This window comes from Ruditapes philippinarum, unplaced genomic scaffold, assembly GCF_026571515.1.
Source record: "Ruditapes philippinarum isolate M1 unplaced genomic scaffold, ASM2657151v2 ctg3988_1_1_1_1, whole genome shotgun sequence".
Taxonomy (NCBI): Eukaryota; Metazoa; Mollusca; class Bivalvia; order Venerida; family Veneridae; genus Ruditapes; species Ruditapes philippinarum.
Window position 1 is genome coordinate 15,376 of NW_026863414.1, and position 72,089 is coordinate 87,464.

Genomic DNA, 72,089 nt, shown 5'->3' on the forward strand with positions numbered 1-72,089 from the left:
CAGTGCATAAGAACCATAACTCCATCTTGACTAATTACAGAGTTACTGCCCTTTGTTACTTTTCCTTGTCCAGAGCATAACTTGAAAACTACTGTTTGGAATTCAGTACAACTTCATACAGTTGTCAAGGACATTAAAAGGAAGTGCAGTGCACAAGAGCCATATCTCCATTTTGACAAAATACAGAGTTACTGCCCTTTGATACTTTTCCTTGTCCAGAGCATAACTTAAAACGTACTGGTTGGAATTCAAAACAACTTCATACAATGGTCAAGCACAATAAGAGGAAGTGCAGTGCACAAGAACTATAACTCTATCTTCAGTATTTATAGAGTTATTGCCCTTTGTTCTTTTTCTTTGTTTTTCTGGACTTATTACAGAGTAATTCAATTAAACTTCATCAATGGCCAACCACATTGAAAGGAAATGCAACATACATGAACCACAACTATCTTTAATTGTTTCAATTCTATTACAAGGTATTCTGTTACTAGTAACATCCTCATTTCCAAAGCAGACTTGTGGGGGTATTAATCACATTTAGTGATAGTTCTAGTTTATGAATATTGTGTTTAAATCCCCCCACCCACTTAAAAATTATTGCACTGACTCTTATACATGTATGTTATTGTACAATTCAATAAGTTGTAATAGCCAATAGTTTTCACATTAAATCTTCATCACTACATGTATATGCGACCAGATTTACTGGATACCGATGTATGTCATATATATATAAATTATTTGACAAATGTCTCGCTATTCAATAGGGGATACACTTTAATTTCACTGAATGTAATGTTCTTTAGTGTTGTGTGTGAACAGTTTAGTGTTAACTGATATTGTTGATAAATTATTGTAAGGAGTTAATAACAAGTGTTTTACAAAGGTTATATTATTAGTATTTCCCATTTTTTTCTTCTTTTTATTTTAATTGTGGGTTGTTTAGGGTTCTAGGTGTTGTGTTGTAAGATATTTGTATTATGAATCAAATATTCATGAAAATATTTGGCATTTTCTCAAATTTTTATATTAAGATCATTTTAACTGACAAATCTGTAGTTATTTTTAGCTCGACTATACAAAGTATATGGAGAGCTATCCTACTCGCCCCGACGTCGGCGGTGGCGTCGGCGTCCAGCTTTCAGATTAAAGTTTTGGTGCAGTAAAATATTTTTCACTATAACTTTGTCATTTCTTAAGGTATCAACTTAAAACTTCAAATATATGTTCCTTATCATCAACCACATCTTATTTGACAAGGTTCATAACTCTAGCACTAATATTTTCAGATTTATCTCCCCTTGAACTTAGAATTTTCCTTAAAAAATACTATTTTTTATGGTTACTTCTTTATTTCTTAAGGAATCAACTTCATACTTCAAATATATGTTCCTTATCATCAACCACATCTTATGTGACAAGGTTCATAACTCTAGCACCAATATTTACAGGTTTATCTCCCCTTGAACTTAGAATTTTCCTGTAAAAATACTATTTTTTACTGTTACTTCTTTATTTCTTAAGGGATCAACTTCATACTTCAAATATATGTACCTTATCATCATCCACATCTTATGTGACAAGGTTCATAACTCTAGCAAGAATTATCTCCCCATAAACTTAGATTTTTTTTTTTACTAGAAAAATGTTATTTTTTACCATGACTTTTTTAGTTTTAAAGGTATCTACCTCAAACTTCAAATACTTATTTTTTTTCATCATTTACATTTTATGTGACCATGTTCATAACTCTTGAAGCAATATTTACAGATTTATCTCTCTTTGAACTTAGGATTTTCTTTTCAAAATATTATAACTTCTTTACTTTTTAAGGTATCTACTTCAAACTTCAAATATATATTTTTTATCATTACACACGTTGTGTGACAAGGTTCATAACTCTAGCGAGACTATTTCTAGAATTATTCCCCTTGATCTTGGAATTTATGTTAACAATGTTATTTTTTTATTATAACTTAAAACATAATTATACATAATTGATTTTTCTTTCATAGTTTTGTGTTCCTTACTGCGTCCAGTATTTTATTAGTAGAGCTTCGCTGTCTCCTGTGACAGCTCTTGTTTACATTTAGTATGACACCTTATTTTAGGGATGTCCTGAATATGTTAAAATAGTAAACTTTATTTGTTACAACTGTTCTGTATCAGTTATCACTTTTTAAAAAAAAACTTCTAATGACAGTAAACATAAAGGGTCTTCACATTCCTTTAATTTTTAGCGTACCAGTGTATTATGTTTTTATATATTGGTAAGATTTTAGGATGGAATTTTGTCCTTCTTAAACCACAATTTATTTTATTCATATCATGTGATATTAATTTTCAATTCATTAAAAATGAATATAGTTGAATAAAAATGAAAGAACATTTTTTAGCAATTATACATATATTAAAGTGTGAATTTAACTTAATTTTGTTTAAAATATTTAATGTTTAATTGTCGTTTCGATTAGTTAATTTATATATAATAACACATCAGTGTTCGTTTCAAATAAAAAAGGGAAACTTTTATTAAAGGAAATTTTATTGGTCATGTACATTTTTAAGCTTTTTATAAGACACTTTAGTGAAAGATGGGTTTTTTGAAGACTGTAGAACAGAAATTATTACAGAAAAGCAACTTTTTTCTCATAAATAATGTACACCACTTACACATTTTTGTTGTGTACCCCATATTGTATTGAAAAAAATGCTTTGGTGATAATAAAAGATGTCAAGTTATGGTCTGTTCTATTGATAACAATTATCTTTGCCACATCAATTACATCTAGGAGTGTGTTTGGATGTTGATAACATTTTTGTCATTTCAGAATTATTACTGTAATGACAGTTTTTCACTCTTCATTATAACAAGTATTTACATATAGCCATGTAGTATTATTGACATAATTATAACTATTAAAGAAATGGAAAATGTAAATTTTGAGGTCTGTTTTTCTATGGCTACATGTTTAAGTAAATGTTTAGCTTGTCTGCAATGAAGAAATAGTCCAGCTATTATGATTGCTGTGTAGTCCTTGTTGTTGCTGTAAATTATTTTTAATGTAGCCCATTATCTATTATCAACATGAAACTTGGAATACTAGCTTATCTAGAAAAGGTGCAGTGACAGCAACTTAACCACGTAGCTGTATAAATGTGATTTCAAGCATCTTAGCCATGAAAGTGTAAAAGCAACTTAGCCACAAGAGGTGTAAAAGTAACTAAACCATTTCGCCATGCAGACGAAAATATAAGTAAACCACTTTGCCATGGGAACATAAGTCAGTTAACCACTTAGCCATGCAGACAAATATGTAATGTAACCACTTAGCCATGGATATGTAAAAGTAACTTGGCCATGAAGATTTTACATTATTTTTTTTTACCAAAGATTGCCCAATTACAGCAGATTTATTATGCTTACACTCCATGTCACTTAAAATAGTAAAATGAGCCTTGTCACAACAAAACCAACATAATGGGTTTGCGACCAGCATGGATCCAGACCAGCCTGTGCATCCCCGCAGTCTGATCAGGATCCATGCTGTTCGCTTACAAACCCTATAACAAGTAGAGAAACTGATAGCGAAAAGCATGGATCCTGATCAGACTGCACGGATGCGCAGGCTGGTCTGGATCCATGCTGGTCGCAAACCCATTGTGTTGGTTTTGTCATGACGCGGCTCAAATGATATTTGATTAGGATTAACAGACAGGTTTGGTGGTAAAACTTATTGTAGTTGAAGCCATACTAAACTAAAGTTACCTTTTTATTTCAGATCAACCTTATAATTTGCTTCCAAATGACTCAGTTCCATATAGCAGCAAAATATAGAACCAGAAAATTTAAAACCCTATGCAGTATTAGACCAATTTTATATATGAAACCAAAATTTTTTTCTATTTTTTTTTCTTTCACACTGTAAACTGACTTGGATTCTTCAGGTAAGTGTTTGCATCAAGGACATAAAAAATAGAAATATAATTTAAATTCTTCATTGGTTTTGTCTAAAGTTCTTTGGAAAAAATAACAAAGTTAAATTTATTCAATAACAAATTTAATCCTGTGTAAAATATGATCACATTAAATAAATGAACATATCAAGCAGGCAAAATAAAACAATTTTAAAAAGCAATTCATTTAACACAGGGACTTGCTAAATTTCTAATATTGTCTTCCCCACCATTGCCAAAACATTTGCAAAATTAAATTAAGACTTTTAAGTTTAAATAACACTAAAAGCATTTTAAGACACCAAACCATTCATATTATTACAATCATATACTGGTACTTAATAAAAATATATTTAAATCTACCTTGTTTCTTTTTTTCGTAACCTGAGGAATTCTTAAAAAACAATAGGCTACTTTTAACAGGAAAAACATGCAAACTACAGGCTACAAATCATGCATTATAATCTGATGACTAAACTATTCAAATTTGTTATTTTTAGTTCAGTTAATTAGTAAAGTTTCAGTAAGCTCCATCACCAAACAAGTTCTTTCAGACAACATCTATTACCTAATTATATTCATGTCAACTTCCAGAGAATGGACTGATCCAAAAGTAGTGGACAGATCCAAAAATAGAAGAAATTTGATGGGTTCATGTAAATACTGTAAATTAAGTTACTCTGTACTCCTTTATATGGGGACTACATCCTTTACAATGCCCTGGCTGATAATATGCATCTTTAGTTTCCAAAACTTTGTAAGAAAGAACATGATGACATCGGAATTTGAAATATAACTAATGCATCATTAAAAGAAAAATTGTTGTACACTTATGCCAAAGAAAAAATATTTTCATTTTTCCTCATTTGTAAGCTTGTATGCGCATTCTTCATAAAGAGAAACAGCTATCAAACTTTAACAGCAGAAAAATTATGTGTATGTTTCACAAATTAATTACCCGACTGAAAATTTGTTAAATTTTTTTACATTAATATGAAATCTCTTCCATTTTCTTTTTTTTTTTCAAATGTATTACACACATAACTATTATTTCATTATTCACTTATACAAACTGAGATTCTGTATAACAACTGTCATTCCTATAATTTAAATAAATTAAAAAATGCTTATAAGATACCATAATAACTTACTTTAACGATAAATCAGTCATTTAAAATTTATTTTATCAATTAAATTTTACTCATTAAAAATGACATGCCCCTAACATTTTCAAATACTGACAATGCCAAAACTAATTGTTACATACATACGTCTTTTCTTTTCAAATTTTTGATCTTTTTTTCTACATTACAGTAACTTATCCAATGTCTACATTTTCACTTAAGCTTGAAAACGCCATAAAAATATCAACGCTGTGAGCACTGTTCAGGTGACATGTACATCAGCAAAACAACTAAAATTGTCACAAAGCTAAACAGAATAAAGCATACAAAAAAACTGCCATTATATTCATAAATGAACGTGAAAATGTGAGTTATATATATTTATATATAATATTATAATGTATTATATTATATAATGTCCAAGGAACATTGCTAATTAATACAGCTGTTATCTTGTTAATGCTAAAACCAAAATTGCCTTCACCTTCAGTATAAAGCCACACAAGAGAAACTACGCAGCTCTTCTGGTGACGAACAAACTTCGGAACAAAGCCACACCAGAGAAACTGCATGCAGCTATATTCTGGTGATGGCCAACTACCATTTTTTCCCATTTATAGCCACATCAAGAAATGACGCAGCTCTTCTGGTGACAGACCAACTTCCACACTTTCTTGGATATATTCCTTCAAATTTATATGCAGTCATATTCACAAAGAAAATTAGGACATATCCATTCAGGCATTTTGGCAGGCTATGTGTTAATAACTTTATAATCTATAAATATTAATAATCTGTCCAGATTAATTGAAAAACAAATAATAAAAATCTAACAATATTCATTATGTTCTATCTTCTCTCATAAACACTAATTCAAAGGAAACATTTTAAAAATATTTGAAGATCAGAGCACAAATCTCTGAAAAAGTTTTAACAAAAGATTTTTATTTTTAGAAGAATTAAATAATGGCTGCAAATGTGTATAAATCTGTGACAAATATTAAAGAGAAAACTTTGCCATAGAGATTTACAAACTTAACTATTTCAACCCTTAAGCATGCTGGTGGCGACGTTTTACACCAGTACATACCAAGGTCTGTCAGTAAATCTTTGCAGACTGATAATGGTTTGCACTATTTCCTATTCAGTCAGTATATATTTTGAAAATTTCCCTATAAATAATGAATGTTCTTAGTGGACAAGTCCATTTAAGATATTGAGGGCGGTAAGAGTTCAGTGTTCATATGATGCTAACATAAATGTGCAAATGTTAATATAAGGTATACAAGACATACTAAAAACTCATACTCTGTTTGTATATCGTAGACTACTGTGCACATAAAATGTTAAGTACAAATGGTAAATGCTTTTAATTTGAACCAGCAAATATGGACAATATTAAGGTTCTACACTAAACCAGCACTTTAATGTATGAAACATATTTACACTTATTTGTGATAAAAATTCATTCTTTTCTCATTCAATACACAAAAACAACCCTTGTATCTGGAAAACTCTACACTATTTCCATGGCAACAAAGCAATATTGCATTACTCCAGGACTTACAGATATTGTTGTTTTGTTTTTTTTGTTTTGTTTTTTTAATCACCGGACAAAATTAACAATAATCTGCATAGATCTTTGTTAATTACTTAATACTAATAGAAAAAAAGAATTTAATTTTTCTTAAAAAACTTTCACACTTTTTTGTGTGAAAAAGTACAAGTTTTAAACACAGATTTAAATGTCTGAAAATTAGAACCAACATACAAAAAGTCAGATAAATATCTATGATCTAATTAGAAAAGTATTGGATTTAATAAATAATTTTTACAAAATATTTCACCTTATTGTTTTTACATATATTCAGGTTTTTTTGGTTTATTTTAAATGAGAAACTAGAAATGTGTCATCATGCCACGGATGCCCCCGCATGCAGCCAAAATTTCAGATGTTATAATATTTAGTTCCAAATTTGTTTGCACAAATTATTTTTTTCATTTGCAGTTCAAAGCCCTTAAAACTTTCAAATGTTAACACAAACCATTTTCATACAATGTTCAAAGCACTGAAATTATTTAGTCTTAACCTTTTGAAAATAGCATATTTCATATTTGTAGCCAAAATAATGGCTACATACATTTCCACAAAAGTATGAGTGCTGAAACTGAAAGTTCAAAATTTTTCCAACATTCAAGAAAGATAAGTTTGTCCAAAATCATTGAACCACGACCAAATTCAAACTTTCCACAAAAGTATGAGTGCTGAAACTGAAAGTTCAAAATTTTTCCAACATTCAAGAAAGATAAGTTTGTCCAAAATCATTGAACCACGACCAAATTCAAACTTAAACTGCTTATTCCTAAGATGTATCTATATTATTTTCAAAGTGAAAGGGACATAACTCTGCCAAAAAATCATCGAACCATGACCAAATTCCAACTTGACCTACCCATTCCTTTGACATATCCATATGTCAAATTTGAGTTGAATATGTAACACTGTTGGGTAGATAATGAACAGAAACTGTAAATTTCATATTATTTTCAAAGTAAAGGGGGCATTACTCTGCCAAAAATCATTGAACCATGACCATATTCGAACTTGGCCTGGGCATTCCAAAAACGTATCCATATGTTTAATTTGAGTTGAATGTGTTGTACTGTTGGGGAGATAATAAATAGAAACTGAAAATTTCATATTATTTTCAAAGTGAAAGGGGCATAACTCTGCCAAAAATCATTGAACCACGACCAAATTTGAACTTGACCTGCGCATTCCTTTGATTTATCCATATGTCAAGTTTGAGTTGAATATGTTGTACCGTTGGGGAGATAATGAATGGAAACTGAAAATTTCATATTATTTTCAAAGTGAAAGGGGCATAACTCTGCCAAAAATCATCGAACCATGACCACATTCAAACTTGACCTGTATTTTCTCAAGACATATCCATATGTCAAATTTGAGTTGAATGTGTTGCACCTTTGGGGAGATAATGAACGGAAACTGAAAATTTCATATTATTTTCAAAGTAAAAGGGGCATAACTCTGCCAAAAATCATCGAACCATGACCAAATTCGAACTTGACCTGTATTTTCTCATGACATATCCATATGTCAAGTTTGAGTTGAATGTGTTGTATCGTTGGGGAGATAATGAACGGAAACTGAAAATTTCATATTATTTTAAAGTAAAAGGGGCATAACTCTGCCAAAAATCATCGAACCATGACCAAATTCGAACTTGACCTGTATTTTCTCATGACATATCCATATGTCAAATTTGAGTTGAATGTGTGCAACCGTTACTTAGATAATGAACGGAAACTGATGATGACGGAATGACAGAATGACGGAATGACGGAAGGACGGAATGACGGAAGGACGGAATGACGGAAGGACGGAATGACGGAAGGACGGAACAGGGTAACACTATATGCCCCGGCCATTACATGGCGGGGGCATAAAAACTACTGTAACTCCATAGCCCTGGGCGATTAACAATTTACATTATTGTCTCTTGCCATAAATAACAACTACATGTATAACAACAACACAATAATCTCATCATAATCAATTAAGCTGTGGTCTTGGCCCATATAGAGTCATCACATCCTCTAACTAGCATATCTGATGGTGGATCTACTAAAATAGAATTGTATAACTCCTCTAGTGGCAGTTCAGAGTCAGTTTTAGCCTTGCTTGCTGCCTCATCTACCTGTTTCCTCACATCTTGATCAATTTTCTGAAATTTTTTTTTAAAAAAATATTGTGAATTCACTTAATTTTGTGAGCATGAAATTCTGTGGATTTGTCACTAAAAAATATATATATAAAAAAAAATTGATGGGTAAAATGAGTCTTAAATTCATGGATTGTTTATTTTTCCAGAAGGTAAAATGTAAATAATGCGATAATCTTACAGCAGACAAATCAAAATTTTGTTGGATCTTAAATTCGTGGATTGACATATCTAGGAAAAGTTGGAAAACCATGAAAACTAGTGCCAAACAAATAATAATGATTTTGCAGTAAATGATACATAATACATGTAATAACAAACACCTCTATTAAAATTTTACAATTTTTAGCCATCAAGATTTCTTAATTTTAAGTATTCACTTTGTTTCAGAATCATTTTTTTATGGTCTCCATCGAGTTATTTTATCCAAGCATAGGAAGATTTGTCCATTTCTAATTTTTAATAATGTGATATTCTATTTCTTTGTTTTCTGGTGGCTACAGAGGTACTTATTACTTTTTAAGTATTCAAGTATTAAGTTCTTTGATAAAAAAAAAGTAATAAAAAAAAAAAATCTGAATATTTTCCTCCTATCTGATGAGGGGTTACTTAAATAAATAATGAGTATCAAACACTCTTTTAACAGTTGTAACACCTATGGTTATATTCAGACCTAGGCCACAACTTTTGAGTCGGAACAGCCTTCCTATCCTTGCCTGTTTGGTTAGGGTCAACTGTTGAAAACTCAAATTTTGCATATAGAGTTAATCTTGTCCGTCCACCTGTACTGGTATCGAGCTGTCTGTAGACTGACAAAATAGTGGATTGTGGGGGGCATCTGCGTCCTTATGTACACATTTCTAGTGTTATATATTTTGATATATATATATAGTATTAATAATATTCTGGGGAAAAAAATGCACAAACTTTTGTATCAAGTAGAATATACTAAAGATATCTTACTTTGAGCTCATCAGCAGAAGCAAGATCAGCATCTACGAGTTTGTTCCTGAGATTTATAATTGGATCTCTTTTCTCTCTCACTGTCTGAATCTCATCACGAGTACGGTAACTATAAATAGAACATTTTATTTTGTTTTGATGGTTTAATTCAAGATTTTATTAGTTATTCATTAATACACCAATGGGAATTTGTCTAGAATTTTTTCTGAATTCAACACAATCTTATTCTTTTTAATGCCAAAGTGAACTTAAACATGTAATGGCCAATTTTCAACTTCAAAACAGTAGGGGACAAATAGCATTATTCATACAAATGCCTCCAGTATTCAAACTTGCAAATCTTAGGCCTAAAAACCTAACCTTCATCCTAACTGAATTATATAGGACAACTGAATCATAGAATATAGTCGCAATGATCTAGAATAACTCAATAGAACAATCAAACAGACAATCTATTTACATGACCCTACTTCTTATATTATAGCTTTTTTTTAACAATAAATGCGATTGAATCACTGTTTTACATAATGTTATGTCTATGTTTGGTGTAACAGTTTTTATGTCCCGTTAGTTTTGCTTTAAATTCAAATTGTTTTACATATGTAATGTCTATGTTTGGTGTAACAGTTTTTATGTCCCGTTAGTTTTGCTTTAAATTCAAATTGTTTTACATATGTAATGTCTATGTTTGGTGTAACAGTTTTTATGTCCCGTTTGTTTTGCTTTAAATACAAATTGTTTTACATATGTAATGTCTATGTTTGGTGTAACAGTTTTTATGTCCCGTTAGTTTTGCTTTAAATTCAAATTGTTTTACATATGTAATGTCTATGTTTGGTGTAACAGTTTTTATGTCCCGTTAGTTTTGCTTTAAATTCAAATTGTTTTACATATGTAATGTCTATGTTTGGTGTAACAGTTTTTATGTCCCGTTAGTTTTGCTTTAAATACAAATTGTTTTACATATGTAATGTCTATGTTTGGTGTAACAGTTTTTATGTCCCGTTAGTTTTGCTTTAAATACAAATTGTTTTACATATGTAATGTCTATGTTTGGTGTAACAGTTTTTATGTCCCGTTAGTTTTGCTTTAAATTCAAATTGTTTTACATATGTAATGTCTATGTTTGGTGTAACAGTTTTTATGTCCCGTTAGTTTTGCTTTAAATTCAAATTGTTTTACATATGTAATGTCTATGTTTGGTGTAACAGTTTTTATGTCCCGTTAGTTTTGCTTTAAATTCAAATTGTTTTACATATGTAATGTCTATGTTTGGTGTAACAGTTTTTATGTCCCGTTAGTTTTGCTTTAAATTCAAATTGTTTTACATATGTAATGTCTATGTTTGGTGTAACAGTTTTTATGTCCCGTTAGTTTTGCTTTAAATTCAAATTGTTTTACATATGTAATGTCTATGTTTGGTGTAACAGTTTTTATGTCCCGTTAGTTTTGCTTTAAATTCAAATTGTTTTACATATGTAATGTCTATGTTTGGTGTAACAGTTTTTATGTCCCGTTAGTTTTGCTTTAAATTCAAATTGTTTTACATATGTAATGTCTATGTTTGGTGTAACAGTTTTTATGTCCCCTTTAAATACAAACTTAATAATTGTATTTCAACAATAAAGTAAGTTAAGTATTTCTATACCTGGTTCCTGGATCGCTCATACTGTGACCATGGTATCTATATGTAGCACAATCAATGACAAGGGGACCATTCTTCAATGAATATTCTTTAGCAAATCTTGTTGCTTCTCTTACAGCTAATATGTCCATACCATCAACCTGGGATTTATCAACATACAAAATTCTTAATAACAATTGATAAATCATTTATTTCATGCTTTTGAGTTGACTACTGATTTATCTGCGAAAATCATGTTTGAAAACTTTACTGTGATAATTATCGAAGTATTTCACACTTTTCAACAACAAAAAAAGACTACTTTTTAAAAATTTATCCATGTGGTATCTCACTTTTACTTTCGCTTATAATTTCAGCAATTTCAGGCCTGTGTAGAACAAAAGTAAACTGGAATTGATAAATAGCTAAAAGAAAATGCCAATCATGAGAATACTAATTTTGAAGCTTGCTTGATAAAATATAATTTCATCTTACACAAAAACAAACAAATATTATCATTATCATCTAAACAACCACATTCAACAGATTATTGTTCCCAAATATCTTTTTCTTAAATATGAAATAATTCAAGTATGTCAAAGTATATAAAATTCCTCAGAGCTCTGTTAAAACTAATAAATACCTGTAATATGTTTCCCCCGAAAGTCTTTACATCCACTTTAAAACTACACTAGTTCAGAAATCCATAGAGACAGACCATGTTTATATACTGTTTATAGCTCAATTTTTGTATTTTGGTATAAAAACCCTTTAAATCTCAAATGGACTTTACCACTTCAAAAACAGGGGAAATCCATTACACAAAATCAGCATATTATATTACCAATTAAGGGTTAAAAGTCAATAAAAATTACCCATAATCCTGGTACGTAGTCTCCTCTAGTGTAATATTCTGTACTGGCTGAAGATCTGCCTACACTTGTTCCCATACCATACCCATTATTCTCACATACAAATATACAAGGTAGATCCCACAACTTGGCCATGTTGTACGCTTCAAATACTTGTCCTTGATTTGCTGCACCATCACCGTATAATGATAAGCAGACATTGGGTTTACCCTGGTACTTCATAGCCAGTGCAATCCCGGCTCCTAATGGCACCTAAACGTAAGAATATATAATTTCAACTTTTTTTGGTAATGGAATTTGTAAAATCCATGTAGTACTCTACTCAACTTAGAGTTGATCTTTTTCTTTTTAATTTTCGTTTTCAAAAAGACCATTACAAGTCAGGGCTATCAGACTTTCAGCAATACATTGTAAAGCATTTATTTTGAAGAATAGAATAAAGTAACACATACCTGAGCACCTACAATGCCATTACCACCATAGAAGTTGGGTGCATACATGTGCATAGAGCCTCCCTTGCCTTTAGCACATCCTGATGATCTACCTGTCAAGTACGAAACAATAAACCAGATAAATTCAGATTCTGCCTTTTAAGAAGCATTCTGGTCCATATGTTGACATGTCACATAATAATAGTTTGTCATTATAACTAATCTCCAAAACTGTTCAGTTTATAAGCCTTATAATATGGTAACTTACTTATATAATATATTCAGTGCTGAGAACAACCACAGTTAAGTATCAGATACATTCTAACTCCTGGGTTGAACCAGTTAATTACTGTTTGCTACCTAAACTTGCTAACTAAACTGCTTTCTTACATGACTCACAGGTGTACAATTGGTGAAGCATGCATGATTTGAGGTAGTGGCATCCTGGCTAAAATGCCGGTTTCTCACGGCTCAAGACCATGGCATGACTTCTCACACAACTGCACTGATTAGCTCAAAGAAAGAAAACAAGCGGTTTAAAAAAAGCTTCAAGCTTTTATCACATTTCCACATTCTCAACTTGACAGCGGAAAATGATCACTACACTATTGCCTCCTAAATGTCAGAAAAGATATATCTTGCCTAAAAATAACACAATTCTGTATTCAAAGTAGGAAAAGTTTATTATACAAACAAAATCAGAGTTAGAATTTAGAAAAAAATGTTTTCAAGAGCATTATTCTTGTCATTAACGTATTGCCATAATATATATTTTTGTGTTGTTGCACCAACAAAGTAGTCATATGGCGATTTTCCAGCGTTAATAGTATAGGAAGACCTCAGGTGCCCCTCTGTACATTATTTCAGGCAAAAACGTGCACCTGAGTAGAACCACCAATGTTTTGTAAGCTAGCTGGATAGCCTTCTCACATGTAGAATCCAACAGCACTTACCCGGTTCAAACCCATAGTGGTGAGAGGCAAGTGGATTGAAGTCAATGACCTTAACCACTTGGTCACAGACGGAATGGGACATACCTGTTAGTTCTGCCAATACACCAAGAACACTTATTCCACGTACATATGCCCAGCCGTGAGCCCTATATGCTGTGATTACACCATCATCTGGTGTGATAGCTGCTTCCATACCAACACAACAAGCTTCCTGGAAATATGCACAAGTATTTTAATAAATTTTCTTTTGATCTCATTCATGAAAAGTGTGAGCCACATTTTTGTAATACATTCAGTATATCATGAAAGAATGAAGTACATATAAAATAGACCAATTTATCATACCTACAAAGGAAATATACAAAATGTATAGACATATAGTATACAAATTAATACACCTGCATTGTTTACTATAAATAGAACATAATAGGCAACTTTGTCAGAGATTGATTCCTTTTTAGCTCAGTAATCTAGAATGTTGCCTTAATTGGCTTGTAAACTTGTGGTTGCCAGTTCAAATCCAAAGTGGGGCAATATTTGATAAATAAAAAAAATATTTTCAAGAAGGCTGTCCATGATCTCCTCAAGAACCCTAATTTGCCTGATATTTCTTCATTAAATAAGACAGTATATATTTTTGTATTGACATTCATGGGGCAAAAAATCATGCATGCTTTCTGTGTTTTCAGCCTGCAAAAGCAATATTTTACATGTACATATATTTTTTGGCCTAGAAACACAGTTCCAGATTTTCAAATTAATTAAAAAAAAAGCATGTTCTACCTGCCCAGAGTACAGATGACAGAAACCTCTAATGGCCTTGGACTTGTACAGGTTAGCTGCCACAGTCTCCATTCTTCTGATTGTGACCATGTCAGTGTAGAACTTCAAACCCTCATCCCGCGTCATAGACACAGTCGTGCTTGGCCCTTCTGTAAGCTTGTGAAGCTTGTATGGCTACAAAATATAAACATTAACTCTTAGCATCATAAATATCTAAAATGGACTTGCCCATCTTTCAATATTGACTAAACCATTCGTCAGTTTTTAGGGAAAATTTCAAAAATAGTAACTGACTGAATTAGCGAACAGTTTAGACTATGATCTTGGTCTGCACTTATTGCATTCAATTCCAGGAACCAGGCGAAAAGTTAGCAATCATATAAGATATCTATTATCATTCACCAAACATTATGACAGTGACACATATCAGCTCTAGAATCAATGGAGATGTTATATGCAAAATAAATACAGGCCCTTGAAAGTTGTATATCAGTATGCTGAAAAAGTGAAAATGAGGGAATAGGAAATTTAACATTATGTGAAGTTCTGGCTTTGCTGTGCCCATCTGTAGTACATGTATGAACTTTTATAAATTAAATCATTCTATTTTTTCTTCAAAAACGTTCATTTTTGTATTCTGCATAAACATTCCATCAGGTTAATAATGTATTCTTCATAAACATAACACTTTGTTTACGTCATAAGCATAACTTTGTTTTCTTCATAAACATAACACTTTCTTTACTTACTAAACATAATAAACACATAGTTTACTTAATAAACATAACACTTTGTATACTTAATATCTTGTATGCATTATATGTTACGTATGTGAGAAGTTATTTACAGGTAGCCAATGAAAACTTGTAAATCTTGTTACCTGAGCTAATAGTAGCGTGACTGAGCACGAGCCACTTGATTTTTTTTTTAACATTGCCATAAGAATTATTATTGTTGTGTCTGTGTGTATTTTGATTTTTTGTTGTTTTTCTTTCTTTTTGTTCTTTTGTTTGTTTTCTGTTTGATTATGCAATTTCACAAATTGTTTGATAATGCATTTTCACCTGAAGTACATTTCCATTTGAATAATACATTTTGTAAAGCAGCTGCATATACATGTATGTGTATATACACATGAATTCAGGTAAACTTACTCTATATATGGTGTACAAATGCGGAAATTTGATTTGCTCTGGTAGTTACCAACGTGTAAATATGTACTAGATCTATGAATATATATGAAAAATATCTTTATAAATTATATTAATATTTTCTTTATGAATATTAGTATATGATTTACAGTTAAAAACAGTCGTCAAATTCAACAGAAATGTAAAAAATGACCGAAAATAAATAAAACTATAATTTAACGGAGTAATATTTTACACAAAATTTATGATAACAAAGAAAAAATTAAAATTATAATTATTATAATTTTTATTATTTCTAATATTGTTGTTTTTGACAAAAATCTCACTATTAAGAATAGTTTTCGATTTCTTGATAAATTCAAGATATTTAATACAATCACAATATTTTAAACAGTTACGCGTTATGGCTTATTACTATAGTCCATTTAAATACTAGTATGTCTCTGTTTTTCAAATGCTTGTCTCAGTTGCATTCTATTTTTCAATTAAGCATTATCCGAATGTTTATTGTTGTTGTCTTTTTGATGTTGAATGTTGATGATATCTTTTTTCCCCCAATTACATGAGTTTTGTATATTGGTTGGCAACATCTACTTGGGGTATTTGCACTTAATATGGTAAAATATCATGAATTAATTATTTTAAGCTTCATATACCTAGCTATTGAAGTTGTGTATTGTGCAAGTTCCGAAGTTTGTCTCAGGTTAGTGTTGCCAATTAATAATATGTGTCTGTCTGTTGCGGTCGTCGGTACAATCTTACTAGTATTAAGCCTGTATCTGTTTAGGTAATGAATGATTTAAGTGCTTACCGTGTGGCGATCGGTCTTTTTTATAACAGCACTCAGAGGTTACTTAAGAAAACTCGATATTGTAGCTATCCATATAAAGCATTAATGAAAGTTTTTATCTATTTAATGCAGTATGTGTTATTAATACGATGTGCTACCTGGTTTATCTATTTGAATATTTTCAATCTTTATTTTGGGGTATTTGTTTCTTTATATGTCAGTAATCAATTGACAAATGTGTTCTTGTTAACTTGTTCGAAGAATCGAACAGTTTATCTCAGTAGTTGAACTTACATTTTTTTTTTTTTTTTTTTATCAAATCTTATAATTTTATCAGGTGATATTGAATTAAATCCAGGGCCTAATGATGTCAGTGACGAATCTCTATCAGTTTTTCATCAGAATATAAGAAGTATTCTGAATAAAATTGAATATATTACAGATAACTGGTTAGACTTTGATATTATCTGTTTTACGGAAACACATTTGGACAACTCGGTCAATATTGACAGCTTGAAACTAACTTTCAGCGAAATACACCGTAAAGACAACACATGTCACTCTGGTGGACTTTTAGTTAATGAGAATTTCGTATCTAAAAGGCTAAATGATTTGGAAAGTGACCTTACCAGAATCACTTTGGATTGAAATAAAAGACCGTAATGAAAAGAAAAGATTTTGATAGGTAATATTTATCGTCCACCTTATACAAATGTAGACTTTTGGGTTAGATTGAATATTTGCCTCGGAAAAGCTTTTAATAAATCAAGAAGAGTCCTATTTGTAGGTGACATTAATGAAGACCAGTTGAACATAAGGAACCATAAACTTTGCGATGTATTAATTTTGAATAATATGTATAATGTTATTATGGAACCGACACGAGTCGCAGACAACTCGTCAACTCTTATTGATCCAATTGCTATCTCAGACCAGAATTTAATTTTACATTCGGGTATTTTTAAGACACCGAGGAATATTAGTGATCATTTTGGCATTTATATATATATCAAATTTAAATTACCCCAATCGATCAGTACCTTACAAAAGACTTGTGTGGTATTACAATCGCGTTGATTTTGAGAAACTTAACGATTTAATAATAACAACAGACTGGTCATTTCTTAACTCTAATACACTTGATGAAGCAACCGAAAACTTTAATGTAAAATTCATGGAGCTTGCGAAACAGTGTATCCCTTCTAATTACGGAAATATCAGACCAAATGACAGACCCTGGTACGATTCTATTATTTGTCTCACTTCCCGTAAAAGAGATTGTCAAAAAGCAAAAGCTGTCCAATCCGGAGAAATTATTGATTGGATTAAATATAATCAACTTCGTAATAAAGTAAATAATCGTAAAACACACGCAAAACAAAAATACTATATAATGACTTAGAATACTCATTAAGTGACAGTAGTGAAAACAACCCCCGTTCATATTGGAAAACAGTCAAACAGCTTGTGAAAGAAAATAAAAATTGTCAAATTATACCCCCCTTCAATTTTGAAATTAATGGAAATGATGTTATCTATTCTTCCGATACTGAAAAAGCTAATTGTTTGAATGATTATTTTGTTTCTATATCAACAAATGACGCCGCTAATGCAAGTCTTCCAAACTTTATTACTAAAACGAATGAAGTTTTACAATCATTTCAAATTCTTGAAATAGAAATTATTGATATATTATCATCCTTTGTAATTAATAAGTCATCAGGCCCAATTGTATGCTTAAAGAATGTAAAACCTCTATTTGTAAGCCTCTTTGTATTCTATTTAACCGTTCACTATCTGAAGGTATATATTCGGCCTCTTGGAAATCAGCTGTTGTCATGCCGCTTTTTAAAAAGGGTAATAAACCATTTACATGCAAATAAATTAATTTACGAAAATCAGTCTGGATTTTTGCCAGGTCATCATGGTCATTCGACTGTGTACCAATTACTGGACATCTACCATCAAATTTGTTATTCTTTTGATAATAAAATTCCAACATGTATGGTTTTTTTGTGATATTTCAAAAGCGTTTGATAGAGTTATAATGGCACGAAGGACTTATATTCAAATTAAAACCATACGGAATTAATGGTCAGATTCTGAAATGAATTAATAATTATCTAAGTAATCGAAACCAAAAGGTCTTTGTTGGTTCCTCCTATTCTGAAAGTAAATATATCACTGCTGGGGTCCCCCAAGGCTCTGTCCTTGTCCACTTATTCTTTCTAATTTATGTCAATGACATTGCCGATAATCTAATCAGTGTAACAAGACTTTTTGCAGATGATAGCAGATAGCTCTCTCGCAGTTTCCAGTTCTGATATTGCTTTTATGGAACGTACCCTTAATGAAGACTTAAATAAAATTACAGAATGGTCGAAACATTGGCTAGTAAACTTTAATTATAACAAAACAGAAGTGTTATTTTTCACACTTGGATCTGACGATAAGCCATCTCTCTACTTTGATAATGTTTCTCTTGCATAAACACTTACGTGTCACTTTTAGTACTGATGGTATTAATGGCATGACCACATAAACAATATATTAATGTCTGCTTCCAAAGTTCTAGAATCTATGAGAGCATTAAAATACAAATTTAAATGAAAAACTTTAAATCAAATATACATTTCCTACATGAAACCATTCTTAGAATATGCGTCAATTGTCTGGGATGGATTTACGTTTGCTTAATGAAATTGGTTGGGTATCATTGTCTGACAGACAAACTATTCAAAAACTTGTTACAGTGTTAAAGTTAAACAGGGCACCTTACCGGATTATTTGTTAAACATTTGTCCAGATACCGTTTCTAATATTATGTACCTTATGTCTAAAGAAACAGAGACAATTATACAACTGTAGCACGTCATACTCAAATTTTTACAAACTCATTTTTTCCATCAGCAACGTTGTTATGGAATAACTTTGATACCGACATAAGAAATTCAACCTCCCTTAATATATTTAAATGCAAACTTAAACAGAAATACAAACCTCCGACAGATCCTAATTTTTTCTGTATCGGGGATCGTCTACATTCGGTTTTACACGCTCAAATTCGTAACAAATGTAGCAATTTAAATGCCGATTTATTTATAAATCATTTAAGAGAAAATGCATCTTGTGAATGTGGTTATGCTTTCGAAGATGCTGAACATTTCTTTTTCAATTGCAGACGGTATACATCACAACGTATTCAACTTTTTAATGCTACTCGCATTTTCATCCATTAAATACGTGTACTCTTCTTTTTGATTAGATTACCTATTCCGAAGAAGACACTTCAATAATATTTTTAGAAGTTCAAAGATAATTATATTAAGCATACGGAACATTTTCGATAAAATCTGCTGAAGATTTTTGCTCTTAAAAAATAAATTGCGACTGTCAAAAGTACATCCTCTCTCTTTCTCTCTCTTAGCAAATGATCTAACATTTTTATTCCTAAAATACATGTACTATGTTATATTCTTCAATGCCATTTCAATGTAATCTATAATATCAATCTTTTTTTTATATTCGTACTAGGGACGGACCAATTTACTAATATTATTTGAACTTGTGGTCCAACCCTTTTTCTTTCAAAATGTATTTATATATTTTTCTTTCTATAATTTGCATTGTACATATTGTAAAAATTGAAAGGAATAAAATATGTTTAAACTAAACTAAACTTAATAAACATAACACTCTGTTTTCTTCATAAACATTTTACTTTGTTTACTTCTGCATAAACATTACACTTAGTGACTTTCTTTTCTTCATAAACATTAAAACTAAAACCTGAAGTACTAGTTGTAAAGTATTTTTCTGTATGGATTAGTTAAATACCTGTGTTTCAAATGTTGCCTCAGTCGCAAAGTTGGAGGCTTGCACAAGACCAACCAGGAACTGAAAAAGAAGGAAGTATAAACATTCATTAAAGTATTCTTTAAAGATTTTAACATGACAATTTCTTTTAATGCTTAAGTGGTCTGATACTCTTCATATAAATTATTGTGAGAATTCATTGTAAACCTTAACTAGATTGTTGACTTCTTCAGCTAAGTATGCCGTCATAGCTTCCTCTGAAATAATGCAACAAAAAACAAATAAGAACATGAAGGCAATCATGTATTCATGATATTGTTAGCAATGTCAAAAATTCTAGCAACAAAATACTTGATTAGATAAAGACTATATTTCATTTGTCAAGACATGTCTTAGACTAAATAAACTGTATTGTCTATAAGTATCCATAATTTATTTTTTGTAAATTTTTGATACAGTGGATTTTAATCAATGACATTTAATAGGCACATTTGGCATGGTAACAGAATAATGTAAATATACTGGGCATTCACATTCAGTACACCATTCGACAAACATTCAAAAGGTAATTTATTTTAATGACCCACCTAATGACCTATGACAAAATTTTGAGCACCAAAATCTCCTTCAGTCAAATTAGTTTTCAGGGGTACATGTCTTTAATCATTAAAAAACATTGATTTAAGATACCCGGTATATAAAAACATGAATCTTGTGTTCTTCAACCATGCATTTCCATTTGTTTATTAATATTTCATTGTATAAATATACTCACAATATACAATTTCATAAACATAATGAAGTGTACAGTTCTAACAACATTATTGTGGGCCCTTCCCTTAGGTTAGTCAAAATTAATTTTATATCATATAGCATTTTCGGGGCCATCCGGTTTTGGTGGTTGTCAGGTTTTGGTGGTCCCCAACCAGTAATGTCAATTTGACAAAATACTTTTCGGAATGTCTGAAAATACCGAATGACAGATTTAAAATCGGAAGATGTAAAATGAAAATGAACAACTATTTTATACTGTTTAACGGTAAAAGTAAATCGCGCTCGCTTTGAGGCTTTGCCTTTTGCATATTAGAGGCATACTGTATTGTTTTTCTTTTTTTTTTTTATCAGTTTTTACAACTTTTATCACTGAGCGGAAGAGTGTTCCATCTCACCATGTACATAGTTCCGCAGAGCCTCATTACATTCCTTTTGGATCCCGGCTCTTATACTGGAGGAAAAAGAAGAAGAAGTAGAGTTTTTTTTGTTTGCTGTGACAAACAAATATCTAGCCGGAAAATTACTGTCCGAATACCAGTAATATTCGAAGTTTTCTGAAATATGGTAACGAACATGCATTTGAACAAATTCTGCTGCAAATACTTATTCTACTTACTTGCTTTTGATGTAATCCATTTCTTACAAATTTAAGCGTAGACAACATTGTAAATTAGTTTCCGAAATTTGACAAGGTCAGGAAATTCAACGGATATTCAAGGTCACACAAGTGCTTGCAGTCTGTACGATTGTAAAATTGATGGCTTATTTGAAATGAATAAATTCGTGCACGGCTTAACCATATAATGTTTCTTACAGATCTATGTAAAAACTAAGAAACATCGCATGAATTGAGAAAATTTAGATGTTTATACTGCAGTATACTTTTAAATTAAGTTACATGAAATTAATATTGAATGCCTTATTTTTTTTCATATTTTTACGATTTTGTTTTATTTAAAAATCTTTTAATAGAGCAACTGCGAATATTATCCTATATATTTACACAAAAAAAACACACACACAAAAAAACAACCTCACCAACATTCTAAACATAATACATAGCATTACTGTAAAAATAAACAATGCTTATCAACAGTACAAATAACCTATATGTAGATTAATTCCTAGAAAGTGACATGTCCTCCATATTTTACTAATTAAAAAACTCATATTAGTTTATTTACTTGATAAATGTTTTGAAACAAAACAAGTTACATATGGTAAAGGTTGTCATCAGTTGGAACATTAATTATCAGAAACACGTACATGCATGCATGCACATATATATACGTTCGTGTATATACACAGATTCAAGCAATTGTAACTAGGTTTCATCAAATATGATATAAAAAAGACTAACAATAAAGGCAGAGTAATGTCCACAGAACCAAGTCCTCGTCAAATCCTCCCGCAAGGGTACTATTTCGGTAACAGGATAGGGCAAAAAATAGAGGTACCACACCATTAACTGATATATAATGTCACGGTTCAGAACTGTTCACTATATATAGGGGAGAAGATGTGTAAGCGGCCGGATAGCTCAGTCGGAAGAGCCGCGGTACGGTATTCCTAGGGTCCCGGGTACGAGTCCCGGTCAGGCTGCACATTTTTCTCACCCTGTGACATAATAAAACCATTATTAATAATGCTTGATTTGAAAGTGCAAAAAAAAACACAATCTTTCAACAAACACGCCTTATCATAACTGATATATTTCAACTAGATAGTCACCTACAGACAGGCAAATACATGTAGACACGGTCCATTGTCGTAACTAGTAAGTAGATAAAACTATAACTACTCCAGATTTCAAAATGCAATATAGATCACAATGTCACACTTAATTGGATTACACTTAGGCGGAAGGAGTCTGGATTTCCGACTTTCTAATATTTACCAGTTTCATAACTTTCTATCTTTCTGTAAATTACATTTTCCAAATGCATTTACTTCCAAATATGTTTTAACAATTAGGTGGCATTAACAACAGTTTGGTAAAAACATGTCCAATCAAACGTTCCAAACGGCAAATGCTATTTTTTATTAAACCTATTGATAGATGGCAATGGTAAGTGCTAGCTTCTGCTACCGTCCATGCCCCTCTTACACATTGGCCTTATAGCATTATTTAATATTTATATATGACTATGGTTATATTTAGGAATCCGAGTTAACCTATAACCTTTTTTGGTTGTGCCGTAGTTGACTTTTTGGTTCATTTTATTAATATTTTGATGATTTTTTACTTCCTCCATTATTAGAAGTCCATATCGGATTATCCGTCATATGCACCTATGTAGTATTTATTAACAACCATATAATTATGCTTGTTCAGATCTTGTTTAAACACCCTATCATTATACATGTAACTTTGTGAATTACATGTATAGCATGCCTTCTGTAGAGTCATTCAAGCCCCCCCCCACACACACACCAATTTCAAACAGAATGTTTTATTTCAATTTGAAGAAGTCATTTGAAATATATATATAGAATTCATTGAGCATAAACAAAATGTTGCATTTTGTCCTTCAAGTGTAGCACTGCGGCAGTTAATTGCCTGTTTTAGCCAAGCTTTGAAAAAAAAATACTCAAAGAGGTAAAGGATTTTGTAGAGCGGATATAAGATTGTCTGACATTTAAACTTCAAGGATGACCTTGACCTTATGCCTGCACAACGGTATCATGGATTCTGCATATTGAATTTCAGGTGAACAAATGAGTCAAGTTTAAAAAAAACTTTTAAGGGCCACGGAGCGGATTCGAAATTGTCTGATATTTGACTTTTTACCATCAAGGATGACCTTGGCCTCGAGCCAGCACAACGATGGCATGGGTACTGCATATTGTCTTGCTCATTTGAGCCAAGTTTGAAGAAAGACCTTTGACTGGTTATACATGTACATGTATATAGGCTTCAAAGAGAAGACGTTAAATTTCCCGATGTATGTCCTTTGACTTTTTGTGCACATCACCTTGTTGAGGTTTACATTTAGCCAAACTTGGGTAAAATCCTTCTATGGGTAGAGCTGTCATCGATATCGACAATATCGATGTATCGTTGATATTTTTTTGTCGATCAATAATCGATACACATTTTAAAAAATCGATACTTTTGACTTATTAATTAAATGCCTAGAAATTATACAATTCACCCAAAATATGTGCAGAAACAATTATTTATATCAAATGTGATGCTTTTGTTATATAGTGGGATTATTTCATAGCAATGGTGACAAAAAATATTGTCTAGAAAAAATCATGCAGTGGACAAGACACTGTACAGAACATGTTTTTGACTGAAATCATTGAAACAGGTATGAAAATGAATGACAGACAAGTGAGTATAGGATATTATTGATATATCGGTGTATCGTTGATTTTAGTTACTTGATATCGATATATCGTTGATATGCTTTGCACTGAATCAATGACAGCTCTATCTATGGGTATAGGATTTATAGAGCTAACAAGATGGAGACGGCCGGGCAGACTAACCAGCCAACTGACTGTACGTACATGTATATATACTGGCATGCGAGCAGTTTCCGTACAGAAGCAGTACCCGTATATTTCGTTTAAACGCTTGATTTTTACTTGCATTCTTCAAAAATTGATATCAAATCAAGCAGATGCATACACGAGACAAAATCTCAGCGACAGTTTGGTAGTACATATAAAAAGTTTTCATTTTAAATCACTTTCACCTGTGCGTTGTCAAAACGTGGCCTTGTTAACTTTGGGGGATTCCGTTTATGCGCGCATGCGCAACAATACTTACATGTGAGGCCTATTAACGGGTTTTCTGCTTATACCGCCTGCATATACAGATAAGTAGGCAATGCGATGAAAACCTGATAAATTATCAGAATTTTGACCTATATTACTATATTAAATAATTTTTGGCTTTAATGAGTAAAATATCGCGAATAGAAGCACGTCATTACATGTGTTTGCGTTAGGGTACCGGTACCGGGTAATACGTGGTCATCGTTTTATCTATATATACGCTCTTTATCTTGAATTACATTTACCTTCCTCTGGGAAAATGGTCTCTTCAACAATCATAGATGAAAAATAGGTCTGATGTTACAACATTGTATAAGTATAATGGGTTTTATTTTATGTACGGGAACTACTTCTCTTCATACGAAATAATGAATAATTTCGGTACCCCGGCGATATGAGGCCTCATATCTAAAGGTTATTCTATGTTTAGAACATAATGAATTTTCCATAATTTGTGTGAGGAGCTGAATTTTGATGCGTAACATTCAATTTTTTGATGAGTGAGCATAATAAAATATAATTTTTAAATAACTACGTACGATTTTCGTACGGGAACAGCAGCGACCATTGAAATTAAATTGACTAATTTTATTACTAGAGTATTTCAGGGAAAAGTCACAGGGTGCGTTTTGAATATGTACATGTACATATAGTTAATTACTTTTATTATTGAAAATCATTTGCCATCTTTTTGACCAATCACATGCAAAATTGTTCCGAAGGTTGATTTCATCACTACATGCTCGTCTGTTATGTGGAACAGAATGTCCAGTAGCTGTTCGATGAATTCTGGAATTGTTCGTACGAAAATAAAACACAGAACAAAAAAGCGTCATATTAACACAGATTACTGTCACCAAGGTAAACAATTTTCAAAGATGGCACCTGCAATTCGATTAGAAGTTTACGGTCTTGTGAATGATGTCAATTTTCAAAGAGCACGATTTTGCGCAGAGGTTGGTATCAGCTTAAATTGTTGGGGCGTTATTTTTTATTTATATTTTCTGATCTTTTTATAGATCATTCATCCGTCAATGAAACTGAAAAAGAAGACATTTCAATTTCGCATGCTTTATGATTTATTGGTGTTTATGTTATGGCAGTAAACATATCATGAGATCACATATTGATAAAAAGACTGATAAACATAGGATATGACATGTTATCACAGACATAAATAACAGAGATATTGTAATCATAACTATTTCAATGTAGTTTATAGGACCTGCTCATCTCTGTTAGTAGTCTGGAACCCCGTTGTATCGATCTATTTACCCATAAATCACAACTGCAGTTAAAAAATTTAAATTTCCCTGAATCTTTATTTTGTATCATTTATTTTGATTCTTTTGTCATAAATATTACATGGCAAACATCACTGATTTATAGTTTTAGCTTTGGAATATACGGTTATTTACAGACATGTCAAACAGGTTGAAGAATTAGGTCACGCCATTATATCGATGCATTGTGAGAATCGCTCAGTTAGTCAAAGTTTTGGAAGTCTGACCCATCTTTATGCGAGATTTTTCAGTCATTTAGAATCAAAGATGTCTGTTTTAAAATGTCAGCATAAATTTAGGAACTTACAACAGACAGTAAATGTGTTTTTAATAAGAACACACTATTTATAAGTCTTTTTATTTAAATTATTATCTACAAAGTCTGATGTTACTGGAAACATGTTTTTGACCATTTTTACGGCACAAAACAAATGCGAAAGATTTTCATGACACTGTTGTAAATGTTAGCAATCAGTAGCTAGTGCATTTTGCAAAAAAATCGAAAGATTTGTAAACAGATCGATACAATGAATAGCACGATACAATGGGGTTCCACTATACATCTCTGCATGATATGTTATGTGTTGATATTTCACAAAAGTTCAGCAAAACAAAAAACCATTCTTGTCTCTTCCCCTGGGTATGTGTACGTCGTAGAGAAGACACAGGACATCTGAGGAAGATTTGAAGACTGGGGACGGTGAAAAAGATCGTAACTTGTGCTGCGGACCAGCTGCCGATGTCCTGACTAAAGTCGAGGGGAGTGGCCCTATAACGTAGGCTTCAGGTCTAAGAAGATAATGTGCTAGGGTGCGAAAGCCCCTAGCACAGTTAGATGTCTTGAATGGCAGGCCTTTTGCTGGCACAAACAGCCCTTTTCAGGGATACCCTTTCATATTGTCTAAGGTTACTGTACATTTAGGTTCTCATTAATCACTGTACATTGACCTACTTTTGGCTCAAAATTCATATCTTTGGCTAATATTCTGTGGAAATTGCATGGAGGTAAATTATCAACACTTTGGTCCAGACACCGAAAGCTGCATTTTGTGCCCTTACGGGCGGATGGACCCTCATTAAGCATAAACTACATACATACAAAAAAACACAGGCACATTCATTTAGTTCTATGGCCTGCTAAACTAGATTCTAATAATAGATACAGACTACTCTCTGAGTCTTGATTAACATTGTATACTATTAATAATGGCAAAGTTTCTGTTAGATATTTGAGACAATTCAGTGTTTTTTTCACCAAAATATTCGGCGAAATTTGGCCACATTCCCCCCTCAAAATAGTATGTTTTTTTTCCCCTCAAAGCCAAAATTTCCCCCTATAAAACAGCCCTGAATTTTCCTGCAATAAATATCATTTTTTTTGTAGAAAAATGTTTTATTTTATGCCTGTAAGACTTACTGTTAAGCAAGGTTGTTTACAAATCGTTCTCGGGTAGGTAAGGGGAGCTATTCCCAGCGTCCCAACAAGTTTAAAATGCGACGCATTAATACCGTATAGGTGGTTTTTTCTGCGGGCTCCAAATTCTGCGGTTTTTCCAAATTTTGGCATGTTTTTATTTCTGCGGACTTTATTTCTGCGGCACATTCTTTGGACAAAACATGATTTAAATTCTGCGACTCATCTTATCAAAGTATAAGTCACATTACCCTATCTATTATATTTACATATATACGTTCGCATTTGTTTATCGTCGTCACCGCAAAACTGTATAGTAATTACAAACAATTATATTGTTTGCTTGCAAACAAATATAATGCGCAACAATAGAAAGGAATACATCTTTGATCAGCGTGAAGTAACGTGTGAAAAATATACCCCTGTAGTATGATCTTTAATTTAATAAAATTGATACAAGTTTACCTATTGTATTAGATGACATTATAAGTAAACAACGATTATTTAGCAGTATAAGGGTTGGAATGGTTTGAAATATCTTTATTCTTAAATTGGCATAATTAACAATAAGTACATCCTTACAAACACACATTACATACTTAGCCGTCTGCAATTTTATACAACTTGAAAACCCGCTAACCGTTATAATCTGTTTGTCGTTATTACTTTAGACGAAACAGGTCACAATGTAGGATACATATCGTAGCAGGTTAGAGAAATATTCTGCGGTTTGAATTTCTGCGGTGCCGAAACTCACCGCAGAAAACGCAGAAATAAAGTCACCGCAGAAAAAACCACTTATACGGTATTTTTGGTCTGTATATTAAGAAAAAGTGACGTATTTTAATCTTGTGTTGCAAGAGTTGCTCCCCTTTTCTACTGGAATGAACACAATAGAAAATAAATAAACAAATAAAATTCCCCCTCCTATTGCATTTTTTCCCACTCCCAAGGGCACCGACCCCCTTCCCCCAAAAGTGAAAAAAAACACTGCAATTCAAAAAACCTTTGCATCATATTTCTACAAATTTTTGTGTTTTTATAGAAAATAATTGAAATAGAAAATGGCCGTTAGTTACGTGTAAATTTGCTTGAATGTGTAAAACCTAGGACATGATATAACGAGACAAGTAACTACCTACAAGCTACGCTAATTTTTTATGTTGGTGTCTACTTTCCTGCGCATCGGTCAAATGTTTCACTGTCACTCACTTTCTTTAAATGGAATCTATTCACTAAGCTGCGAAGGGAGCATAGTTAGTGTAGCATAGTTGGTGTACAATTGATCATAGTATTCAGATCTTATATCATTTTATGATGTTATTTAAAAAAAAAATGCATAATTTAAATTGATAAATGGGAGTTGTTTGAAACCATTTTATTTTACTTCTCCTACTGACACTTCTAATATTTTCAAACAATAGTGGTGTTATTACAAGGAGGAATTTGCATTATTTCTTTTTACTGGCAAATTCAACAGAAATGTGTAACACAGATTAAAAGTTGTGTGTTGAAAGTACATGTACATGTATTATTTGAATAACAAGAGTTTTTATTGATTGATTTTTTAAGGTCCTTGACTGCTTAGAATTTGTCCTGGAAAGTAGTGTCATATTTAAACTCTTTTGTAATGTTTATTTTTTTTTTAAGGATCTTACAAATAATAACCCAGAAATCTTCAAAGACACAATAACTGAAGGCTTTGTGGAGTTTGAATGGGATTTGTACATTGATGCAAAGAAGAAGGTAATTTTTAAAGAACATTTAGAGTAGCTAGATTAAATTGTAACATTGATTTAGAAGAAAACAAGATGGATCTACCTACTTGCTATTTGAAATTAATTTTTATAATAATAATATGTAATAATCTATCCAATGGAATATAAATGAAGAAACAATACACATCTCTGCAGAAATTAATTAAATTAGTTTCAGTAAAGTGACACCTCCAGTGGGATCTTTTAACAAAATTTAATTATAATCATTTCATTGTTTAAAAAGAGTGTCACTCCAGGTCCATAAATAATGCGCATCATTATAAACCTAATTAGTATTTTTAAGATACAAAAATAAAAAAAATAAAAAAAGTAAGAAGAGGGTACATTTTTTCCAATTTGCATTTTACTAATTCATAGGGTGAACTGTGTGATATGAAACTGTTTATATAAATGTGTAAATCCGCGCAGTCTGATCAGGATCCATGCTGTTCGCTATCAGTTTCTCTACTTGTTATACTGGGTTGCAAGCGAACAGCATGGATCCTGATCAGACAGTGCGGATGCGCAGGCTGGTCTGGATCCATGCTGGTCGCAAACGCACTATGTTGGTTTTAAGCCACTTTTTGATAAAATCTTATTTTAAATGCCAAAATCAATGTTTTGATGACATGTTTATGTCTTAAACTGGAACAGAATACTGAATGTTAAAATTTCCTTTTGTATAGGAGTTGAGAGGAGAAACATGGACATTTGAAGAAAAAGCTATAACATTTCAAAATGGGAAGTTGATAGGAGGTCCTGAAGACTTTCTACGCTGGGCAGCAGAAAATCATAATTATGAAGAGTACAGACCTCAGCCTTTATTAGAAATACTAACAGAGGAACAATACAAATCTTGTTTAAATAACAAAAACGTGAGTACATGTTTTTTTTTTAATGTTACTCTTTATTATTTAACCCTTATGATACTTCAGACCTTTTATGAAGGACTGATCCATCTCTGAATTTATAACTGTCTGTTAAGAGTTAACCACATATATGTAACACTAAAACTGAGTAGTTAAGAGTATCAGGATTTGCACTTAAATTTGTACAGACTGGATTCACTTTGTACTGGTTTCATAATTATGCAAGACATTTCTTCTCTATATAAAAGTAATATTCAGGAGCCTAAAGAAATTAAATATTTGATCTATTTTTAGCTCACCTGTCACAAAGTGACAGGGTGAGCTTTTGTGGTTGCTTTTCGTCCGGCGTCCGTCCGGCGTCCGTCCGTCGTCCGTCCGTCCGTAAACTTTTACTTTAAATGACATCTCCTCATAAACCACTAAGCCAATTTCATCCAAACTTCACAGGAATGTTCCTTTGGTGGTCACCTTTAAAAATTGTTCAAAGAATTTAATTCCATGCAGAACTCTGGTTGCCATGGCAACCGAAAGAAAAAACTTTAAATATCTTCTTTTAAAAAACCATAAGAGCTAGAGCTTAGATATTTGGCATGAAACATCTTCTAGTGAGTGTCTACCAAGTTTGTTCAAATAAAAGCCCTGGGGTCAAAATTGGCCATGCCCCGGGGGGTCATTGATTTTCCCTATATGCATTATAGTAAAAACTTAAAAATCTTCTTTTAAAGAACCCAAAGAGCTAGAGCTAAGATATTTAGCATGAAACATGTTCTAATGGGTGTCTACCAAGTTTGTTCAAATAAAAGCCCTGGGGTCAAAATTGGCCCCGCCCCGGGGGGTCATTGATTTTCCCTATATGCATATAGTAAAAACTTAAAAAATCTTCTTTTAAAGAACTCAAAGAGCTATGGCTAAGATATTGAGCATCAAACATGTTCTAATAGGTGTCTACCAAGTTTGTTCAAATAAAAGCCCTAGGGTCAAAAAAGGCCCCGCCCCAGGGGGTCATTGATTTTCCCTATATGCATATAGTAAAAACTTAAAAAATCTTCTTTTAAAGAACCAAAAGAGTTAGAGCTAAGATATTTAGCATGAAACATGTTCTAATAAGTGTCTACCAAGTTTGTTCAAATAAAAGCCCTGGGGTCAAAATTGGCCCCACCCCGGGGGGTCATTGATTTTCCCAATATGCATATAGTAAAAACTTAAAAAATCTTCTTTTAAAGAACTCAAAGAGCTATGGCTAAGATATTTAGCATCAAACATGTTCTAATAGGTGTCTACCAAGTTTGTTCAAATAAAAGCCCTGGGGTCAAAATTGGCACCGCCCCGGGGGTCATTGATTTTCCTTATATGTTTATAGCAAAAACTTAAAAAATCTTCTTTGAAAAAACCCAAATAGCTAGAGTTAAGATATTAAGCATGAAACATCTTTTAGTGAGTGTCTACAAAGTTTGTTCAAATAAAAGACCTGGGGTCAAAATTGGCCCAGCCCCGGGGGTCATTGATTTTCTTTGTATAGCAAAAACTTAAAATCTTCTTTGAAAAAACCCAAATAGCTAGAGTTTAGCTATTAAGCATGAAACATCTTCTAGTAAGTGTCTACAAAGTTTGTTCAAATAAAAAGTCCTGGGGTCAAAAACTGGCCCGGCCCCAGGGGTGTCATTGTTTTTAACTATATGTGTATAGTAAAAACTTAAAAAAAAATCTTCTTTTAAAAAAAGCCCAATGAGCAAGAGCTTAGATGTTTAGCCTGAAACATCTTCTTATGGGTGTCTACCAAGTTTGTGCAAATAAAAGCCCTTGGGTTAAATTGGCCCCTGCAACGTTGGGGGGTGGGGGGGTTGGGGGGCCTATATACAGGTGAGCGACCTCAGGGCCATCATGGCCCTCTTGTTATAAATACTAAGGATTTGATTTTAAATTGAGCAAGAGAAATGAAGATATTGATAGTTATTTATCATTTTTATCAAATAACATCATGTAAATTCACAAAAATTTCAAGTCATAATAATATATTGCTTAAATGATTATACTAAATATAAACACTCTTCTTTTTCATTAATAACATTTAATATCAGAATGACAGGAGTAATTGTATAATACAGCTACCATGGATTTTGACAAGCCGGTTTTTCAGAGCTTAACATCTGGTTCAGACCAAATATAATGACCGAACCCAGAGTCTATCTGCACTAAAAATATCACAAGAACACAACCTTGCATTTTGACAAAATTATGTCCCTTGCTACAAATGTCAAAGTATTGATTATATTAAGATTGTCATACCACCTTCAATGTCATTTCTAGGAAAACAGTACATTTCTTAGCATAGTTATTCCCCCCCCTTCCCTTTTTTAAGACTTAAAACTTAGAGAATAGACTTACATGCTGCCGTGACTCAGACCTCATGCATTAATTAACCCATTTCTTTTAAGGAAATATATTCTTTTATTATAAATTCTGTATATTTTATTATTACAGCATGAGTTTGTGTTTATGGATATTTCAATAGGCTCTGAACCTGCAGGAAGATTGGTTTTCGAGGTAACAAAATATTAATCAGTTTTCTTAAATCCTTTGTCTGCTAGGGCCAACAGATTCTTAGTAACCCAATGCAACAATTCTGAACAGTTTGCTCTTCACTTGATAGATATTTTGAAATTTTTTCCCCAAACTTGATGGGTTTGGTGGAAAAGCTCATTCAAGATAATATTAATATAAAAGATGGACAAGTTCATTTAATATATATAAATATATATATAATAGCCTGGTAAGGGCTTTTGAAGGACCTTCAGGCCGCATAAAAGTGACAGTCACTCATGTGAGTGTGACTATTCAATATGTGTTTGTGAAATATGATTAAAACATTTGATTAAGTTTGAAATATTGATACTACCATGAATATGTAAGATTTTTTTTTCCTTTTCTTAAATATGGGAGACATTTTTTAATCATGTTCATTTATCAATCTTATGAAAATCATATCTTAACTGTCGCTCCACTACCCTTCACTGTAGGTAGATGAAGAGTAATAGAGTGAAAACGATGATCTGATTTTAATGAGATTGGTTCATATATGTATACAATTTTTACTAATGCACTGTCATTGGCAGCTTACCCCTCTTCCAAAGTACTGGTACATATGGAACGTTAAAGGCATCATAGTGGAGCAAGTTTAAGAAAAATATTGCTATTGCAAGCAAGAAAAATGAATTTAATTCAATCTAATATTGTTATGATATGGGAGGCAACTCTGTCATGTTTACATGTGAACATTACACAAGTTACTGTGACTGGCCCTTGTTACTTGTTTATATTCAGTCCCATTTAGATCATTCTTTGGCTGTGTGCTATTCTAGGAACAAACATCTTAACCTAATTATTCATTGTTATATTTTTAACACCAAAGCAAATATTATATTTCTGTTACTGTAATAATTATCTAATGCCATTTATGCTATATAAAGAAACATGAGGAAAAAATTATTGCTTATACTTTCAGCTGTTCACAGATGTTGTTCCAAAAACATGTGAGAATTTTAAAGCACTGATAACTGGAGAGAAAGGCAAATCAGAGACTTCAGATTATAACCTCACATACAAAAACTCCCTCTTCCACAGAATAACACGCAATGGTTGGATACAGGGTGGAGGTATGACCAATTGTAGTGTTTGTAACTGTAATTTAGAATATGCCATCCCTAATTATATAATGCATTGCAGACTGTAATTTCAGCAAGAAGAGTCAAAATAAGTTTGACTTAATTGTTCATATAAATTTTATTAATTATTAAGGTATCCAGCAATTTACATACACGATGTAATTACAGTAGATAAGCATAATTTATAAATGTGATCATGAAACCTATTTTGCTGTCAAGTGTCATACAGTACAGTATACCAATGGCCTTCAAAATCAATTTGATAAAATGCCTTAAAAACTTAACTTTATTCCAGCAAATTAATTTGTTCGTTCTCATCTTGAAATTTATTAATAAAAATCAATGTTAAAATGATCCATTTTAAAAATGACCACCTGTCTTATAAAAAGCATTAAACTGGTCCGTTTTGGAAGGTTGTGCAGCTATACATTAGTTTTTTTTTCCTTTTTGTGACATGTATGATTATGTGAACTCTGCTTTTGGTAATTGTTATCATCATTAGATTAATGCATTTATATGATATGTAATAAAAATTAGCTCAGACTTACATTTCAAAAGACCATAAATAATGTTGTTTGTACCATATTTTCCCCCATAATCTTTGAAATCTTGAAAGCAGAACATATTTAACAGTTTAAAATTTTAAGTTAATTTATAAAATTTGTGTATGTATTACAATCTTTGATGAGTTGAATTATTTATTTCAGATATTTATCATGGGAGAGGAAATGGTGGAGAATCTATTTTTGGACCAGTTTTTGAAGGTAATTGTTCTTACATCGTTTTCTGCATTTACTGTTTGAAATTTGTATAGTTTTTTGAATGTGTAATGTCTGAGTGACTATTTCTGTTATTTGGAATGTCAGTTTTTAAATATTAAAATCAAGCTGACAACACTTAGAAACCTTTTTAGCCCAGTTGCCAGATTTCTTTGGGTGTACCAAAAGAAAAGGTTAAAAGAAATATTCTTTTATATTCTACACTTTACTTAAAAAGTATGTGTGTGTGCAAAATTTGTGAAAGGATATGTTAATCTTTAAACTTTTTTTAAAATATTTTCTTTTGTTATAAAAATGATGTTTTTTAGTACTTCTATTATTATAGTGCAAAATTCTCAATAAAATAGGTTTTACATTTGTTATAATTTTTGAACAAATAACAAAAATGAATGAATAACATAATTAACCATTATACATGTATTTCAGATGAGAATTTTGCTGTTCCTCATTCACGACGAGGTATACTTGGCATGGCTAATAAAGGTCGCCATACAAACGGATCACAGTTTTATATCACATTAACCCCTGCCTCATGGATGAACACAAAATATGTAGCATTTGGGTAAGGGTAATATGTAACGCTTTCAATATAAACACGTAGCACAAACACCATAAACTTACTCATATATATTCTATCATTATAGTGTTAGGGCAGACAATTGTTTAGTACATGTGCTTGTGAGTTGTTCAACTAGTCTGTGTTATTTGCTACCAAATTTAAGCATTTTGGTATTAATATATTTCAAAAACAATTTGAAAAAAAAAGCAACCACAAAAAAAAATTAATCAAAAAATGAACAAATAAAAGAAAAATGAAAAAAATAAATATATAAAAAATAATAATAAAAGAAAATAATTATAAAAAATATGCAATACCATTTCCATTTTACACTCAATTTTTCAGGGTGAAATTTCTAATGTAATGGAAATAATACAAGATACATTAAACAATGCCAGTTCAAACAAATGGTTTTTTTCACAGTCTAAAATTATCCTTCCCATGCTATGTATTTCAGACAAATTATTGAAGGTACAGAAACATTAAAGAAGATGGAAGAGGTGGAGACAATGAACGAGAGACCAAATGCAGACATTAAAGTCACAAACTGCGGCGTGTGTACATATGAATTCTAACATCACTGGAATAAAAAAAAAAACATATCGAACATCTAAAGAAAAAGAAACATTGTGGTGATAAACTGATCAAAACAATATATTTTTGGCGAGTGTGTAAAAATTGAAGATAAAGTTTGATATAGAAAATTCGTAATGAAATGTGCTTAGTTTAATATATTTATATTTTTTGTAAAAATTGAAAACTTTCTGCTATTTTAAGACTAATTTAAGTGAACTTTGAGAAGATGCATGATGTTATAAAACAAAGACATGTTATTAGTAAAAATAATGCTGCAAAGTTAAAGCACAACTTTTTTCAACTTGATTATTTTTTTTGTGATAGAAAATTTATCACTTTGTTAAGAATATTCAGATTTGATATGTAAGTTACATGTATATATTTAAGATAATAAACTTTGTTGATAAAAATGTTTCATTTAGTACTGTTGTATATATTGTGTTACATTTCCTTCATAAATTATTTTCCTTGCTAAATAACGACTCAAATCAAAGTAATAATTAAATTTTAATGAATGAATGTGCGTCACTGTAAGACTATTATATTAACAAATAACTATACAAGCAATACATGTAAGACTATTCAATTATCAGATAAATATGCAAACATGCAATACAAGAAGACAATTCAATTATCAGAAAATTAAACGAACATGCAATACAGATAATGTTGAACATAAATGCAACAAGCATAAATACCCGCCTATAACACTGAACTAAAATGACATTGATTCACGACAGTAAACAAATCATGCAAAGCATAGGATGCACAATTGATTTTTAAACTATTAACAATAAATTATATAAAGAAATAATTATTAAAACAAAATATGAAATGAAATAAAGATGAAAGACAAATAAACAACATGAACATATGAATGTAAAAACAAAAGGAAAAAAAATTCAATCAATAAATAAATAAATAATAATAATAAATGGGTTTGTTGAAGGGCGGGCGGGCAAAAATGTTGTTCAAACAGTGACGCTTACAAACAAAAATCAAGAAGTGGCGCGAATAACTGGCAGTGTCGTTAAATAAACTACTACGACCAATCAAAAAACGAGATATGAGTATCCAATAAGAAAGCTTGTTAAATATTAGGCTAGAAAAAAATACTGACGAATACATAACAGGGAAGCTGTCGTCAATAATTAAATATTTTAAATATATTTAAAATAGTCCATTTGAATATTTTTAAATATTAGATCAAGTTCTTATTTGTTACAATACATAAGCTGGGTGCTAGGGTCAGTTCAGGCCTTTCGAATTTTTGAAAGACCATGGCAAGTTACATTTGTAGCCTAATGACTTGTAGGTATTATGTTATATGATTTATAGGCCTTTTGCTTGGATAGATATGGAACCGATTTCATTTCATATAAAAACTTGAAAGATATTGTCAACAGATTGAAGGTCCAATATGCACCAGAAATGCTTTTATTTTTTATTTCTTCATGATTTGTATATTTTTAAATATTAGATCATTATTTGTTACAATACATTTAGCTGGCTGCTTCAGTTAGGTCCAGGCCTTTCAAAGTTTTGAATGACCATGTTTGTATGCCTGTGCCAAGTTAAATTTGTAGCGTAATGACTTGTAGGTATTATACGTTATATGATTTATAGGTCTGTTGCTTGGATAGATTTGGGACTGATTTGATTTCAGATAAAGATTTAAAAGATATTGTCAACAGATTGAAGGTCCAATATGCCACAGAAATGTTTTTATTAATATTTATGAAAAGCTTTAATCATTTCAGGTGTATTTCTATAGTTTCTAAAACATATCTCATTGAGCAATTAAGTGACATTACTTTTTATCTTTACGAAGTATATAGAGTATAAGTATATGGCCTTGGCATCGATGTCCAGATTTCAGATTAAAGTTTTGGTGCAGTAAAATATTTTTTTGCTATAACTTTTTCATTTCTTAAGGTATCAACTTCAAACTTCATATAAGTTCTTTATCATCAACCACATCTTATGTGATACGGTTCATAACTGTAGCACCAATATTTTCAGATTTATCTTCCTTTGAACTTAGAATTTTCTTTAAAAATACTTTTTTTTACTGTTTCCTCTTTATTTCTTAAGGGATCATCTTCATACTTCAAATATATGTTTCTAATCATGAACCACATCTTTTGTGATAAGGTTCATAAGTCTAGTACCACTATTTTCAGATTTATTCCTCTTGAACTTAGAATTTTCCTTAAAAAATATTATTTTTTACTGTTACTTATATATTTCTTACAGGATCAACTTCATACTTTAAATATATGTTCCTTATCGTCAACCACATCTTAAGTTTTACTTAAAAATGTTATTTTTACTATAACTTCTTTAGTTATAAAGATATCTACCTCAAACTTCAAATACTTATTCCTTATCATCAATTTCATCTTATGTCACAAAGTTCATAACTCTTGAAGCAATATTTTCAGATTTGTCTTTCTTTGAACTTAGATTTTCTTTAAGCAATATTATAACTTTTTTACTTTTTAACTATCTACTTCAAACTTTAAATATTTATTTCTTGTTATTACACACATGTTGTGTGACAAGGTTCATAACTCTAGCTTGACTATTTCCAGAATTATCCCCCACCCCTTGAACTTGGAATTTATGTTAACAAATGTTATTTTTTTACTTTAACAAAATACATAATTTTACATAATTGATTTTTCTTTAATAGTTTTGTCTTCCTTACTGCGTCCAGTATTTTATTAGTAGAGCGTCACTGTCTCCTGTGACAGCTCTTGTTCCTGTTGCTTTGTGGCATTAGTCTAGTTAAAGTGATTTAGTATTTTGTATGAAAGTCAAAATACTACTTTGTCTACATTTTGCTACTTACTTTCTTTATGTACTTGTAACAAGTGTCTACCATGCCCTAATTCAATGTAGTGAAACACATGTTTGTCCCTTCTAAACAAGTAAAAATGTGTTCGTTTCCGAGCCTTAATGTGACTTTTAAGTTTGGTTCAAGAAATAATTTTTACAGTTAAGTGAATATTATTGAAACTTTCTATGCAGAGAAAACAATATAATTAAGTAGCATTTAGCTAGTTTGCTTTCATCGTTATCCTAAGAAGAAGTATCCAACGTAAAACAATGCCTAAAGAAAATAAGTTGGCAAAATTATATTATCTTCCCTTAATATCCAGTAAATGATATATTTCGCCATAATTGAATGGCGATTAGAAAAAATACATGTTACCACCAATCTATACACTTCCCCACCACTTCTTTAGAGCAAACTGCTATATATTTGCTATCTGGTGACTTAAAAACGAATATTTCTGTAGTGATTAAAATGATAGCATTACCATGTGTTAGTTTATTTTATTGAAAGCTAGACGGCATGCGTGAAATCATCGCCAATTCCAAACTCCTCACAGTGATTTGATTGGCTATATATATGTCTGTGTAGCAAAGCAAAGGGAGGGGAGCAGCGCTTAGCAGTTCGCATCAACTCTACTAGAAACAGCAGCTGAATTTACTGTTTGGGAACATTTTATTTTGTTTATGTACAAGATGAAATAAAATAGGCATTCAATGATATATATCTTTTAAAAAATGACCATAAGGTTATAAAAACAAAACTTTACTGTTCTTTATTTTTTATTGATTAGATATATTTATTAGATATAGCTGCTTTATACACTATATTTTTACTGTAAATAGCATTTTCTTTACATTTGAAACTAATTACCGACATTAAATTTATATTGTAAGCTATACTTTTTTGTAAAGCTATTATTTGTGTCATATACGAAGTTTTATTCAAAGTAAAACATAACATCTATATGCCTAATATAACGTAATTTAGTCCAGTAAATTTTAGAATTGATTTTAAGAAAATAATTGAATATATGGCATCTATATGATTCTTTATCTATATAACAACGTTATATGAATTGGAAGTTCTTTATTTAAATTGCATTTAAATTTTGCGGTTTATCGTCACATATAAACAAGGTAGATAAAACGTTATCATTGAGTAAAACAGGAAGTAAATCAATCTCCTACGCAGTGATCTCCCCTTATCAGTACAGAGATTACAATTCTGCCAAGGGAGGTAATCACTGTGAGGAGTTTGGAAGTAAATATTGAAGTTTAAAATGGCGTCTAGTGGGAGTGATATTTCGTCTGACGAGATATATAATTTTAAATGTTCTCCATGTTTGGACGATAACAGACATAGAGAAGCTTCGAAATACTGTGTGGAATGTCAGGGATACTTTTGTCAACCATGTGCCGAGATGTTTCACAAATTGCCGGGATTAAAGTCTCACAAGTTTTTGGATCAGACGAATTACAAGTCGTCAAGTGTCCTTGGACAGTTGCCAGCTATACCCACTCAGATATGTAGCGTTCACGAGACAAAAATTGTGGACATGTATTGTGGAAATCATGATGAGGTTGCATGTACATCTTGCATGACACTGAACCATAGGTAATTTTTTTTTTCAATATAATTATCATTTAAGATATATTTTCAAGGACAAATTTCGTTTCGCTCGATGATCGCACCAGCGATACCTGGTTTAAAAATAGATTATATACCTCTATTGAGCTTTGCGGGCGGACTATATCACTTCATATGATTATTATCAACATTTAAGTGCCAATAATTTTATTTCTCAACTACACATTACAAATTATGCATGTTTTAACAAAAGAACATTTGGCTATGCTTACCTAAATAATTGATGGCACTTGAACATTAATCTGCGATTCAGATAACTAAATTGAAAACAAATGAGGCCGTAAACTTCATTTGTTTTCTAATGACCTCTAAAAATAAACCAGTTAAACTTTTCCAAAATGATATCATAATATCTGACATCATTATTTACTAACACAGTTACTCGCATTTCAGCTCTTGCTCTGACGTGAAGTCAATCCCGGATATTGTCGACAACGCATTTAAAATGCCAGACATCAAAAGGATGAATCAAAAATTGAAAGATTTGAAAATATTAAAGGAAAAAGTAGTTGATACCAAACGTGTCCAGAGAGAAACCTTGAAAAAGTCTAAATTAGACGCATTAACTGAAATAAGAAAGTATCGAAAAGATCTCGACGCTTTCCTAGATAACATCGAGAAAGAATCGATAAGCGAGGTTTTGGAGATATTCCAAAAGGTTGACCAGGAAATTTGCAAAGATAAAACGAAAGCAGAAAACGAAATAGACCGTCTAGAACGTTCGTTGAATGATTTGAAACAATCGGAAGGAAACAACGCCCAGCTGTTTGTTTCATTGAAAATGGCTGCTTCAAATATTTCAAAGATGGACGACGACAAAATACAAGAACAAACCAGTTCTGAGACAAGGATCACATATCATTTTAATCCTACTATACAAACATCTCTTCAAAACCTCAAAACGTTCGGATCTGCTCTTCAGCCAAGAACAGCAACATCAGTCTGGTCAGTTGAATGTATTAAAGATTTTGATATCAGTTTACAATCTGACAGAGGAACATGTTGTGTATATGGAACCTGTTTAACAACAGACGGATTCTTACTTATAAGTGATTACACCAATAAAAAACTTAAGCGTGCTGATATTCAAAATATGTCAGTTAAGGATCATTGTTTACTTCCTACTCAGCCATGTGGTGTATGTTGTACAAGTGATACTGAAGCTGTTGTCTGTTTAGACAATAATTCAGTTCAATTTGTTTCGCTGAACAGACAACTGACTCTCACACGAAGTATGAAATTTAACCACGAATGTTTTGGCATTGCTTATAAAGATCAGAAACTGTATATAACAGACAATTATATCTCAATATATATATATGATTTAACAGGCAATGTGTTACAGGTTGTAAATCAAGACAATAATGGGAGGATTATATTCTCAAATACGCGCAATATTGCTTTTAGTGATGTAGACAATAAGATGTTTGTTGCTAGTTGGACAAAAGGTATTATTTTTCTGGATGGAAAAGGGAATTACTGTCAGACTTTAACCGATCCGGAATTACAAACTGTGTCAAGTGTTTGTGCAGACGGTAAAGGAGCTTTGTTTGTGTCCGGGTTTTATTCAAATAACGTTATACAACTAGGAAGTGATGGTAAGAAACTAGGCGTGATCGTAAAATCATCCGATGGACTGCAGAGACCAGACTCTATCTGTTTTGACAATAGGAAACGTATGTTATTTATTTCCCAAAGAAATAGCAATATTGTTAAAGTTGCTTTTCTGAAATAAAGATATCAGAAAACATAAAACAATGAAAAATATATAGAGTGTTATCATAAAAGTAATACCAAATTCGACAAACACTCAATTAATATATATTGTTCAGAAATTAACTTTACCCTCTCTCCATCACTAGGATACTAGGAACTTGGTAGAAAAAAGCAGTTAAGATAAAAAAAAATCATTATATATCAATTAATGCGATTAATCTCTCTCAACAGCCAACTGACCCTCGCACGAAATATGAGGTTTAGCATTATTGTTTTGGCATTCCTTATAAGGATCTGAAACATGAAGTTATGATATAAATAACACACAAATCATGATTTATGTCATTACTGAACACATTCTTAGCCGCGTTAGGTACCTCAATATAAATTTACATGTACAAGGTATTTTTTAATAGATTATAGATGCTAAAACTTATTAATTATAAATAGATGAACTGCTTGTTGTTGCATCTTTTCTCTTTTTAAACCAAAAGCAAAAGTGCAACCACATTAGGGCGCTTACAAGTATATTGTGATTTTGCAAGTACTTTAAGTGAAACTGAATAACTCTTACAACATGTTGTTAATACTGGTACTGGTACTGCATTACTGCTTTAAAAAGCTTTACTGCTATTGCATTACCAGGCAGTACTTTGGTTTTGATTAAAAGTCATCAGTCTTTTCTCTTTGTGTAAACAAGAACAAGATAAAGGCACCATAAAAGTTATTTACTTTGGTATAAGTTGAACAGAGGTGTGATGGTGTGAAAGGTAACAAAAAACGTGTGTTTTAAATGAAAGATGATCATTGTATTACAATTAACTGGTTACTAAACAATAAGATAATTATGACATGAATATATGTTGTAAATATTGTTTGTAAAAGATATGTCAAAACATTAAAGTTGTAAAGAACTTAAAGTCAATATTAATTCCATTTTTTCTGAATAATATTTACATTTCTTTTTTAAAATTTGAAGTGTACAAATGTGAGATGGAAATACTTGTTTCAAAATATATCATTAAAATATGTAAATATATATAATATGTTATTTTTGTTTGACATTGTGCAATTATTCAAACTATTATGAATATATAAAAGTACTGGTACTGATACTTAATAATTTCCTAAAAAGATGTAATCTAGTACTGGTACTGGTAATGGTACAGGTACTAGCAGTTTAGTACTACACCCTTAATACTGATCCAGCTCTGCACGTGATGGCTTAATGTATTTAATAGGAACATGTTAAAGATTTACTGGATTCATTATATGGTTAGATAAATAATTCAGATTTATTGAAAATTATACCTTGGTAGTTGGTAAGACAAACTTAATACGTGTGATACGAGCATGTATTGCACGTTAAATAATAACAATATAAAACCATAAAATTACTTTTGTTTATGTGCTAATAACATCTAAAATGACAACACTCAGACGTTAACATTTCACTTCAATGTTACTGTAGACATTAATTCAAAGTACTACATTGAACAACGTGTTCTACAAAGTTGTTAAATTGTTATAGAATTAGGGCGAGGTTCCTCGTAGCTTAAAGTAGATTCTTAATTGCAAATTCAAATATATTCTTTGTTAAATATTCTCCAATCATTTAATTAAGACCACCCTGTCGTGTAAGTACATGTAAATGCCTTTCGAATGACTAAATGCTCACGGAAGAAAGCAGGTTTTGTTATTCTCAAATCTGAATGTATTATAATTAATCTTAAAATTTTATTGATCTCGGTATAGATTTTCTTAAAGTCATTCTTTCTTTTTGTTTTATATTGTTTGTAGCTCAAGTGCCTACATTAATAAAGTCAGACCGCTGTACTTCATGACAGTAAAAGTTTTGAAGGAAAATGTATGAGTGGAATAACAAAAATACCTTTTCATATGGGGAAGTTCATCTTTCTCTCATTATGGGTACTTTCATACTATCACTAATTCAAACAGTCAATATAAATATCTCTAAACAGTGATTGTTAGCTCTAGGAAGCAAACTGTACATTTGTGATCATTTAACAAAGAAGCAGAAGTTTAGTAACAAAATGTTAAATATATCATTCCTCGTCATACATTACATATCTAACTATGGTATCAATGTTATTTTTGCTTGTTTAGAATTCTTCATTTTCTCTGAGTACATATGCATAAAAACATCGTAGGGTCTATCTATAAAAAGTATGAACTATATCTAGGCAAAAGGAACATCTCTGTATAGAAAGCTTTTATTTTTTCACATCATGGAACGTTTATATTGAAAAAGAATAAAAAAATAGTATTTCAATTTTTGAAATTACGTTGAGGTTAGTCAATTTTTAGATTGAAATATTGTACATCAAAATGTATCAATCAAATGAAATGCCTTTAGTAACATTTGCCTCTTTTTATTGAATCGGAGTGACTAAAGACAGAACGCGACACTTTAGCATGTGAAATTAGAAATTAGCATGTGAAAAGATACTCATATTTTAGATTAGATTTCAATAGTTTGAGCTATTTTCTTGTACACATGACGTCGAAGTTTACCATCAAAGTCCGTTTTTGATAATTACGTCTCTGCGTATCCTTAGCAACTTTTTACGGGTACATTTACGCCACCGACTAAAATAAATCGATGTATGATGCAATTAAATAATACTGAAGTAAACTTAGAAGACTTTATGTCTGAAATACAAGAATTGCAATAAACCGATCAAACGATTTGATACATTAGTACAATATGATTATATAATTACAAAACATAGACCAGAAGAAAATTTGGAAACATATATTTTTACATTTATTTCAAAGGAAAATAGACTTTCGTACATCTATTAAGACTTTGATATTTTCTTGAATGTCAAGTCAATATTACATTGATAATCTTGATCTCCATAAATAATGATTGTGATGAAAAATGAAATAATTATTACTATTTATCTTCTATTGTTTCGATTGATACCACATGCCTGTTGTAATGATATATAAGATAGATAGGCTCTCCTTACATACGCCTTAGTCCTTAATCAGCACATATCAGTCATTCAGATCGAGAAGTGTCGCAGAAAAAAAGTATTTACAAACAACTGTTGCCAAAAAATGTTCGGAGATATCTATATCTATATTTACCTGCTGGCAAACATGTCTATGTTGTGTTTTAATTAGTATTGCACTGTAATTTGATGTATATGGCTGACAACTTGTAAGTAAGCACGTTCAAAAACATAATATTCATCTAATTTAAGTGATTTATATCCACCACATATTCCTACAAGGTTCCAATACTAAGAGTTTCATTGAAGAATATAGCAAATCTATTAATTTCATCTCGTACTGTTGGATCTAGTGTCACAAAGTTAAGATATCCATGTTCCTCCGTTACTAAATGGGACATCTTTACAGTTTTACCTAACTTCTCTAGTCTTGATTTTAATAAAAATCCGTCGTCTCTTAGAACGTCAAATTCAGCGTTAAAGATATAAGTTGGTGGTAAACGCTTTAAATCTTCGTCGGAAGCCATAAGAGGTGCAAAGTATGAATCTGTTATTTTGTTGATGATCTCCTCTGGAACCTTTGAGCGCATGTTAGCACTTTGTGTTGAAATAACACTTTCATTTTTAGCATCAGTTTGAATAAATGGTGGCAGAATGTCTTTACTAACGTATTGGGCATATTTTGATTCTCTTAATTCATCTGTTATATGACGGTTTTCATACAGTAGATCGTAGTAATCTAAGTTGCCAAACGCATGAAGAAGAGCGTACATAATAATCAAACGTTTGGTAAGAAATCCTGGACCATGCTCATATTTCTGGTAGCATGGAAGGTTGAAATCAAAGAACTGGAGTGCTGGGTAGTCCAGCGACATGAACTTCAAACTCGGCAAATCTTGTTCCTTGGAAAGTTTAAGCGCTGCAGCCATGGCAAGATTCCCCCCAGCACTGTCACCTAAACAAAAAGAGTTTTTATTAAATAAAATCCTTCAGTTTTTAAAGTATCTATTGAAACATTTTAAAGATTATATTTGTTTACTTTTGCAAACACCTTTAAAGTTCTGGAAAGGGGAGAGAGGACAAAAACAAACAAAACAACAACATAAAAACATGACAATTGCATATACGATGTTTTTAATTTGACGTTGGACTCTAATCGTTCAAATGTGCCGGGTTCAGAAGAGATAAATTATAGTTAATTTATAACGGTCTATTTTATCTAGTTCAGTCTGCCATGCTGTAAGTAGATAGCGCTTAGTATGCAAATTAGCACATGTTTCGACTTCTACTGAATTTGTCTGCCAGAATGAGGTATCGGTGAAGACTTTCCGAGAAGTGTTTACTTTCCCTTATTGAAACTCGATTGTCAATTGTATTTAAGCATTATATTTCTTATATTCGTAGAAATAACTATTTACATATGTTGGACTTAAATATAAAAAAAAACTGAATGATATGTATCAACAAGAATAGTATGGCATATTATAGCTACCAAATTGAAATTACCTTTCACGCCTATGCGATTTTTATCCACGCCGTATTTCTCTGCATTTCTGAGGAAATACTTTGACGCTGTTATGCAATCCTCCAAAGGTGCAGGGTAGAGATTTTCAGGAGCAAGTCTGTATCTTAAAGAAAGAGTACGCAGCTGTATCACGAAACAAGCTATACACTATGTAGTTATATGGTATCAGCAAATACAGGGTACAACTGTGAACGTTTAAAGGGAATGTCGCTGATCACCAGAAGGTATATTAATGTCTTGAAATTGGCGTCATATCCTTACAAGCTCGTAGCATGATAACAGTTTCGTATCATATTCGTAAAATATAGAGATTTAAGAAATAAAGTTTAACTTCAACTTTTCATTTTATAGTTCTCAATATCTCTTGTTAATTAAAATCTTTGGTTCCAAAGATATATTGCGCAATGTTCATACATACAGTGTTACTCTAAAGCCCGCGTGGCTCGGTCTAGGTAATAAGTTAACGTGGTTCTTTGCCAATTTCATTTAATGCATGTACACTTTGCTTAAAGCCATTTGTCCCTTACTGGTAAATCAAATTGTTAATGATGATAACATATTGTAGTAGCTTTCTGCAAATGTATATTTGTTTCATAAAGACAGATAGCAAAACATGTTAGTTAAATACGTATCAACCGAAAACATTTGTTGCATATAAAAATACTAAAATACTTTTGCGAAGAATGAACTGTTTATTACATGTACATGTATCTATTTGATATAAAAAGCATATCATATAATAAAACTTACTTTACTGAAACAAGAACACTCTGTGTTTGTTCAACAACTTCCTTGCAAAACGGGGCATATAGTTCTAAAAATAGGAATAAAATTCATTCAACCGAATTCATATATTTTTGAGCATTTAATGCTGTGTTTAAAAAGAAACATACATAACATGATACCCATATTAAAAGAAATAAAAGAGTAAAAATTTCCCTTTATTATTGCCATTCAATGTGATATTTTTCTATTTAACACGCGTAGCTTTGTTTATAATTCCGATGGCTATATTGTTGAGTTAGCAACAGAAAAGAAAAGAACAACATTTTTGTCAACTTCATAGAAAAATTGACGGAGGAGAAAGTTATTGAAAGTATAAAGTTAACATATCTCCCATTCACAATCGATCGAGTTATATTTGACAAAATAAATAATAATAAAAAAACATAATTGTGTTTCAACTCTTACTGTATTATTTTTAAGATCAGAATCATTTGTTACCTACCGTTAGTTTACGGAGGGAAATTGACAGGGTTATTTTTTGCAGCCAATACTAATAAGAATTAACAGATATTAGCACTAAGATCAACATGGTTAAGCGATACGCATATAATCCCAATCCTTTCAAAATGAAATAAAAATCCTTTCACATTCACTGATTTCTGCATAATTATTAAGACGAACAGTAGGTCTGGAGAAGTTTCCATTTGATAGATTGTTGTCTGTTTCAGTTTAAAATACAAAAAAATGAAATAAATAAAAAGAAATTCCCTATGCATCTGGTCAATTTTACAGAACAATTTTATTTATAATTTTATACATATTTGATATTTACTTGGTGAAAGATGCACCCATCCACCACCATGATAATGAAGAATGCCGGGACGCAATCCATCTGATTTTCCCACAGGCTTAAATATCATTACTTCTACACCATCCATGGTAGTTGTATATACCTGTAATAATGTCAATTTATCATAGATTTTACATCAGTCCCGATATTTTACATATTGACATACATGTTTAATGAAAATACCTACTGTATATTAAAACTTTATATTTATTATCAAACGATAAAGCACAAAAGCAATAGCATATAGTTAGTTAAATACACAATTCTTGGTTAGCACAATCGACTCCCTTGCTGTGCAACGATTACAAATTGTTGCTGTAAGAATCTAAGTAAACAGTTCTCACTGTACCTGGACAACGAGCAAGTCGTTGGAGTACAAAACTATACGTTTGATATTTAAATGAAAGTAAATTACATTTTCTTCATTCACTGGTTGTATTCAAAAGAGAATATAAGATTTGTTGAGGTACATACGGTAGCATAGAGGGATATCTGACATATTTTATCTACCACGTGCGTACGCGATAGCTACTACGTGAGCACGCGATAGTTACTATGTGCGCACGCGAAAGCTACTACGTGCGTACATGAGAGATACTACGTGCGCACGAGATAGTCCCTGCATTGGTCAATTATTACTTGCGCATGTAATAGCTATCGCGTGCGCAAGTACATGTAACAGCTTGTACGTGCGCACGTAGTAGTTATCGCATACGCATGTGGTTGCTATCGTGTGCGTACGATATAGCTATTGCGTGCACACGTAGCAGCTATCGCGTGCGCACGTGGTAGATATAATATTTGACGGTCCCTTTATGCCACCGTCGGTATATTACATGTATATGCATATCATTTTACTCTGAGATCAATTTAGCTTTACGTTCATTTGCCACCAAACACTGATGCTGGTAGTAAGCATACTTACTTACACATATCTTAATAAGTGATTAAAATAGATAAATATCAAATCCTGATCGTAAGTTATCTATATGTTGTATGTACAATAACTTTAACATCCATGTACAGTTGATTTAACGGATTAAATTATGTACATGTAGCGCCAGCGATGAAAGTACAGTATTTAAAAGTATTATCACTCTTTCTTGCATATCAGACAGGCGTTTCCGTTAGTTTTACCCATGCCGGAAATTTTCATCTGGCATGGGGGGTTCCAGATGAGTCGCGTGCTGTACAATGGCACGATAAAGATGACGTCATTTTACCGTTATGAATGATTTTGTAATTCATACGCTGTTGAATGAAAGTAGTTACGGTTGTAATGATATAAATTTTCATTGAAAATAAAGATAAAGAATTTAAAATATAATGGAATATGGTAGAATATGCAAGAAAAAATATCTGACATATGTTTGCGGTTCGGATCGGAATATCCGTCCCTCGGTCACCCGCCCATGGGCGGTAACTCGGCAAGCCTCGTTACCGCCCAATGGGCGGATCACCTCGGGACGGATATTCCGATCCGAACCGCAAAATATGACAGATATTATTAATCATTTTTATAAACTAACATATTTTCAACAAGATAAAGTGCTTTTAATTTTATGATAATTTTTGTAAATTGTATTTATTATGAAAACCGTGTCGTATTATATATAATGAAACACTACCTCTACATTCTCAGATGGCTTGTCGAACACAGCAGAAACTCCGAGCAAAGTTCTAGTGATGTTAACCGGTGAAAATCCAAAGAATCTTCCAAACGAACTCTGAATAAGTCAAATAAAGTATACTTTAACTTCCTAATTCTTAAGTAAAATTCTGTAAAAGTATTTTCAGTTTACCTTATGCAACTTAAAAAAATATCATAGTGTAAATGAAAAAAACTAATGTGGTAATAAAATAAACACAATGTCACAATATATAATTTTTAATTTGTTACTTCAGAGTTAATGTGCACAAGAACACGATTCTGTTTGGTCGTGCGCAGTAATATATCTCTAATGTGCTAAATCTCGTCAGTATATGTTTGGGAAGTCATTTCCTAAAACATAAGAATATTTGCTATCCTTATGAAATAAGTAGCTAACATTCCGTACGTAAATTATTACACCTTGTGACGTGAACAAAATTCTTTACATTGTACTGAATGTTTGTTTTATAACATAAGAAGAACCCATCAAATTAACGAAATTTTCTTAGGTCGTTTTTTAACCATTAACATACTACAAGGAACTTAAAGTAACATCCTTTTGGTTGGTTGTTTGTTTGGTTAAACGCCGATTTTAAAACGTTTTCTGTCACTTCTCTGTGGCCGGTCCTTGAATCTAACCAGCTTTTGTTGATAACTTACTGGATAATACAGAATTCTATTGGAATAGTACAAAGCTGTCAACTCTATATTAGACGAGGCTCCCGCCGAATCTGATATAAGTTTATAGGTTTTAAAGCTGCGTACGAGTCCAATCGAATCATTATTGTTCTTAACACATAAATTTTTTCAACATTTTTACAGAGCTGTACAAAACGGAATTGAAATAGAATTTTAGGAGTTATGAGGATAGATTGAAGTACGATATGCATTTGATATAGATATATTAGAGTCTGGAAATGGAAACGAGGCTTAATTGATCAGATTGGACGTCACGTGGTTCAAACGCTAAAATCTCATTGGTTAATTCTTAGAAGGTGTGAAATAAATCATTACACATACCGCAGCTTGCATAAACTTGAAGCTCAAACCAACAAACGTTTTCAAACCATGATTACTGGCTGTTTCCGGAAAGACTGGACGTACATAATATGCTATTACGGCGACCAATATACCGACTACAATCAAAGACTTCAAAACTCCCATTCTTTCGTGTATAAACGCCCAATCCTCCTTGAATTCCTTCAATAGTATATTATTTTACAATTCGGTGAAATATATTTTAAAAATGCATAGTAGTATTTAAAAAGGAGAAATAAATTTGGTTTAATTTCATGGCGCAATTACAGAATTAAGGTCATATTGTGCTTGGGTAAGAAAAGATGATTTGGACTAACCTCGGGTGTTACCAACTTAACGCAACGCCAGAGGTCAAAACCACCCCACCTGCTTAAGCTAAATAATACAGTCTCCAGTAAGACTGAATGATGTACATGTATATAAACTTAGTAAACATAACATTGTAAAGGCTAAGAAAAAAATTGTATGCTTTACTAAGACGGTTGTGGTTTTCTTCAGGATCAAACAAACTAGTAATAATCATAATAATAATACTGACGAAATTGAGTACAGTGCACAGAGCAAAAAGATTTGCTATTTTATTTGATTAAAGTTATGAAATTCGCGCATTTTGTATGCCACTCAAACAATTCTAAGTATTATTCATACTTAAAATCTTTCCCTGAACTTTCAATGGACTTCTCCATCTTTCATTTTTGGAACCGCCCATTATATATTTTTTTTTTAATTCAGCCGATATGAAGGTTGGCCTAACTCTATAAGCTAACTTCTTCAGGTTTCATCAGGGTAACTTGGCGGTGAACATGTATTTGTTTTTGCCAATATATTATTTATAAAGACTTGATTTGGTAAAGGTTTAAATTAAAACAGACTACGTACAGGCTTCACAATTAAAAAAGCAACAACAAAGCATTAAACTATGATTGGAATTAATGATGGATGGAACTAATGAATGATGGCGATTAAAGAACTTCTCTGAGTGTGTTATCCTTTAATGTACGTCCATGTGCTTATACACATAAACGTAATATATATCAGGATATATCACTGTATCAAATAGTCCTTATATGACTTTAGTTATTCTTTAAAATTCGCTTATTCCATATCATTGTGTAACATTGGTCACCTTACATATCACAAAAACTGGTAGCAGACATATCCGTACCTGATATTAGCTCTTTATCGTTTTGTCCTAATTTTATAATGGTATGAGCAAAATCGGTTTTTAATCCATGGCAGTTTTCGAATGAAATATTTACAAGTTAAAGATTTGATAAACAGTCTACCCCTTATTTCACGGTTATACACAAATGAACTATCGTTTATCCTACATTTGCTATGTCAATGTGCAATTCTTTGTTTACTTTGATAACATATCTATCAATCGAAAAGGCCAACATTGCCGAGTGTGTAAAGTGTATACATATATATATGTTTAAATCCTGAAAAGGACATGTCAAACTTTTTTTAAAGGAAAGAAGAAGTCGTGTTTGCTTACGAAACGTGGCACGTACCCAGCCGCCTAAAGAAAGAAAGAAAGAAAGAAAGAAAGAAAGAAAGAAAGAAAGAAAGAAAGAAAGAAAAAGAAAGAAAGAAAGAAAGAAAGAAAGAAAGAAAAAGAAAGAAAGAAAGAAAGAAAGAAAGAAAAACAGCTACAAAAAACAAAACTCTGTGTGAGGTTCTGGTCGGCGTAAAGTGATCGCCATATAACCATGCGACATTGCCAAATAAATCACTTTATATAGTTAAAAGTACTTAGTTTTAAAACCGAAACATTATAAGGTGGAAAAAATAAAAGAGAAATAAAAAATAACACAAGAGAAAGAAGCGTTAAAGAAACCTAGAAAAGAAGAAATCGATTATATTGTGGATTCATTCAGATAGTTCTACGTTTTAAATTATAGCGAACAAATGATGATCAAATCCTCACCACTTCGCAACTTCTCGGCCCTTTTCTGAATTGTTCCAGCTGAACTGCATGCTCTCTGGTTAATTTTATTAACCTGTCAATTGCATACTGACTTTACGGTCAATGCACACAATATATAAACAAGGGGGAGAATCACGCCGTTCGTAACCCAAACAAACAAGATGGCGGATGCAGCCAAAAAGTAAGGTTATCCCTTTTTTCTCTGAAATTCGTGATGTTCTAATGTAAAGGTACATATACAACCTTCTACAGGCAATTTTTCCTGGCACGGCAGGATGTTATTTCGATGATGTTTCGTCCCGTACTGTCATCTGAAATGCGCGTCACGCAGATTTCGAAGCGAGAGAAATTTCTACCGGTTTACCGGGTAACTGTAAAGGCTTTTTCTCTCAGAATTCACTGTTTCTTTTACATTATATGTATGATTAACTGAAACCACTGACTTAAAAAAAGGTTGTGTAATATGGTTGTCAAGTAAGTCATCATGCCAATTATCCTGGCGTGATTTCACTGCTGTTAAATATTAATATCGGGGCATTTTCCGGAAAATGATAAACGTATGGCGCACAAAATTTCATGATAACGTAACGGCGGCCATTTTACTACTTGGTGGAATTTTCCAATTTTGTCCAATCAGCTGATAAGAAGATTACTGTTTATTGTAGGAATGATAAGATATCTGAAAAAAAATGTTTGGTCAAGGTCCAGAAATATATTAATTGAAACAATGCTGTATACCATTCGGATAAATAAATATCTTTCTAGCAAAGTGTGCATAATAGATATCCGTTGTTTAATATACCAATTAGAAACACACGTGTATTGGTTTTGAGAATATCTTTGTAAATAAAAGATGCAAGAGATGGGAAAGAAAAGCCTCCACTTTCAGGAAACATTTGTGTAGTGTTGTTCTTTACATTAAATTTCGCCAGTGTTTGTGCGATAATTAATGGTCTTAATCTCCTAATTGGAAAGAAGAAACGTATTCAGCAGAGCCAAAAATGTTAAAAAGGTACGGACGGCTTGATATATTTTCTTTTCCAAATCATTCCTAACAAATTTCTGATAAGGAAATCTTAATATTTGAACCCGTCAACATTTAAAAAAACGAAAATTTGATTGCGACTAGGCTTACACCCCAGATGAGATGAGCCTGTGTTTATTCAATATGGTCGCTCATGTGAAAGAAAAATACATAACAGAGAAAAAATGAATGAATGTAGGTTCTATAATGAGTTTATTGAACGAGTTAGAAATAATTTTATGCCAAAAACTTTATTGAATTTGGTAAATAAAAAAAATTATGTTTATTAGACGGGCGGTTAAATATTGAAACGCTACCATTTAGCGTGACGTTGTGCCACTATGGCGTCAGATATAATTACGCGACATAGCCTCACAGTTTTTTTATTATAGTAGACAGTAGAACATTTTATTTTATTCCATTTGGCTTTAAAGCCGATGAGGACATAAAACATGCATAATAACGAACAGTTCATATAAACATGTAACCCTTTCCCTCATGAGCATATTGTGAAAAATGGCCGTTTTCATTGAAAAGCCTCCTGTTACAAGTTCAAGAGTGCTATGAAACTTTGAAAAATGTTTCAATAACTAATCAAGAACTTGGCACACATGTTTGACTGGACCATTGCCTTTGTAACGACATGCTCAGTCTAAAAATTTCCTGTTACCAATGGCAACATGGAGCATCTTCAAAATTGCCATAAATAACTCATATTTTGCCTTGAGTTTTTTTCATCAAAATTTTTATTTCAAAGTGCTGCAACTTCTCAAGGGATTGAAACTGAGTCAAAGGCTTTTCAGCGTTGGTTACACGTTTACCTAATGATCGACCTGGGGTCATTTTTAGCCTCTCGCAAGTCCAAAAATTTTCTTGGCGATGAGGGGACTACTGCCCCTCTTCAAACCCCCCAAACAGAAGGGGCACATCCCCCTTCTGGCAACCCCCTGATGTATCTTTTGGATGGAGGGGGCGCCCGAAAAAAAGTGCTCACTTTTTTTAGCAACGTTTCTCAAACGAAAACATGTTTTTGGGGTCCAAAAAAAAGGACATTTTTCACTGAGGCCTAAAAGGGGTCGAACGTGTGTTGTTTCGCGTATATATGAGGTAAAGGGGTAAATACCAGCCGAAATTTTTCTGAATGAGTTACATAATGAACATTTTTCAAAAAATTGAATCTTTAAACCATAACTTATAGGTCTCTTGTATTTACACATACATACACACGTATACATGTTACATACATACAAAAAGCATACATTATATGAACTATTAATGCAAAATTGTTGTATATATAAATCGATTTTTAACACAAGAAACGCAATTACCGTTGTTTTTTTTCCATGTGCTTTAATGACTGTCATTATATTTATGAAAGAACGATTTTAAAAAATTATTACGCTACTCTTAAACTATTGTTTACGAAGTTATATGTAAGTGTTCATCCGTGTTTTTCTTTTTCGACGGGGGCGATAGCGACCGGAGAATATTTTCTTATTTCTGTAGAACAGCTACGGATGAAAAACAAACATACTTAGTGTCAGCTTTTATTTGGCTTCATTAGTATTAACTTTATTTCATCACTATAACCTGTCCATTTGCACAAACGCGGTTCTATGAAGTACTATGAAAATAAAAAGGCTGCTATGAACGGAAACTTTGATATATCGTCGGCTTTTGTTCTTCTATTCTATGAAAATTTACACATTTTTTTAAAAATACAACGCTTTCATTGGACGACAAATAAAGCTTGACACTGATATTATTTATTTCAGTTTCTTAATTTGGTTCTACATATCCACTTATGTCTTGTAAACATAAACTTTTCTATTATAAAGAAAATCAATTAATCAGAAAAAAATGCGCCGTACGTTATCATTGATATTTTGTGCGCCGTACGTTATCATTTCCGGAAAAATGCCCGATATTAATATTTACAGCAGTAAATCTAGCCAGAATCGGCAATGAATGCTTACTTGACAACATATAAACAACTTTTTTAAGTCAGTGGTTTCAGTTAATATACATATATGTAAAAGAAACAGTGAATTTGAGAGAAAAAGCCGTACGTTACCACGGTCAAACCGGTGGAAAATTCTCTCGCTTCGAATCTTGTGACGCGCATTTCAGATGAAGTACGGGACGAAACATCATGAAATAACATCCTGTGTGGCTAGGAAAATTGTGTAGAAGGTTGTTTATATGTACTTTAACATCAGAACATCACGAATTTCAGAGAAAAAAGGGAAAAACCTACTTTTTGGCTGCATCCGCCATCTTCTTTGTTTGGGTAACGAACGGCGTGATTCTCCCCCTTGATAAATGTTCGAATGATTTTCGGAAAGTTCCGTTAGATGTACACAGTAAGTTGTGATTTAATCTAATTTGTATCTATTAAAGGCCCATTATGCCTTAGAAATGCTTCAATTTTATTTTTCAAAAGCTATTTATATTTGATGTACTTTTATAGTTTCCAAAAAAGTTAATAATTGGCTAAATATCCTTTTCTTATCTTGCTTTTTGGCATTTAGTATAGCGATTAAATATCTTGTTCGGAAGTCAAAATACTACTTACTTTGTTTACATTTTGCTACTTTTATGACAAATTGTTTCACATTTATCGCTACTTTCTTCAGTTAACAAACACCTAACATGCTTTAAAACCACAAACAAATGTTTGACCTTTCTAGAGGATTTAAAATTTATTTGTTTCTGAGGCATAATGTGTCTTTAAGTAATTATACTGAGCAGGGTAAACTACGGTTTTATAGTTTCTATGTGTTTCACGTGATGTAAGATCGAGACCGCGTAGGTCATGTTTTCCTTACTCATATTTTCAACATTATTGAAGCCATTATTGTTTGTTCTTTATATTGTTCGTTTTGTTAATTTGTTTTGTACTTATTATTCTAAAGTCTATACTCCTTAACATGATTGACGAATTAGTATTTAAAATTAGAATTCATTCTACTTAAAACACAGAGCTATAATTCTTTAAATATAGAGGAAGCTATGACGCCATACGCTTAAAATCTGTATCAAGGATTTATAATCACGAAAGACCACATTTTTGCGAGATTTTCTGAGACCACATTTGACAAGAGAACTTTTATCTATATCTATATGCGTGCGCAGTTATTTTTGTGGCAGAATGTAGAATAAGATTTCAAGCTTCTCATTTTATTTCAATATCAGAAATCATTTTCGTTGCAAACAATACGTACTGTATGAGATCTGTTATAATTATAGCAAACCTTACATTTGGACTGTGAAGATGGATTTCGTAAGCATGTGGTCTATTAGAAAGTATCATGAATAAATGAATATTTCAAATGAACAAAAATTAACAAAAAAGTTTCACTCTTTCCTAGTTACTGTAGCACAAAAGAGCTGAAAATTGTTTCCTTGAACTTTCAGCGTTATTCATGCTTGCTGATGAATGGATGTCGATGATATCATTAAAAAGAGGCGAACGGCTGATGACGTTACTCAAGTCTTGACGACACTCAAACGTAATTAAATAACCTATAACTTCAACAAAAAGCATTTTGGAATATTTATTGACGCAATGTTGATGTTTACGAATCATATAATAAAAGGATTTATTATCATGAGAAAATACAAGTTTTTGTCACTTTAAAAAGAAAATGCCGCATCTAATCGGAAGTGTGGTTATTTTCAGTCAAAATTCACTTGAAATAAAGCTTGCATAGGGCCAGAAATTTGTCAGCATGCTCCTTTGGATGTTGACTATGAATGCATAACATTAATTGACTCAATCACAGTTGGGATATGTTAAAATTAGAAGAATACTTACGTCAGTCAATTGAAAAGTTACACTACCTTAATGTTTATGTTTTGGTCATATCTGCAATAGCGCAGTCGGTTGAGTGATTACCTCATATATTAGAAGTTTACGGTTCGATCCATACTTTGGCAATTGTTTTTAGACCCATTCTTTCTTTATTTTTGAAGCATGTTTTAATGAAAAGGACTTGCAAAAAAGTCTAAACGGATATGGAACAACTTAGAAACACAGTTTTATTTGTTTTGTATTCGATTTTATGGCATTGAAATGACATGCAGTACGCCTCCAGATTCATGCTTATTTTCATAAAAATTTGGAAATGTGTTCAAAAATATTATTTAGTGAAATAACCAAATTAGTAGCAAAGACAAACGCGGTACAGATCTTACAACAGGTGGGACATTTTGAAGTTATAATTAAACCGGCAGTTTACCCTATCGCGCTATAACGGTTAGTATAGTTATTTCATAGAAACGAATTAAATTTAATCAAATCTTACTGAGTACATCTCATGAAGTTTACGGAGCATTTATCGATGATTAATATAATGTGTGCATTGACTTTGTAATCAGTATGCAATCAACAGGTTAATACAATCAAACAGTACAATTGCAACTGCGTAACAAATGGAAGTTTTCGTTAACAATTGTTTCTTAAAGGTCACTGAAATAAAAAAAAACTATTTATATCAGGGGAAGTGACATATCCATGCCCCACAGCGTATACCAACATGACCAACTTTAACTATATCTTACTTTTATCATGTATCGAATCTGTCATTTTTCGTTTTGAATAGCATAGGAATTATAATTATTAAAACTTAATTGAATACATGTAGCTGTGGGCGAAATTCAACATAATTACAATTAAATAAAATTATATAAAATCGTGATCGATATTCATCATTGAACTTGATTGTTATTGTAAGTATTAGTATGTTACAGGTAGCTGTTTGAAAAAAAATACTGTACATATATTTATTTAGAAAGGCAGCGTGATTTGTTTTTACGGAAAAAAGGACATGTCAAAATGTCATTACCTACCAATTGGATGAAAAACAGGTATTGTGTCATTTTAACTTTACTTAACGTTCAATGCGTCACTTAAGATATCACAATTTAATCGCTTGCTGTCATAAGATATTTGGGTATTTCACGACAACCTTTAATTAGATTGTTGTTTTAGTTTTATTTATACTGGGCGCCGGTAAACCCATATGTCCCAGACTATCGGCCTCTGTTACGATTGCTGGTCGTAGAGCCTGCAACGGAGAACTTAATTCGCCTGCAACGTCGTCGATCGTAGAGCCGCGACGGAGGTCTTTTCATGCTGTCGTTCGTCGTAGACCTTCTCTAGGACCCAATTCCTCGCTTCTTGAACAATGGTTGACAATAGAGGAAAGGCACCTCTTCCTGGAGCAGCAGCTCTCTTAAGGGCCACACCCTTCGCCGTTGGTTAGGTCACACCAGCTAAGTGACCTAACTAGGTCACCCATCTGGTGTGACCTATGCCTTCCGAGCGACGTGCACGCCGCGAAGGGAAGTCGGAAGACTTCTTTAATTAGAAGAGCATACCCGCCGCATTTATAGTACTAGGCGTTTGTCAACAAGATGGTTACAGATATAATATCTTATTATTGATTGATTAATTTTTTGCGGGAGGGTGGAATTGAAGTTTAAAAAAAATCATTTTCACGTGTTTAACATTATAGTACTATTATCTAAAATAATAACGGATAATGGTGAAGAATATGTTGTTTCCTACTTAAAATATGCGTAAACTCGTACTGGGATCCTATATATTTATCTGACAATCAGTTTACCAGACAAAAGCTATTCCTACCGAATAGCGCTTTATTTTTTGCTTTGATTAAAAAATCATACCGACTGAATCGTACACACACTTTCTATTTCAAAGTATATAACAACAAAACCACTCTCAGGTAAATATTGTTGATTCATTTCTTTATCTACTAACATGTCATTTTGTTTACTAGTTATTTCATGACCTGGTCATGCGGGGAAATAATTTGTTCTGCACAGGCCCGAATAAGGAGGCCCTTAATGGGTTATTTTAGATAGGTTTTACTTTTAATTCTTCTCAACGTAACGTTGAGGAGACAATCGTAACATATTTTAATGATAAAAAGTAATTTGAAATTAAGTCCAAACAGTATCTCGTTGTTGTCTTTAACAAAGAAATGCAAATTAAAAAAAAAAACATATAAAGAAACGGGTCACGCACATGGGAGGAATCTCTACATGAAATTTCAATAAAATAGATTTTATGGCTTTTGAAACATGCTACACGGTGACCAAAAGGAAACTGTATGGCAAAGAACAGAATTCCATTTGAATATCAAAATGTTTCATACGTTTAAGGACCATGAAGAATCAAAACGTTAATTGAGTTAATAGTGATAATTTCAAGTACACCTTATATATAGGCCTATTCGTAACAGGCATGGCTGCCGTGTCTTTTTCTAGTGACATACTTGACTTACCGACGAAAATCGAGTCTTTGAAAAATGGAAATGTGACTTTGAAAACTTATACAATGGTGAAAATGTCAGTGATTTTGACGAAGAGTTTTTCAGTCAGAAAAAAAATCATAAACAATTAATCGAGTTAGACATGTTGGACCCTTTATACACGCCCAATACACAACTGAATGGAAATATTACAATTCAAGAACTTTCTAGCATAGTAATGCAAGCGAAATCAAGATCTGCATCCGGTTATGATATGATCCCGTACGCTGTAATTAAATTTCCTAGCATAATAGCGGTCTTGCAGCAATTATTTCAACTAATTATGGATACTGGAATTATACCTTCACCCTGGAGAAAATCAATAATCTGTCCAATTTTGAAAGACTCAAATACTGACGCACGATTACCTATGAATTATAGAGGGGTCAGTCTACTATCATGCATTAGCAAGTTATATAGTGCATTCATTAACAAAATAATTACGGTTTATTTGAACGAACACGATATTTTAGCCGACGAACAGAATGGATTTAGAGCAGATCGCTCATGTGAGGATCACATCTTTACATTAGATAGCATTATAAGGAATAATACGTCCGTAATGACAGCGTTTATTGACCTCAAGAAATGCTTTGATTTCATCGATAGAGACATGATGCTATATAAACTACTCTTGAATAAAATTGATGGTAAAATATATAATTCAGTGAAAAGTATATACAATTATTCAACGTCATATGTGCGCATTAATAATAAACTCACAGACTGGTTCATTTGTTCAAAAGGTGTGAAACAAGGATGCAATTTATCGCCGACAATTTTTGCTATCTTCGTTAATGACTTAGTTAGGGAAATCAACGACCTTGACCTAGGAGTCAAGGTGGGGGACACATCAATATCAATGCTACTATATGCGGACGATATAGTCTTGATTGCCAATTCTGAAGAAAATCTACAAACAATGTTGAAAACAATGCACGACTGGTGCAAGCGTTGGAGAGTCTTGATTAACTGCGAAAAATCCAAGATAATACACTTCCGGAAAGGACGAACGAACCGCAGTGATTACCAATTCAAAATCGGAGCTAATTATCTTGAAACAGATAATATAAATATAAATACCTGGGTGTTATTTTCCATGAAAAACACGACTTTAACTACAATTGTGAAACACTTTCAAAAAGCGCAGGACGGGCTCTTGGCAGCCTTATTTCAAAAGTACATGGGCTAAAACATTGTGGATTTAAAACATTTGAAAAATTATATTACTCATGTGTTGTTCCTATTTTGGATTACTGTGCTTCCGTTTGGGGTTTCAAACATTTTCAAGCGGCGGAAAATGTACAACATCGTGCGATTCGTTACTTCTGTACGGCGTTTAGACCATTATCCAAGTTCAATTGAATGACAATAAATATTTAACGAGGAGGTCGGCAATAATGTGTGGTTACCATATTCAATTGACATCCAAATTTTAACAGTAGTTATTATTGAAACATATTAAAATGGACAATCGACTATGAAAAGTCCCTAAATTACGGACTTACAAAACATTTAAGTCTCAATTTTCAGGTGAAAGCTATTTGTCACTAAATCTTAAAAGAAATGAACGCTCAATCTATGCACAATTTCGGTGTGGTATTCTCCCCTTACGTATAGAAACCGGAAGATATGTAGGAGAAGCGCCAAGTCAAAGACAATGTACTTTGTGTCAATCAGGATTAATTGAAGATGAAACTCATTTCTTAATTGTGTGCCCGGTATATAATGATATAAGATTAATGACATTTAATGACATTATTATAAATGATGTATATAACAACATGACAGACACGGAAAAATTAGTATTTCTCATTAAAAATCACCAGAACAAAATAATAAAATTTCTTGTTAAAGCATGTGTGTTAAGGAGAAATTTTCTGTATAATAGGTAATGGACTTTTAACGAGCCAATAGTGACAACATGATGATATATTGACTGTCCATTTTCTGAAATGTGATACTGTACTTTACAGATCGAGCAGCAACTTTGATCTCATTTAAATGTTGAATACACGATTATTTTCTTCTTATAATGCCCTACTATAATGCCTATACATTTTTACGGTCAAATGTTTAATAACATGTTTGATAAAGGCGTGTTTACGTGTATTAAGAACCCCAAATTATTTTGGTAAAATTCCATTCTTTTTTATTATTTTAAATAAAAGTTACAGAATAAAAAACATCATATTTTGTAATATTTAGGATCCCAGTATATATATGTATATACAACACACGCCCACGGACAATTGGGGTACTATTGAGTATGGGGCTAGAACAGGCCTGTAACGTCCTCGCCCTGCGAAATAGTATCAGATTAAATGGTCATCGCCAAATATCCCATTCCCAGAGTTAAGATATTTTCGCTGAAAATAAAACCACCATATTCTTCTGAGTAAAGATAAACACGGCTTATCTATCTGACTATCCCTGATTTCAATCTTTCTAGGGCGAGTAGCAAGTTAAGAAGACACTTTTTGCTTATTTTGTTTGCGACATTTTCAAAGTGTTTTTATTTTTTTCATGCTATGTTTTTAAACATATCACAATTGCACATAATAATTTCAGAAGTAATCACCGACTCTTTATAATATATATTTGCATAATATAAAGCAAAGTGTCTGTTGCAGCACTTTAGTTTAAAGTCTCATCCGGGGCATCCCATTTCTGCTAAAACAGATTTATCTCTCGACGACGCTTTTACCGTGTATTTAGTGTTCAGCCTGTTATAATTGAATAGTTGTTAAAATTTACTGAATAATCTAAATAACACCGTGATTTACAACTGTTTTGTTTGGTTTAAGTTATCTGTTTAAATTTGACAAGAAAGGGACTTCTGTAAATTCAAGAGAGACAATGATAACATAGTTTATTGCTTTTTTCTGGCGTAGTTGTGTGCTAAATAAAATGCAACATGGTAATAAATAGAAAGATTCAGTTCAGTATTATGTAATAACTTTAATATGTGGTTAACAAATAAAACAGTAAAATATGTTGAGGAATTCAATTACAATAATAACACCATATTTATGATTACACCAAAACAGAACTTAATCCCTTATTTCAATTGTGGTCTTTACATTAGGTATTGATGGTATTGACATAAATGCACGAAAGAGAATGTCAGTGTTCAAAATGATAAAAGACAAAATTGTAATGATTATGCATATATTAAACGTTTTCATATCGTTAAAGAGCACTTTAGGGATTGCGTATAAAATAATGGGATAACTTGTTGACCTATAAATACCCGAGTTTTATTGCAGAAAATGGGAGTGAAGTTATTTGTTTTGAAGAGAGCACTTAGTTAATGTAAATTCAAACATTATTTATGTAGCTTTGAAGAGAGTTTCCTCCCCGTGTTTTCAGGAAAATATTTTCATTCGAGAAGGAATAGTTAAGCAGTTAATCAAGTGGAAATCGGGTTGCATGAATATGTACATGTATTGATTACTGTTTGTGATAGATATTTGAGCCGTGTCACGACAAAATCAACGTAATGCGTTTGCGACCAGCATGGATCCAGACCAGCCTGCGCATCCGCGCAGTCTGATCAGGATCCATGCTGTTCGCTATCAGTTTCTCTACTTGTTATAGGGTTTGAAGCGAACAACATGGATCCTGATCAGACTGCGCGGGATGCGCAGGCTGGTCTGGATCCATGCTTGGTCGCAAACCCATTATGTTGGTTTTCGTCATGACGCGGCTCATATAGATAAAAGAAACTGAGGGATAAGATATAGCTCTAGAATATTTTATATGAGTTTATCAGGAAGACTGATGGATCAGTTTTGAGTTTATTATACAATTCAAATAGTTATTCATATTCTTAATTTCAAATATAATTCTTATTTTTGTGAAATTATTTACGATCATTTTTTTACCAATCAAACTGGCAAGATAGCCCTGAGAAAAATTATAGTATAGCCCTGAGGAAAATTATAGTATATATTTGTTAAACTTTTGTATTTGATACGATTAAAATGTAATATGTTAGGCATTCGCTCGGTGCAATTTACAAAAGTATACATAGAAATTTGTATATAAATGAAAACTATTTCTTAAATTGAACATACGATGATAAGCATCATACAAAGAGTTACAGGTGAAATAAAATATTAAGAAAATGACCTTTGACTGAAAATTTAAAATTATACAACTTTGTTTATTTCCATAAAGATGAAGGGTTTTGTTCCTTGGGCGTATTCATTATATATGCAAATGATCGTGCACCACAGCCTATGCTCTGGATGAAAATATAGCACCTACTTTAACTTGGCTTATTTGATTAAATAGAGTCTACGAGAATGAAATTTCCATCCGTATTTTATTCAGGAGCAAGACCATTGTTAATTTAAAGATATTACAGAGTGCAGTTTGTTCCGGCAGCCAATTTAAACCTTTTAAATGTCCATAATTATGAGTTTATGGTTACCTATTTCAGTCTATTTGCTATGGCATGATTTCATTTGCAATATTTATATATTTTATATATTTATATAATTCCTTTTTTTATAACATAATCTACAACAAAGGGCTCCAAAAATTCTTAAGCATTTCACAAAATTTTACAATAGTTATTCACATTTAATTGACAATATTTTTGCTAAAATGGCATTGTTTTTTTAATTACATGTGTGCACGCTCATATTTGAGTTTTTGTTTTGTTTCTTTTCTTGCAACCAGAACAATAAGGATCTAAATCATTTTATTAACACCTTTTTGCCTAATATACCTAGGCGTCGAGAATGGTACACTTAATTAAACTGTTTAAAACTCTCAAAAAATGCACGGACAAATACAAATGGATTATTCCTTTTGGCATCTTTTATCGACAGTAATGACATTCAATAACATTTAGTTTGTCTTTTCTGCCCTTATAATTCCTCCCATCTTTTGTCTCTTTTCAACTTAAGTCCTAATGAAATGCCTTATTATTTTGATAATACATAAGGGGCTGCGTTCAGCGAAAACGGAGCAATTTCTTGTTGATCCTATATACCGATATTTAATAAACTGTGGTTAAAAAAGAAAAAGAAATTTCAATGATAATATTTGCCTGAAATAAAGTTGCCAAAAAAAGCATATTCACAAAATACAATAACATATGTCGCGTGTGTTTTGCATTTCAAATTCTTTTTTCAGTATCAGTTTATTGCCTGCTGTTTGAGACCTATTTAGTACTGTCTTTTCATTTAAATACATTAAATACATGCATGTATATCTTGAAATGAGGACAAGAGTTATATGCTATAAATGTTCATGTATTGCTCGGACATTGATAATTTTCAAAGCGTTTGTATATTTTCTAATCGTATAAATTATGACTTTTTTATTTCAAGGGCTTGCAGACAAAATTAACAATTGTTCTGGTTTCCAACAGTCACGTGTGATTCATATGATTACATTTCTGCCACTTTCAAAGCAGCTAGCGAGGAACGACCATCTGAAAGGAAAGATTACACATATTAGATTTTTTAAAGGTTCACAAATGTGGCTCTGCAACAATGTCAAATATAATTTCAGGCATCCCGAAATTGGAATTAAGAACAATTTAACATTTGCAATACCAAAAAAAGGTGCTTACATCACAAACACAGACTCTTTACTTCCTGTGCGTGCCGACTGGTCATTATGATATTTTGATCGGTCATTCCATATATAGGCCGTAAGTTATATCAGTATTCATTTGGAACAGATTCGGTAAATATTGCAATTGTTCGCGATCCTTGTTCAAAGAATGATTAGTGCTGCGTATTATTACAGAGATGTTTGGGCACAAGCATATCTGCTTACGTGTTCCAGAAAGTAATTTCATTGAAAATCTTGATCCGATTACCTTCATGTTTATGACAGAGCTCCGATTTAGTTTTCACAAGAAATGCCCATGGGGAGAGACATTTGGATTTTCTTCTCATCTATAGTCATATCAATGATACAGATAAAATAAACCAACACCTAGACATGCTGAAAAAAGACTTCAAATCTTGTCCTTGTTCAAGAAAGGTTTGATGAATCGCTTGTCTTGATGATAAAGAACTTTAAACTGGGACATTCGAAGAAAATACATTTTATATAAAGATGAAATGCCAAACAAGCATAAAGTTAATTACGCTCAGTTCAGATCTTAATTAAAGAAATTACAAGAAAAACAGTGTTTCTTAGATTTCAAAGTGTATTGAAACTTTTTCTAAAATATTTGATGAAAAGTAAAAGCTGAGGTTCCGGAATTTTGTTCGTGACGTTAGAATGGTTTCAAATGTGCTTTCAAATCAGATGTGGTGAGTCTTCTGCCATTACAGAGCAAGTTGGATAACATTGTTGTGAAAATAGACCAATCGGATGGAACGAGCCTTTCACATCACTCAAGAACAACTGTTCGGTACATGCGAAAATGGTAAGACCATAACATACGCTACATTCCGAGAGTGGCCTAAGAGACCGTCCAACCAAAAGCTAATGAACAATTGAAATATATGTAGAAATTGTTATAGTTACTTACTGTCTGGACATATGTTTTTAACTACTTAAAGCCCAATATTTTGTATTTAAATAAAACAACACACCACCAACTTGAATATATAGTGTTCAGTTACTTTTCATTAAGAGTGAAATAAAAATTTGACTCTAGCAACTAATAATATTTGCATATGGAACATTGACCTTTCAAATGGATATCTAGTGGAATAGTCCAGTTGATATAATATCAGAAAACAGTTTCAGTACAATGCCTAAAACTACCTTCTGCTTAACAATCCATAAGTAGGGTTAAGAAATTAATTCTATTCATGAGAATTATATAACAAAAATGTATGAAAAGTGTGATTTGTTTTTCAGTCTTCGTTATGTCATTAGAAAGACATTCATCTGTGTGGTTACTAACATTTATACAATGAGAGAGACACAGCACAGGTAAAAAGATATTTGTTATGCACACCTAATTATAGATGGGAGTGATAACTACTCTTGTGGGTTTTAGGGAAACCGAAGTGTGTGAAAGTTACTCTTATGACAATCAAAGTTGAAAATGCTTTGGACGAAATTCCATGTTTTTCTTGCTTATTTATCGTACATGATTTTCGAAACATACTCACTTTCAACGTCTTTTATTTTCGTATGAGAAAGCAGCCTCTATACGTTTTTATTATGCATAACTATGAAAATATTTGGATCACCATAAACACTGTTACATCATAGAAACATTGATTACTGTCTAGTCCTGTAACTTCGATTATGATGATTATTTTCTAAAAACTCATCTAGAATACAATACTAGGAATTGTACTTGGTATCATCTTGCAATTACACGATCTCTTTGCTAGATTTCTTTTGCCTATATTTTTTGATATCTGTTGTTTGAACCTTTGTCTTATCACCAGTCAAACGATATTTCAAGTTTGCCTGTGGTACACGACAGCGCCTACAGCACAGAAATCTTCAAATGCAGCATTTGCACTTGTAAACATTGTTTCATTTCAGTGTTTTTATTTTTTTCTGGTCTTTTTGGTTTGATCTTTGAAACTCCATGCACAATAAATGTTTGAAAATTGAGCCTCAAAGTCTCAGTGGCTAGGGGGGCATTAGGAGGGATTGTTGCACTCTTTTATTATGCCCTCATTAGCCGACTCAATCTCAACAAGAGTCTGTTATTTTGATGTGATCAAGTGCCTAATGCGGAATCACCCTTTTCCCCATTCTTTTTACAAAAACTTAATTATGCACTTTGATGGTTAAAATGACTTTGACTCGCGGTATCACATAGTTTACATAGACTTACCATAAGTTAAAAGATTACCTCGGAAACCCTCCTTTTTTCTCTTAAGCTACAGATCTAAGAGCAAAGTTAACAGCATCACCTTGGTGTCCGCCTACAAAAGTTAATTTTAATTCATGCCCATGATCAAAAACTGGACCTTCCCAATGTGATTTCGTTACTTTGTTTCTATTGACGTTGTTTTAAGGTATACAAATTTTAATTTTGTGGAACTACAAATTGCACTATGCCAGAGTCTAGATACTTGGACATGCATAAAAAACTTACGTCAAAAATAAGCCATCCAATGTGATCTTAATCTAATTGAAGAATGGTAATATTTTGGTTAAAAAAAATAAAAAAACCAATTAATCTATGGTAAAGTGATATATACCACCATAGCCCTTTTTGATTATTCTTTTTAGTTTGTTAAAGATGAGTTTTATAATTATTTGAATATATCTTGAGGATCAAATAAATGCTTCTGAATGCGTAGTTTATATTGGCAAAAAGTTTTTGCAGAATTAATTATCGACCATTTTCATATCCTTGGGCAGGATCTATGGAAATAAAAACCTATTTATTCATGTATGTATGTGTTTTCAACATCAATACTTGTTTTGAAACATATCAAATGTTACGAACGTTATGGGAACCCTTTTGCACCAGTTCAATGCAATAGAGTGTGGATGTCCATGTACCGTCTGTCTTGTTCGGAGTAGAAGAGCATAAAACAAAAAAGACCTTCCATTCATTTTAATTACCAAGGTGATTTAGGAATATTAAAAATTTAGAAGTAAGGTTTAAGCTTTTTAATCTCGTTTATAGCAGACGGTGTTGACACATGATTTCCAAATAATTTTCTAACAAGTCTTGTCAGTGATACATGATGACAAAGTGAAGATTCGGTAATCCATTATAGGACAGAAAAATAATATCATCCCAATGTGATCTCTTATCCTACTTGATGGTGATTAAGAAATCAAGTTGATCTATGGTAAGTGAACTATGTACCACTATAGCCCATATTGACTTTATCGTTTAGTTTGTGCAAGATGAGTTTTATAATTATTTTAGAATATATCTAGGGTCCAAGAAAAAAACTTACTAGTACGCTGATATGCGTTAGTTTTATCATGCATTATTTTGGGGGGACATCAATTTTAGCCACTTCTCTTAACCTTTAAGCAGTGGTCCATGAGTAAAACTTAATAGCGGATAAGCCGCAATTAGAATCAAAACTTGTTTTATCTCATGTATGTGTTACAACATAATATTGCACATAGTCAATACCTTGTTCTGAAAACATTTAAAGAAATACTACGCAAGGTTTAGGGCGGGACTCGAGCCATCTAGCTTCATGTCAAATATGACTAGATGTCTGTACCCGTCGTCTTGTTCATAGTATAGACATTAAAAAGACATTTCCCCATTTATTTTAATACAAAGTTATCTAGGAATGCGAATACCTAGACAGTAGGTTTTTAGTCCATTTACAGCGTATGTACAAAAACACATTGATTTTGCCAGTAATTCCTAACCACAGTTGTCTCAGTTGTTCCTTAAATGGACAAGATTAAGAATTCACCATTCCAGATTTTCACTTTTAATGTTAAGATTGTTAAAGTGCCGGAAATCGGAACAGTCGTTCCTTTTTGCTAAAATATTTCATAATACGATTTCGATAATCTTGCACTTTTACAGTTAAAAACAAAAGAGGAATTATATATTATTTTATTCCTGGTTTAGTAATTTAGTGTTACTAGCTAAAATTACTGAGAAATTCGCATTATAAATTACCACTCTTTCGGAGCATAACATATACTGAATGCACAATGGACAAGTAAAAAATGATGAACAAAGCACATAGTTTACAAAATACATGTCGCGTAAAAAAGCTATGAACTAATGAACAAGCAAAATTCTTGTTTACAAAACACATGCAACGCGCGTTAAAAAGCGCATATTTATTTTTGTTTATATCAATGATCAATACCCGTAATACTAGTTTGGTATAAACGTTTTTATCGATACGGAATTTCTGCCATAGTCAGATGTTTGTTTTTTTTGTAGAAAATATAGTAAATTTGTCGAGATTTTCCAACATGAATACACGAAGCTCCAATAGGATACCATTAGCGTGCTTCGTTGAAAAACCCTTGTCAATTTGTGTGTTTCTCTGTTAGCATGGCTAGTTTTAAGTCAAAACGCCTGTAGTGCCGGATAATCTAAGACATTTGAATTGCCAAGACCAGGTAAGTCTTTTTCTTGGATCTCTCAGAAAAACAGCCACTCCTAAATCTTCCACCTACAAATGAAAATGCAGTACTTACTTCAGTCTACAAATTTCTAGTAAGTTGCCACTATAAACAGACAAACTATACTATGATATGGATATCACACCATTCAAATTTATGTACGCGTTAATCTTTTTACATTGAATCTTTACAAAAATCTATATCATACACAATGGCATTTGGAGTTCAATTTGAAACAGCTCTGCACCAAACCGTTTATTTAAGCATCAATTGTTAATTATATGTTATCGGACTACATAAGAATTTCTCATTTATACGCTACATAGAATTTCATGACGGTTTGGGGTTATATCGGAAATTCCTTCTATACATAGATTTAACAAGGTACAACAAAATATTGCATTGCTTTTTTTCAACTGATTGGCCAATTCTTATATATTACTATGTCTTTGACTTAAATTTCATTTTACCAGAAGTCTCTGTTGGAACCATTGCTTCAAGTACATTTTCCCCGTAAGTAGCTTTTGTTCCAAACCTCGCTTGAGATCGATTGTTAAAGTTCGTCAGCATTATGAAAGTTTAATTCGTAACCACATGACGAGGTCATATATTAAGCTGCAAGCCTCCAAAGTCTGCGGATTTTCATGAAATTTTAAAATTCAGGACCTGTAAGTGAACAATGGAAGTAATTTACCATAGTGCAAATGACATTTTATAACATGTAAAATATCATTTATATTGAGGTATTAATCTTTCCTACCTCTAAAATCGTATAATGCCAATTTTCTCAACTGTTATTTTCTTTGACAACATTTTTTGGACTCATCTAAAGGATGCATTTTTAAACCTATACTGTAATCCAAAACTGATTTTGTTGTGTATTGTAAATGCGGGGAAAATTGCGACTGAATAAATAAGATGATATAAATAAAGAAACTCAGCTGGTATTTTGGGAGTCACTATTTGTTACTTAGTATGTTTTTTCAAAAGTTTTCTTTTATGCTCCAAAAGGTTTTATCCACACCAATTCTTTGGCATGTTCTTAAAAATTAAGTTATAGTGGACTATTTAGAACTGCTTATAATTGTTATCAGATGTATACTCTTGTAAAAAAAATGTAACTTTATAAAGTTTAAAAGTACCTTCTGATAATTGTTTGTGTCTGTTTTTAACTATATAAACTATTAGTTACCATAGCACCAATTAACAAGTCAAAAGTTTTATGCAGCGTCGGTTCAACCCGCGGTTACGGACTTCTTTTGGTTACACTGTCCGTGCATTAAATGCGGTCCCAAAGTCACGAGGACTCTAGTTATACCAAACAACACTTTAAGGTTTGTGAAGGACCGACCAATTAAGTACATCCAGCATCCTTATACATGACAACATTGGTCCATCGATACTCAACAATCTTAAAAGTAGAACAAACACAGCTGTGCCCCCCCCGTTCGTTTGGAGTGTGAAATGGCAAAACCGTACTTTCCATGGATGGATGTTTTCTTTTTTTACTTTTTAAATTACCATTACATGCATGCAATTTTCTTTAGATCCTCCGAGGCGCGCTCATCGCGGAGAGGGTAAACAGCAGGCAAAAGCTAAAAAACATTGAAAGTACAATGGAACTAGCTATATAAAATTAAAAGGAAAAATAAAATTATTCTTTTTTATGCAATTGCTGTAGCTCTCAGGTTAAACATTCGCATCTCATCTATTTTACACACACATTCGTAATTGTATTTTTTCTACATTCTCTGCTACTGATCATCGTAACTATTCCGTTCATATTCTTTTGGATATATTATAAAAGTGACTGCTAATACCGATAAAATACATTCAATTTGAATTTCCTATAAATTATTTGTTACAAAATTTTAAAAAAAAAGGAAATGCTACTGTTCTTGCATCTATCTGTTATTTCACGTTTTTATGAATTTCAAACCAAATGTTAGTTTATTTTCAATGCATTTTAGTAAAAAAGCCAAATTTTTAATATTAATCTTTCGTACAAATCGTATTAAGAAAAAATAAAGATCATTCCTTTTTGATCTTATATAATGTTTATTTAAAACAAATGGTCGGATGAAGAGAGGAACATTCAGGTATTGCTTGGGTACATTTTGATTATTCATCTC

General features: G+C 32.0%; 4 protein-coding genes across 4 annotated transcripts; 2 read left to right on the forward strand and 2 right to left on the reverse strand.

The window, feature by feature from the left end:
- Positions 1–8,637: 8,637 nt before the first annotated feature.
- On the reverse strand, positions 8,638–21,761 carry LOC132722062 (pyruvate dehydrogenase E1 component subunit alpha, mitochondrial-like). The gene is made up of 9 exons (XM_060706484.1): positions 21,604–21,761; positions 20,235–20,294; positions 14,457–14,630; positions 13,758–13,884; positions 12,742–12,833; positions 12,293–12,541; positions 11,442–11,578; positions 9,794–9,902; positions 8,638–8,833 (listed from the first exon to the last, which is right to left on the reverse strand). The coding sequence occupies exons 1-9, from the start codon at positions 21,649–21,651 to the stop codon at positions 8,666–8,668; spliced, it is 1,164 nt and encodes a 387-aa protein (XP_060562467.1). The 5' UTR covers positions 21,652–21,761; the 3' UTR covers positions 8,638–8,665.
- Positions 21,762–25,580: 3,819 nt separating this feature from the next.
- On the forward strand, positions 25,581–36,089 carry LOC132722063 (probable inactive peptidyl-prolyl cis-trans isomerase-like 6). The gene is made up of 8 exons (XM_060706485.1): positions 25,581–25,732; positions 29,124–29,219; positions 29,917–30,105; positions 32,581–32,643; positions 33,602–33,752; positions 34,469–34,525; positions 34,967–35,102; positions 35,557–36,089. Exons 1-8 carry the CDS (start codon positions 25,655–25,657, stop codon positions 35,672–35,674), a joined length of 888 nt encoding a protein of 295 aa, XP_060562468.1. The 5' UTR covers positions 25,581–25,654; the 3' UTR covers positions 35,675–36,089.
- A 3,690-nt stretch (positions 36,090–39,779) lies between these two features.
- On the forward strand, positions 39,780–42,878 carry LOC132722064 (uncharacterized). Its single transcript, XM_060706486.1, has 2 exons — positions 39,780–40,131; positions 40,558–42,878. Exons 1-2 carry the CDS (start codon positions 39,797–39,799, stop codon positions 41,897–41,899), a joined length of 1,677 nt encoding a protein of 558 aa, XP_060562469.1. The 5' UTR covers positions 39,780–39,796; the 3' UTR covers positions 41,900–42,878.
- A 922-nt stretch (positions 42,879–43,800) lies between these two features.
- LOC132722065 (carboxylesterase NlhH-like) lies at positions 43,801–51,974 on the reverse strand. Its single transcript, XM_060706488.1, has 7 exons — positions 51,817–51,974; positions 50,634–50,813; positions 49,591–49,689; positions 47,945–48,065; positions 47,137–47,200; positions 46,368–46,489; positions 43,801–45,816 (listed from the first exon to the last, which is right to left on the reverse strand). Exons 2-7 carry the CDS (start codon positions 50,775–50,777, stop codon positions 45,137–45,139), a joined length of 1,230 nt encoding a protein of 409 aa, XP_060562471.1. The 5' UTR covers positions 50,778–50,813; positions 51,817–51,974; the 3' UTR covers positions 43,801–45,136.
- Positions 51,975–72,089: the final 20,115 nt, after the last annotated feature.

Bases quoted from the DNA above. Each gene is read 5' to 3' on its own strand.
- LOC132722064 (XM_060706486.1), top strand. From the start codon at position 39,797: ATGGCGTCTAGTGGGAGTGATATTTCGTCTGACGAGATATATAATTTT. The intron at 40,132-40,557 runs GTAATTTTTTTT...CTCGCATTTCAG, and splicing joins TGCATGACACTGAACCATAG to CTCTTGCTCTGACGTGAAGT.
- LOC132722062 (XM_060706484.1), bottom strand. From the start codon at position 21,651: ATGTTGTCTACGCTTAAATTTGTAAGAAATGGATTACATCAAAAGCAA. The intron at 13,885-14,456 runs GTAGAACATGCT...GCATATTTCCAG, and splicing joins GTCATCTGTACTCTGGGCAG to GAAGCTTGTTGTGTTGGTAT. The intron at 12,834-13,757 runs GTATGTCCCATT...CGTACTTGACAG, and splicing joins TGTATTGGCAGAACTAACAG to GTAGATCATCAGGATGTGCT.
- LOC132722065 (XM_060706488.1), bottom strand. From the start codon at position 50,777: ATGGGAGTTTTGAAGTCTTTGATTGTAGTCGGTATATTGGTCGCCGTA. The intron at 49,690-50,633 runs GTATGTGTAATG...TGACTTATTCAG, and splicing joins TCAAGTTTATGCAAGCTGCG to AGTTCGTTTGGAAGATTCTT. The intron at 47,201-47,944 runs GTAAATATCAAA...TCCTATTTTTAG, and splicing joins ATGGGTGCATCTTTCACCAA to AACTATATGCCCCGTTTTGC.
- LOC132722063 (XM_060706485.1), top strand. From the start codon at position 25,655: ATGGCACCTGCAATTCGATTAGAAGTTTACGGTCTTGTGAATGATGTC. The intron at 29,220-29,916 runs GTAATTTTTAAA...CCTTTTGTATAG, and splicing joins ACATTGATGCAAAGAAGAAG to GAGTTGAGAGGAGAAACATG. The intron at 34,526-34,966 runs GTAATTGTTCTT...CATGTATTTCAG, and splicing joins TTTTGGACCAGTTTTTGAAG to ATGAGAATTTTGCTGTTCCT.